Consider the following 72089-nt stretch of genomic DNA (forward strand, 5'->3'; position numbering starts at 1 on the left):
ACAATAATAATCATAATAAATGAAGAATAATACAATTTGAAAGATTAATTTCTGATAAGAAAGCATGTTCAATTCATCTTTTGGAAATCAAGTTTGAAAGAACCCTTTGGGGAAAGGAATCCCAAAGCTTAAGAGTTACCATACCTTGATAATTCTTGATGTTTTATGGAGAAAAAAGGATACTTATTGCTTCCCTATAGCCCTTAGGCATTGGTATTCTATGGACTTCTTCTTTGGGAGAGAGAGAGAGAGTAGAGAGAAGGAAGAATGATATGAGTCTAGGAATTGTTGGGTATTAAGTTGGGTTTAGGCTTAAGGTAGTTTATATAATCACTTTACTAAATTATTTAAAATTCCTTAACCCCTAATTAAACAGCTAACTAATTTACTAATATACTAAAGTCACTAAAAATAACAGTGAAATTGGAGGCCTGACCTACGAGACCACGGCCTACGGTCTGTAGGTCAGCCGACGCCCTTCCACTGTCGTGCAAACCGCAATTTTGGACAGAGAGTCTGCATTTTTTACATTTAAAGAAATGGCTAAGTGTTGGTTGAAAGAAGCATCGACGCCCTGTCACCCAGGAGATGCCCCATCGTTTGGCAATCGTAGGTGTTGTTGTCTACACTACCTAATTTGGCAGGTTTGGGTCAAATTCAAGGCTCCTATCCAAGGACCCCTAAGGTGTTCCTTGGGTAGTCGTACCCAGATGTTTAGACTCTAAATACCCTCTAACACTAGTTTGACACCTTTACATAAAGTTTCATCAATTTCCAAGTCCTAAAACCCCATGAAATGGGTTAAGCCACACTAACACCTTTCTCACAAATCTCCGGACATCGTGGACGTTTCTTGATGTCTTGCATGTAAGACTTCCTAAATGTATTATTAACATTATTTTAAGTCTTACAACACTGTTTCAAGTTTTGGACACTCATGTGAGGATCTAGATCACGTCATGGAGTTTGAAAGCGTTACATTATTTAAATGTTGGATGATTGTGATTTCATGAGAAATTGCATGATGTTCTATATGATGTTTAAATGAGCATAATTTAACTTGGAGAATGATGTTTCTCCAATATCATGAGTAATGGTAAAGAATGATGCATAAGGAGTTGGTAGATGTAGCTCTACCTGCTTGAATTGGATAAAGTTGTTTAAGCCTATTTGTGGTGGAGTTATGTTCCTCCTAAATATGTGTATGGATTATTATAGTTTATCAATGAATGTCGTCTGGTTGCTTTGGTTATCATCCCTTCACGTGTGAAGTGTCATTCGGGGACGAATGTTCCCAAGAGGGGAGGGTGTAACACCCCTAAAAATTAATTATTATGAACTAGAGATTCACTTGTGTTTTAAGGGCTGTTAAATAGTTAATTTAATGTGTAAATGCGTTTATAGGTTAGTTCAGTTGAGTTTGAGATCAGATGTCAAGGAATGACCAAGACGTTCAGAGACTAGTCGTTTATGTGATTGCTTGTCCCTAGGTGTTTTAATGGAAGTTAAGTGTGTTGTTTAAGGTCCAAATAAGTGGTGATGACCCTAGAACCTAGATGAGAATGTTTTGGAATTTAACGTCCAAGTACAAATCCACTAAGGACCCACGAGGGGCCCTTGAGGAGGACCATATCGTTAGGCCAAGAAGTTGCCTGGCAGCATCATACGACGACGCCAATTGAAAGCCACTCAACCAATTGATGGCTCGTCAATAGTGACTGTTGATCATGACAGACAAGCCTTCCTAATTTTTAGCCTGTGATCCAAATGATGGACCCCATTGGAAAGGCATCGATTAATCGATAACCAGTAGTTTGTGGGCGTCGTTAGGGCATGAAATTTTCTGCAACAATTCGGCCAACTTAGGGGTGAGTTGGTAAATTAACTCCAAGTCTTTTAAAGTGCATGGACGGTTGTTTAGGTGTATTTAGGTATGTTAAGAGTATTAAAGATATTAAACCCTTTTTAGACCCTAACACCTTAATCCCTTCCCCCCAAAGTTATCTCCAAAAACCCCCATGGAAGCTTGAAGTCATGATGTAGCTAGGTTTGTTGATTTTAATGTCTTTCATATTCAATTATCTAAGGATTTATTCTATTAAGGTATGGAAGTTGTTTATCTAAGGTTATCTATCACCTTAATGCCAAGTTCAAAGTGATTTCAAACATCTCAAAGTTTATAAAAAAGTCCAATTTCTACTCTAACTCAAGGGTTCCTGCATGAAATGTTTTCAAAAGATTAGATATGACATTATTGGTGTCAAATTAATGTTTTCCAATATAAAAATCTCCTTGAACCCTTGATCTTCCTAAATTTGTAAATTTGACTTATGAAGTGGGTTTATTGCTTATGATCTAATGTTTATAGAATTGAGTTTAGTTCATGTTTTATTGTTGATTTATATATGATATTATATTGTTAATTGTTTGAGATGTTAAGGAATGGGGATATTTGATATTGGAAGAGGGTAAGTTGATATAATTCCCTTATTTAATATAGAGTTGATAGAGAATTGTTATTGATTGGTATGATCCACTTATGGTGGAGTTGTTTACTTGTTGTTCTTAATGTAATCATGGCCTTGTTAGCATTATTATGTGAATTGTAGTAGTATCATGTTAGGGTACATGTTAAGTTATAATGTGAAGTTTGGAATATGAAGTAATGTTGCTACATATAAGTTGTTATTGATGTGAATGATGATGTGATGTATGTGTGATCTTGTATAATGTGGATATAATGTGATGGAAGTATATTCTCTTCTAATGTTTATGTGTAATGATGATGGATTGTGAAGAGACTTATATGATGATGTTGTGTCTTGATTGGTAGACTTAGGTACCTCTTCTTGATACATCAAAGCTTCTAAATGTGACCTCTTGGATTTGGTAGACTTAGGTATCTTCTCCTTGATGTATGAACGTTATGTGAATATGATCTCTTTTGCTTGGTAGGTCCTAGGCACCCCTGTCATGTATGTATGAATAGATGAATGAATGAAAGTCTAGGATCGATATACCTAAAGTTGTATCGTTCAATGAAAGACTAATGTGAAACCTCGAATATGAAAAGAAGGTTAATGAAGAAGCCTTGATTCGAAGACCTAAACGGTTCCTTTTTTTGGTGCAATCATAGACTTAGGGGTAGGTTGGACTGAACAACATGAAACCATCTCTAAGAAAGTCATAAGAGCTATCCTAATGAACCTTGATAGGTAGACCCATGTGGATCCCTTCTTTGAAATGGTATTATGGGTCGGTAGGCCAAATAATGACACCCTCCATAATACACTTATGTGAATGAACATACTTTATGAGAACTAAGGCAGAGCACCGAGTTGATATGCTTGTGGTAGTAGCTCTACTTGAGATGATACTAGAGTACAAAGAACCCTTAATATCCCTTAACCATGTGCCAACATGGGATGTGTCCTAGTTCTACCTTTGGCAAGTAGAACACCTTCCACGATATGGGGACTTTATGATACCAGATTCCATACCTAGATAGGATGGTCTATGTTGGCTAATGCTTATTCTTATCATGTGGGATGTACAATCTAGTATTAGATGGGCTGTACAACGTGTAGGTAGTTGAATGGGTTGCTATCTACACATGACACGAGTGGATTTAAATATACTAAAGGGAGTTTAATAGGTCTTCCATGACCATTATGTGAAGTCACCTAATTGCCTAGCTGTCTCTTAAATGGTTTGAATGAATGGTTTTGACTTAGTTAAAGTACATTGTATAGAAAGGTTTTTATCTTGGGTAGCTTTGAGGATCACTTAGCTGTTCTTGAAGAGGGTGTATGGGGGGGGGGGGTCTCTTAATTTCTTACACAAGTGAGTCTTAGATTAAAATTATGAAAAGAGTCTAAAATGGTGAAAAGGTCTACTTGATGAATATAGAATGAAGTGATATATGTTGATACTAGTTGAATATGTCTTATATGTGATTGTTGACTTGTATTAGGTCTCTTAAACTATTATGATGAAGGTTTTTATAAAAATGTCATGAAAGCATGTTTGTATATTAAAAGTCCCTTTTTGGATGGTTTTGAATAGGCTTCCATACTTATTGCTTAATGTCCTAACCCCTTGTTTCCCCTTTTTACTGAAGTGTACGGATTGAAGTTCTTGGTAAGCCATGGATGATGGATACGTTTCTAAGGGTTGAAGATGATGTTTTTGTCAGTCCTCATAGATTCGAGGACAAGACCTTCATGTTGTTTTATGTCTATTAGTCTCTATTTCAAATCATGTATGGGCTTAGTCCCAAATGTTGTACTCTAAAGTATTAGATGGTTTAATGAGACATATTAAAAAGTTAGATGTTTAAAGTCTTCTGCTTGCTTATTAATGAATGTATTCTTTGTGTGTGAAGAAAGTTTTACATTCTTACTTATTTTGAGTATCTTATGCAATGAATGATCCATGTGGCTTGTATGAGCCCTCCGCATAGTCGATTACACCGGTAATGGATAGGGGGTATTCTCGGGTCATTACAATATTCGTTTAGCCAATGTATATCTTGAAACAAGTAATTAAAGGAGGGAGGGGGGAGTTTCAATAAAAATTCGGAAAATTGTGTAAGTAATTAGTGAGCAAGATTCAAAATTTAGTTGTTATCATTATGAGAGAAGAACTAGGGCATAAGTGTTCTCCAAAATCTCATATTGTGGTAATCGTAGTAATAGCAATCCTTTCCTACTGTACTACACTCAAAGTGATAAATTAGGTGTCTTCAAAATCCTTGGTCAGGCATCTAAAAAGTTTCACCCCAAACCTTGGTCCGGCTACATATGTATAATTTACTAACTCGTACCTTTACCCTATATTAGATATCATATCGGTGTATAAATTAGTTTTCACCAACGCACAAATCGAAATTAAAATATTAAATAGTATCACAATAAATCTATTTTGATAATATTTTTCTTATGAGCTACCTAATTTGTCCCGAAAGTAGAAACAAGGTGAGTTCTAATGTTTGTTCTTGTTAAATAGACTTCTTTTACGAATGAATTATCAATGCATGCAATAACACTATTCAACAATTGCTTAATTATTATTCATACATTTCTAATCGCTCATGGTTTCCACAACCATATTTGTTGATTTAGATAACCATATTATCAAGAACACAATTCATGTTGTTATATGAAAGAATCATGAACTTACGTAATAATAATATAAACACAAAATCTCAACTTGAATTTGGAAGAAAAAATCTTCAATAACGTAGTTTCAAAATGAACAATTGCCAAAAGTTTTCAAGTTTATCTACAAAAGCATTAGCTTACCAAGATCAGTAATGTCTAATAGCCAAAAACAAGGTTTCTTTTCCCTATTTATAGATAACTATGTTTCAAATAAAAAGGAAATGAAATAAGAAAATAAAAATGTAGGACACTTCTTTATACTACGAGGCTGACCTACAGTCCATAAGTCAATATACGGCCTGTTGGTCCCTTCAGTTTCTCAGGACTGAGGAAATTTTAAACCTTTAATATCTTCACAATCTCTTGAAACTTCTACGATTTACTTGACGGACCGTAAGTTAGAAAATGGTTCGTAACTATACTCGTTCGCTCCACACTTAGATTATTCAGCACAAGGTAATGGAACAACTTCTCATATCACTTCTACAGAGCTGCTATACGGTCCGTAGGGCACTATATGGCATGTCAGTCAACACTGTGGCTTCACACTTAGTCAAGAATCACTAATATTCAGCAATGCATGGCCTTCCCTTCTACGACCATCATCTACTGAGTTTAGCTTAACATATAGTTTGTAGGTTGCCGCCGTAGAGGGCTTTTTCTGCACTTCCTTCAACCAAATCCTTAAATAACCATTCATGAGTTTATTTCATTGAAACATGACGAAAATACACATAAAACTAACACAAACAAATTTTAAGTGAAATACATTAAAATGTCGTAAGCTCACGGTACATCAACACCCTCAACTTAAAATCGTTATTTGTCCTCAAGCGAAACACAAAAACTCTAAACGACACTCGTATAAAAGAAAGAAATTCAAGCATAAGCAATCACATGGCTTTCTATCCCGACTCTCCTTTCAGGGTGCAAATCATTTTTTCCTAGAATCAACAAGCTAACTTGTGCGGATCCACACATGACAACGATAGACGAATCAACAGACAACATGCATTTTTTTACTATCCCCAAGGTACCAACTTTCAGATAATATCCCTAGTTCCCTTACTTGAATAGAAATTCCATTTTTTCATAAATTACATATGATTTTTAGTAAAAGGGTTCATGCAACACTCACGCTCCAAAGTATGTTCAAGTCACAGTTTGTGCTCAATACCGTAGGCTTGCCCTTATTTTCACTTCTTCGACTTGCCAAACTAGGTTGTAGGATCACTATAGGACTTTTTCTGCTTTTAATGTAGGCAAGAGGTTAGGTGTGGTACTTTTGAATACTTTTAGAAACTTTCTGCCTCCTTGATAATAAATAAGGATTTTATACCTCTTTTTTCCCTTTTTTAAACATCCTACCCTTTTGTTTTCTTTCCTTTGATTCTATTCAACCATGGATGTGACTTTTAGATTTTGTAGCTCTTTATTTATCTCTTTTCTTCTTTTTCTTGCATTAACCCCCTTTTTTTCTCTTACACAAAGTCACATCCTCTTGATATTTTTTTTTTCAATGCCAAGCTATTTTCATACCCATTTTTTTTTATTTCTCTTTCATAACAACCCTCAACTTATGGATTTCCCATTAGTCGAGGTGCACAATACCTGATGTGGCAGCGCAAAAATTGTGGTCACTTATTCATTAGCGACCCTGAACTTAATCTTTTTGCCTAAGTCTAGGTGCACAAGTCCAATGAGGGACCACACAATAGATAATAGGAAAGTGAGTTAGGGGTTTTGAAACGATTAGTCTCATTAAGGCTCAAAGTATTTGGATCGAAGGGAACATTTATGTCATTTGGTTTGATTCATTTAGGCATTGAGTGGACTGTTTAGAACAAGGTTCAATGATGACTTCCTAAACTCTGAGTATATTATCTTTGCAGGACAAAATACCAGACAAGTTCTAGATTGGCACAACACTGCTTGAATCATAAACAATTCTCAGACACTCTTGGAACAAAGTTTCATTACCAAATTATCACTTTACCTAGTTCAAATTCTAGCTAAGTCATGAAATAAAGTTTGTTTAATGTAATGTCATGCTTAAAGACAACACATTTAACTTATTCTAGTGTAAAACTTTTAGCACATGTTTTTCATATTTTGGACGGATATCCATTTTCAACAATATTATGCCGTCATGCTTTAGTATTTATCATGCTTCTACACAAACAATTCCTAAGCATGTAAGTTCAAAAGAAAATAAAGCAGTCTCTTGGGTCAAAAGAACACAGGCGAGAAAACCCCAAGAGAGGACTGTGAGTTGGGTTACTCAAAATTAACCCAAACACTCACACTCAGAAGTAAACATGTGGCACATAGCGCTGAAGAATCATCACCAAGAGGGTGGGTCCAATTTCCCGGTCTCCACTTCAACTGTGTGTCCATTATCAATAGTGCCTGCATCAATAGTCACAAAACCCTCAGTGTACTAACTACCGGTCTCAACGTACCCTCAGTAGTGCTCACAACTACTCCTTAGTAGGTAGAACCTTAGTAACTGGCACATAACTCGATTACCCAACAATCATATCACAAACCCTCTGCTCATTTAGCACCATCTTTGAGGGAATCTTTCTTTCCTTTTTCTCTAGCCTTTGGTACTCCTTTTTGTCCTTTTCCACCTCCGTACGATCGGATGTTTTACTACAGTGGTTCCTCATTCACCAGGAAAGGTCAGGCTCTGTGCTCCTCCGCATCATCTCCACTTAATAGCGCACCAAAGACTGAATAATCACCAAGTGTAGAAGGTGCAATCTATGGCTCAACAACTGGCATAGTAAGGATGTCATAAACATCTTCCCAGACACTAGATAGATCGGTCTGTAAAGAGTACACATCAAAATTGGTCAGCAACATATCTAAAACTCTCAACTTAAAAACATCAAGTAACTTATGAAGCTCTTGAACTTTTTGTCAGTTGCCGCCTCTATCATTTTTTCAACTCTCTCTTTGAACTCGACAATCAACTTTCACATCTAGGGATTGATTTGGTGCAATAGGGTGGCCATTTGATCCTCTAATTTTTGGAGTCGGACTAGTGGTAACATAGTGGCTCCAGGAAAATGATTGGACCTAGAGAAGATTGGAGCTGTCTAGCTTGTTATGAAGAGGAAGTCGACCCATCATCAGTGTGGATTGCATGACCATCTTCCTGCATATTTTCCACCACATCTACATGATCAGTGCCCACAGGTATGTCAACTCGAGGACCTCTTCATGCTGCTGAAACATTGGCCTTATCCTGTATCATACCTGTACAAAGATTCTATGTAGTATACACCAATTTCCCAGTGCCAGATAGAAACTCTAGAATCTTTGAAAATTTTAAAAATCATACAACGCAAAGGGTATGTAGGGTGGTCTTTAATGACCTCTCATGTATCTCCACCAATAGCAAGGGGGGGGGGAATAAATCTCAATTCCTATAACCAATGCATACTACTTACATATAAGTGGCAATAAGCACACACCTGACGGTCAACATGTATGCTTCAACTGTGTGCTTATTTACATACCCAGCTATTTGGCCTATAAATCTCAATTCCTATGACCAATGCATACTACTTATATATAAGTGGCAATAAGCACACACCTTAGGGTCAACATGTCTGCTTCAGCTGTGTGCTTATTTACATACCCACCTATTAGTTTAGGCTTCATATTTCAACCTCAAGGTCTGGGGTTCAAACCTTGCCAACATCATTTTTTATTTTTATTTTAATTTCAGTTTTTTTTCCACGTAAATCAATTATTCCCTCCGTTTAATTTTATTTGTTATGTTACGCTTTTCGAAAGTCAATATGACTAATTTTAAAAGTTAAATTAGATAACAATAATTATTTTAACCAAAAAAATTTTGATACTCAAAAGTATATTGCAATTTTTTGCATATCAATATGATGAAAAAATATATTGTAAAATGTTAGTCAAAATTTTTATGATTTGAATTTAAATGACTGGTCTATCCCAAGGGACAAGTTTGTATGCTTGAATCAGTGAAATTCTAATTTGTACCAAAAGCAAGAATAACTTGGACACCTAAGTGAGGGTGACCTTTCGAATGCCTACTCGGGTGAAGCAACCCAGTCACCTCTCTACTCATTAAGGGCCATATGCCTAGCCAATCATTGTATACCAACCTCCTGTTACTCCATGTTCCGCATGAGTGCTCTCATTTGAACGGTATTGGATGATGTAAAAAAAGGGAAGGCCCATCCTAATGTCCTACCAATAGCAAAAATCGGCCATGTAGGTCTCCCATGTGTGATGCGGATTGGGTCCGTAGAGGAATTTGTTAATGGTTGTGCGGGAGATGTTGACTGTGGCTCCTGGGACAATGGTGGAATTGAGGAGATCCTAGGTTGCATTCTAGGACCACTTTGAATGGACCCTCAGAGAGTGCCAACACAGGAAGCATAGAACTCCGCCACAATCTCCTCTATGTATATCCCGGGATCACGAGCCACTCACTCACATTTTTTTCGTTGAAACAATTGGTGAATATGTAGGACCATATGTAGACTTCCTGTAAGAACACTACGATCATTAGTGATGGTGCAGTCAATTTTCTCCTTGGTATTAATCTTTTTTGCATCCCGGAAGATTTTCCATTGACCGTCGAAGCACAACCCATTTGGCTCCTTGGATACCAAATCTGGTTTATCATTTTGAGCGATCGAAGCATCATCAAAGGTTGTAGCCTCATCGAACGAGGAAGATTGATTCCTCTCACTAGAACTAGTAGCGGATTTCTAAGCAGACCCTGCAGTAGAATTATGTGGAAGAATTTAAAGAAGACGATTCTTGTGACCCGATCAGTGTATCCTCCTCATAAAATTGGGAGGGAGTGAGTACGTCGGCGTTCATGTTCTTTGGCTGATATAGATTAGCCCAGGCTTCTGTACATGGGGTACATGAGTTTGTGAAACTGTACTAGGGATATTTGTCACCCTTCGAGTCATTGTAATCATGCTTTTGGGAAGGTCTAGTTGATTTCGACCTCCCATTGGTGACTTGTGCCTTTTTGGATGACATCATAATTGCATAGGAGTAGTAATTATCCAAAAGAAACCTAGAATACACCAAAACTAATTTCTTGAGATAAAAACAATAAAAGGAAAAATAAAGGAAGCATGCTACAGTGGCCATCTACGATAGGGACCGACGGTCCATCATAAGACTTACGATCAATAGAACCCCTCCGTACGTGGTAGGTACCAATATACTTTGTCCCTAATGGAAACTACAGACATGCAGAATGGTTCGTAGATTGAACTATGGACCTAAGTCCACGTCCGTAGTTTCACAATTAGGGAAATTTTCCAAATATGGGGCATAGCATGACTTATGGTCTTTAGACGGGGTCTCGTAGGTGGGGTTTGTTACAGGTCTCAGATGTGTCTAACTGTTGAGACCCCATATCAAGCTAATTTTAATAGCATCCTAGAACACTCATGCAATTCAACATTCAATCATGCTAATTCGTCATCATAAAGATTCCAATTTACTCAATTTAATCATCACTTCAAAGCACAATATGGAATCCAATGTCAAAAGTTACATTTAGACAATTTATATTCAATGATTTTATAGTATGATAACACATAATGACCAAACATTGTCCCAAAGGTGCTAATTTTTCACATCTAACATGCATTTGAGGACAAATGACTACCCAAGGTCAAGACCCACTCCCAACTATCAAAAATCAATCTATGAACTAAAATTCAAAGTGACGTGAAAGTCAATTACCTTACCAGCAATGGAGAGTTGTGTAATTGTGTGATGACACTATGATTCTAATTATTACCGAAAAATATCACATATTCGCAATATACCCTATATGGGAGTTCCTTTGGGAAATTTAGGGGAAGATGGATTTTTGAAAGAAGTGTGAGGGTTTCGGATAATGGGGGATGATTTGCTTGTGGTTGATGATGTAGTTGTGGTGGGAGGGAGTATAGTTAGGGAATTTCAATTTTGTGGAGTGATTTGGGGGATTTTAGAAGTGGTGGGAAATGGTTTGAAAATGGGGGCTTATTAAAAGGAGGGGTCCGGGTCAGGAAAATGATGCTAGGGTTTGGACCTATTAGACCCCGCTTATTGTTCGTACGGTCCGTATGTCCGGACGTAGAAAACACATACACTTACAAAAAAATTCAGACACTTAACCTGGGAAATATGGGCACCATTTACGGTCTGTATGTTGACTTACGACCGTGGATAGTGTTCGTAGACCTCTACACCAGACCTTTTTCTGCATATTTTTTCTTGCGCACCTGCTGCTGTAGCAACCATTAGGCATTCTTTTTTTTGTATTTTTGGACACTATCTAGACAAGGACCCTGTGTTATATCTAAACACCAAACAAACATTAAATCCTAATTACTTTTGTATAAAATATCAAATAAACCAATAAAACTGCTCAACAAAAATCTTAATCCTATTGTTGCCTAGATTTTTATACCTTGGGCTTCTTTCCAACTAGCGCTTGATTTAACATCGCGGCACGATGCAGGCCTCTTGATTACATTTACCTCATCAAGATAGTAGGCCGGAATATCTACTTTTCACTTTCTGCATTACCCAATAAATCTTCATCCTCTGTCCATTCACCTTGAACCTTTTTCCTTTACTATTTTTGAGTTCCACATCTCCATGTGGGAACACTTGCTTGAGTAAAAATGGCCTTGTCCACTTGGACTTGAGCTTGCCCGGAATAATCTCCTCCTACAGTTGAATAGAAACACAACAAAATCTTGCCCCGTAATCTTTCTATGAGGCTGACCTAACGTCGGTAGATCCCTTTCATGGCTCAGGAGTTCGGCAAATTGCAACATTCAAAATCTTCACAATCTTTGACAACTTCTACAATCTAGAAGTACGGACTATACGTAAGACGACGGTCTATAACTCTACTGCGTCGCTCCACACATAGATTATTCAGCATTCGCAACTTGAACCACTTCTCAAATCACTTCAACACCGCTTTCGTATGGTCCGCAGGTCACTATATGGTCCGTCAATCATCACCATGGTTCCACACATAGTCAAGAATTTTGTAATCTTCAGCGATGTCTGGCTTGCACTTCTACAACAATCATCTACGAAGAGTAACTCGACCTACGATCTGTAGGTTGCCTCCGTTGATACCCTTTTCTCACTTCCTTTAAATGTATCATCAAATCCCCACGCCTAAGTTCAATTACTGAAATTATGACAAAAAACACATAAAACTAACACTAATAGGCCCTAGACACAAACAATTGTTAAGTGAAATGCATTAAAACTATTGTAAACTCACGGTACATCAAAACTTAGTGGCGAAAGCCTAGCATGATCCATTTCCAGTTTGTATAGAAGGGTGGATGCTCAGGGGAGAAAGCCTAGCATTGTCCGATCAGAATTTTTGTAATTATAAGGATAGCATCCCGGGGGCTAAAAAGCTTAGTACAGGCCATCCTCTTCTGCCACTGATGAGCTGGTCATTTTTAATTTACAAAGATTATACTCTACAGAAAAGTAAAGAATAGAATGTAAGTTACAATATTCCACATGTATAATCAAAGATGGTCGAAAATCCTTATTTATTTGTATTTGCTTTCACTTGACCTCTCATTCTACATATGATTGTATTATTCCTTACATATATATTACATTATTCCATACTGACATACCTTATTGGGGATGTTTCATGTGCATGTACTCAGCTAGTATATCTCCCCAATAGAAGCACATTATACTCAATGGTTCTTGGTGAGCTCCATGTTTACTCGGGGCTTTTCCAAGTCTTTACTATGCATATTTTCATAGTGGTACACATATGTATTCCAGAAGAGTATTTGTAGACATTGTAAAGCTATCATTTGTATTTACAGTAACATGTATTTGTTTACCTAGTTGACATGTGTTGCATATGTTAGCTTATCATTAGTAAATCTACTTTCATAGTAGTTTACTCTTTCATCATAGGTTACTTGGAAAGCATATGTTCATATGGTACTTTTCCGCCTCACCTCGGGTTGGTGTATGACACCCTTTAAATCAATAACACACGCCCTTAACATGTCCGCTAAGGTTTGAATGGTGCGTTCCGCTTGGAAATCCATTTGAAGGTTTAGTTTAATATACTAAACTTATCATCAGTACCGAGCCAATTTTTGAATGCCTTCCAAAAGTGAGAAGTAAATTTGGTACCCTCTCCGAAATTATACAAAAGGGAACCCCATGTAACTTCACAATTTCCTTGATGTACAATTTTGCATAGTCTTCTTCCGAATAAGAAACCTTAACGGGAATGAAATGGGTTGATTTAATCATCGTGTCATGAATGAACCAATTAGAATCATATTGCCTTCGAGTATGAGGAAACCCAAAACAAAGTCAATATTAAACATCCTCCCACTTCTAAGTGGGAACATTAATATTTTGGGCAAATCTTTCGATTTAGGTGTTCAGCCTTGACTTTTTGACAATTCGAATATTTAGTAACAAAATCTACTATATCCTTCTTCAAGAAATTCTACCAATAGACGTCACGTAAATTATGGTACATCTTGGTGTATCCCGTATGAATAGAATACCGCGAACCATGAGTCTCTTCTAAAATTTTACCTCTCAGACATGAACATTCGGAACACATGATCTACCTTGGTACCTAAGATCCCCCTCTCCCTCTTGGAAAAAAGCCTTAATGGACTTGTTAAGAACTTATTATTTCAACTCCATCTAAATAGGATTGAGGTGTTGCTTAGAATTTACATCAACTACTAAGGATGATTCAGAACTATGATGGACAATGAAACCACCTTTTTGAGAATCTACTAGTTGGACATCGAACCAGGCCAACCTATGCACATCACATACTAAATTCTTTTTCTTATATTCTACATGGGCTACACTATCCATGGACAATGAACTTAGGGCATCTCCAACTACGTTGGCTTTGCCGAGATGGTAAAGAAAACTCCTATTAGTTGGACTTAATGTCCGAGGGCAACCCTTGACTGCCTCTGTCTTCCTTAGATCTTATTAAATACCCATGCCCGACACAATATGACCAAGTAAAGCAATAGATTTTAGCCAAAATTCACATTTACTAAACTTAGCATATACTTGGTGTTCTTTAAATACTTGGAATACACTCCTCAAATGCTTTATATTATCACCCTCACTCCTCGAATAGATCAAAATGTCATCAATAAAGATGATCACGAAAGAATCAAGATATTGCTTAAACACTATATATATTAGGTCCATGATGCTGTCGAGGCAGTAGTCAACCCAAATGACATAAATACAAATTCAAAGTGAAATTACCAAGTATGAAAGGTCATCTTAAGAATTCCAACCCCTCATACCCTTAGTTGACGGTAACCCAAACGAAGATCTATTTTGAAGAATAATCAAGCCCCTCGTAGCTGATCAAACAAATCGTCAGTCTTGGGAAGTGGATACTTATATTTTATAGTGACCTTGTTCCATTGGCGAGAGTCAATACACATTCTAAGGGACATTATTATTTTTCACAAATAATACCATAGTACCCCATGAAGATATGCTTGGTGGAATGAAACCGTTGTCTAGAAAATCTTTCAATTATTCCTGTAGTTCTTTCAATTTAACTTGACACATCTGTTAAAAAGGCATATATATGGGTTGAGTACTTGTCAAGAGAAAAATACCAAAGTCTATTTCCCGCTTATGAGGAATTCATGGAAAGTCATTAGGAAAGACTTCCGAAAGCTTACTCACTACGGGAACCGAGTCGAAAGATGGAGTCTCGGATTCAACATCCAAAACCCTAATAATATTGTAGATTCACCCCTTGGAGATAATTTTCATAGCTTTCAGATATGAAACTATTGTTGATTCTACATATTGGACTCAATTAGGGATATGTCTTGATAGATATAGTGTCCTTAAATGCTTGTTTTGTCTCAATTACTGTTGAATAACCTTAAGGTTGAGGAATTTATAGTTTTAGGCAAAGCATGGATACTACTGGCCAAAAAGGAGAAAAAGGGTGAGAAGAATGAAGAAATGAAGGATTGAAGAACACCGAGTACACTTGGCGTGTCACCAAAGGGTTTTGCTTTGCCTTGTGATTTTAGTGTGTAATCCTTGAAGGAAACAGTCAAATCGTCGGAAAAGAGAAGTAGTCTACACATCGCAGAGAATTCCGCGAAGCAATACTTTATCGCCCAATTGACCAAAGCACGACGATGATGAAGGTTGTGCCAGAATGCACCAATATCGGAATCATTGACTTTATTGGCGATTCCTATTAATGATGCTGAATTATTCGCTGCAACACTGAGCTAAAAAAACAATAAATACTAGTTAGATCTGTAGTTTTAGGGAGAGAACCATTATTTTTATTTCCTCTTATAATTTTAGTTTTTCATATTTTTTTCTCTACGATTGAGAGAGTTTGAAGACTTTAAGAAGATGGGGGTTTTCATCTGCAAGATTTGGAGTTGGGTCTCTTTTATTCTTCATTCTTAGCTAGTAAGAAGACTAATATCATCAAACCCATTTGAATACAAACTCATTTAGGTATAAATTTCTATCTCTTCGACATGGGTGGATAAAACCCCCAAATTCTTGGGGAGTGACTTAACGAATATGAGTTAAGATAGTTGTTAGGTCTTGCTAGCATATATTTAAATTGTAATTTCATTTAGTATTTAAGGATGAATCTAATGATTATCTAGTTATTAATACAAATTTAATTATGGGTTTTATGCTTGCTTGAGAGAGAAGTCGCTAAACTAAGACTACTAAATTGATGGTCGTTGGGAGTAGATCGACATGAGTCTCATCTTGAGAGAGTGAGCCCTAGTTTCATACCACATACTCAGCTCGAGAAAGTTAGTAGGGTAATGCATAGGCTGCTCTTCATGCGGCAAATGGTGTCTTAGAAGAACCCATTTGAAACGGGGTAATTGCTTGAGGGAGAACTTATTTACATTTAAAGCTTATCCTAGTCACTATTATTCTATAAATCTCCTACCGAAAGCACGTACCCAACAATCTAGATTAACCCGTTTTCCCGTCACATCCCAAGATTTCCTCCTCACATTGCTTCGATTTGTTTCTTATTATTGTTGATTTTACTGCCTGTCACCCCCACCCTTTTTTAATTTATAATGGTTTCCTTCTATAATATCTTTAGCTACGATTAGTTAGATTCTAACTTTCCTTTTCAGCTAATTTTCACTATCACTCCCTTGGGACACAACCCCAACCCTTGGTTGGGTTACCATACTATTGCACTATCGTAGATACTCATACTTGAAGTTGTGTCGCTGATTACGCGTATATCAAAATGACATCGTTGTCGAGGAATGGTTTCCTGCGAAATGATGTAGTTACGTAGAGTTTTTTTCTTCTTAGTTGAAGTCTTACTAACTTTAATTTTTAGTTGTAGTTTTACTTTGCATTTCAGAGGAGAAATGAAGAGCATGTCTAGTAGCTATGGATCTCAAATGGACTTTTCCCTTCAAAGGACGATGTCTCTTAGGGATGACACCCTGAATTTTAGAAAGTCGGAGAATGAGTCAATCCATGAGTTGTGGGTAAAATTTAAGGAAAGTTTCCTTCAGCACCCAACTAACGGAATCTCAGGAAATTTGCTATTCGATTGCTTCTATAAAAGTCTCTGTATATAATACAAAAAAATGGCTGACCAAATATTTAGAGGAGGTCTCTCACGACTTCCTAATGTGATAGCAACCAGCTCCTCGATAATTTGTCAAGACCCAATGATGAGACTGAAAAGAAGCATATTTTGAAAACACTATTGACTCAGCTAGATCTAGTGACCAGGAAAATTGTGGAATTGGGAACACCTAACATTTGATATGATCAAGGTACCTCCCCTGGCAAGCATGCAAAAAGAAATATGGGTGAGAGTGGGAAAGTGGAAGAGACACTTCCACTCATTCTTCAACAAGAAGAGAATAATTATTATTATATTTTGATATAATTTCAGTTTTTCATATTTTTACTCTTAGTTTGAGAGGGTTTTTGTCACGCCCCTAGAGCACCCCCTATACGTGACATGGTACTTGACCCATAAGGGGTCTCATACAAGTCCTTAGAATAATCATAACACAATACATTAGAAAATATTGTAGAATTTAAAACTTAAAATTATATAATCGATGTCATTTTCATAAATTGCAAAGGGAAGTATTTTCTAACTCTTTTGTCTCAAATAATCTATTTAGTATTAAATATTAATAGTATAAGTAGACCATACAAAGTTATAAACATAAAAGTAAATGACTTAAAGATAAAGTTGATATTGTCCTCAAAACTATGAGGACTCACCAAAATCTTCAACTCTTCCAAGACCTTGGAACTCTATCCTCCTATAGCAACTCAAAGCTCCAACCCTACATTTAGAATGTAGGGAATATGCTTAGTACAAAAGTACTGAGTATGAAAGCTATCACAACATCATAAGAACATCTCAAATGGTTAGTCATCATAAGACATAAGCATAAGCAACAGTAATATGTCATAAGCATAAATCTCAAACATAAGCATTATATAATAAAGGTCAATCTAAGACATAGTATATGAGCATAGGATATACATAATAATCATATAAACACATTTCACCCTTGGTCATCTATACCTTAATAGCACCATTCTCAACTAATCTTAAAATCATACATCTGCAAAGAAAGAATAGCATCCCATAATACTACCAAAGCAAAGTATCAGTTTTAGGTCATCAGAATCATGGTCTATAGACATGGTTAAGTCTAAAGATTCTATATGCAATAAGGGTACCATAATTCAAAGTAACCCCAAATAACACTTGTGCAATGCATGAAATGCATCCCATAATACTCTTAATACTCAGTATATTCTTGAAATCATCCTGGTCATATTCACCCTTCTTTGGCCTCAATTATTATATTTTAATTCAAACTAAGGGAATCTCTCACCTTTATCCAACTATAACTAGTAAAGGCATGTCTAGTCCAATCACATATCAAGACTTCTCTTTAACTACCCTAAGTCATACTATGTGGAATGCACGCAGAACATCCCATAATACTAATCATGCTAAGTATTACTTTTAGATCCTCTTACTAGTACTTCTTGGTTTGAAACCTAGTTCATCTCTTTAACTTTACAACCCTATAAGGTACTCTATCTCAAGAACATCTTAGTCCATTATTAAGTTTAACCATACAAGATCCTTCTTTTAGTATATGTAAATTCCTTCTAAACATGGACCCTATGAGATACTATATTAAGCATGTGTACATCCATCTATACTCATGAATACTTTGAGATACCACTTTTGGTATGTTGAAGTCTATCTACCTATTTGAGCTCTACGAGTTACTTCATTAAGTAAGTCATAGTTGATTATGCTCTGGACCCTATGAGATGTTTCTCAAGCATGTCTTAGTCTATTAGGATATAGATATGTATATTAGGACATTAACTCAACTATGTGAAGGATACCATTTCATGAGACCTAACTTTTGGAAAACCCACCGAAACGACCCGAGAGCAACCCCAAGTCGTCACGTGGCATACTTGACCTCTTGGAGGTCTAATTCAAGACCTTATAGATCTTTAATTTCATACATAGGAAAAGTAGTACAAAATTAAATGTTTAACAATAATATATAAATTCTTTTATAAAAATAGAAGACAAAACTAAGTCTCATCATAAGCCATCTGAGATACAATTCATATCATAGGGTCACAACCCTGACATAAGTTTGAAAAGAAACTATAGTATATCGAAAAAATTGAGAAAAGCAAACTAAAACATAGTCCATGTCCTCGAACATATTAGGACATAAAAAGCTTCTTGAGAGAATCCACTTCCCAAGCTTCTACTTCTAAGAGAATCCTTAGTTACCATCTACACTTGTTGTTAGGACCCTCAAAATGAATAGGATAATATAGATCCTGACATGTACCTTAAGATTTTGTAACTTGTTTATAAGGTGAAATTTTTTTTGTAAAAGTTGGTTTGATGATGTTTGAGATCAAACATCAAAGGACGACCAAGACGTCCGTAGACTAGTCGTTTGTGTTCTAGTGTGTCCTTGTATGTTTGACTTGTTTTTATGTGTTGTTTGGAGTCTAAAACTGTATTGGTGATCCTAGTGTATTAATAAACATGTGAAGGGTCAAAACGTTGGGGTACAACTCCACGAGAACCACCCTAAGGGTCCTTAAGAAGGACCCAAATTTTGGATAAAGAAGTTGCCAAAGGCAGTGTGCAGAGGCAAGATCTGAAGTCCGTCCCGCGTCGCATGAATGAAACAGGGATCACTACATCAAATGATTCGCGATGGAAAATTGGGATCTGCCTCCGTGACACACAACCATGTCCCAGTTTCGGTTACATCATTCAAACTCAAGTTTGCATTTCTAAAAGTCCAAATAAGTATGGGGGTATTTTGCAAACTTAGGTATTCAGATAATAACAATTTTTATCTCATATGTAACCTCTTAACCAGGTGAAAAGACGATTACCCAATGTGAAATAAAAAATCTAAGACTCTTTTGTCACAAATTCTCTCAAAACCTCCATTGGAGGACAAACTCAACCTCAAGGTAGAAGATGAATTTCGAAGTGCTTTCTTCTCCAAATGTGAGGTATTTTATTCTATTAATGTGTGGTAGCCCATGATCCCTAGTTAATATTTCATTTTAGGAGTTCTTTCAAAGGTTTTTTAATGTGATTCTAAGGTCAACATTGGTATCTTTCAATCTAGCCATGGGTTCTTGTCAAACTGATTTGAAAGTCATTCTAACGATGGATTTATGATTAGTAAGTGTTTTTAGATAAATTTTAATACAATTCTGTGAAGAACCCTTGTTCTCCTTAATCTCTCAATTTAGCCTATAATGTTGGTCTTGTTATCTTGATTAGATGATGATTGAATTGTGATTAGATTATAGTGTACTGTTCAAACCTAATTCTATCTGTCAATTGATTATGAATTGTTGATGATTGATCAATGATGATCATATCTTGGAGAATTGGTAAGCTGACCTAAATTCCTTATTGTAGTCTTGGAGTTTACATTGTGTGGTATGGTCCACTTATGGTGGTGGTGTTTACATTCTTGTTGTGGTTATGCCCTTGAAGGCAATAGATGTAATGTGATATATGGTAATGATGATCACATGTATGAAGTTATGTGTATATTCTTCCATCCTAGTTTCATGATCCAGGTGTGCTGATGGTTTTATATATATGTGAATGATCATGTTATGGTTAGGTATGGTCTACATGTCTAATATGATGAATATTCTTATTCAATGACCCCCTACCTAGGTAACCTTATATGTATGTTTGATCTTATGCATGTTAGGAATATTTTTTTCAAATGTTTGATATGATCTTGTCTCCTATGATGTAATGTGAGTGTGTGGTCTATTGTCCCTAATGTTCTATCTGGGAGTCGTTTATGACCTAAGGGATATGATATATATTTATTGTGATCCTATGAAGGGTGGTTTCCTAAGTAACTAGATTGTTGCTCTTAGGACATCATGATGACCATTATGTACACACACACATCTCATGCATATTTATAATGGTAATATGTTCATAATGCAAATTTAATGAATGGAAGTAAAAGTATGCATCATAACTAGACTGACATGAGAGGTGTACTACTGTAGGTAAGGATATGGAACTTTGCCTATACATTGCACATCTGGACCTTGAGAGAAAAGTTCCTAGGGTGGTTTCTTTATGTACATAAGTTATGAATGTATGATTAAGCTATAAACATGATGTATATGAAATGATGATAAGTGTATGATTACGAGGGATTAGAATTGTTCCTTTTATGCAACATATTACTAGGTTATCATGTAATGTATATGACTAATGAAGTATGAACATGTGGTCTCTAAATGGGTTTACGTGTAAGGTCTCATCATATATGTACATATACACACACATGAATGTATGAATGAAGCCTGTTAATGATAATCTAGTAAATGATAGTCTTTTGGAAGTCTTCCTTATTTGTAATGTATGCTATATCATGTTATGATTATGTGAAAGTATATTCTCACATGATCTAGGTCTTAATGAAAAGACATTCTCATTATTAACCTATGAGCTATATATATATATATATATTATAGGTTAATCTTCTAATGCCTACTTTATGAATAAATATTTAATATAGACTTGAAGGCTTTTCAAAAAGGAAAAGTCAGCTTAGCACCGAGTGAACTTGAAAATGATAGGTGGCCCCTCAAAAAGGGAAGGTAGATTCCCCAATGTGGTTTCCCTTGACAAAAAGGAAGGTAGGTTCACCAATGTTCTCATCAGGTGGAAACTATAATTCCTTGTTATCATAGAGAGGGTTTCTAGTAAAAGCCTCCTAGTTCCTTAACTATGTTCCTTACAAAGTGGATTCACCTAGATGCCCTGTTTTCGGTGTGAGGGGATAACACCAGATTCAATGTTAAGCTCACATGGTCTAATGTCGGTTAAAGTGAATTTTCCCTAATGTAAAATGAAAAATAGAGGTATGATGATGAACCCTAACTAGGACTACCTAAGGGATGTTTCTTAGTGTGAGTAAGGTAAAGTGACTTTACCTACACATTGAAAAAGTAGCTCTTAAAGGGAATTCGAGGAAGGATTTCTATATGTATATGTCTCTAATGCATGACATTGTATTATTGACCTACTTCTATGATGATATGCATGATAATTGCTATTATTGACTATATGATTAAGGTCTTACATTATATGCATTTTATAGATTATACTTGTTATGTTGATGAAGTGAACTCTCTATATATACAATGTTGTCTATTAGTTCATTATGATGATATTGGTGGTATTGACATATATGTTGTCTTGGGATGTGCCTAAATACTAAATGGGTAATGAATATGATGTGGTAAGTGAATGAGTCTTATATGAGGTCTATGAAGTATGTTGGTCCTTATGAGAATTATGTTGGTCCTTATGAGAAGTATATGTTTCATGATATGTTATGTCTTTATCAATGTATTTGCATATAATGATGAAGGTTGTATGAATGTGCACCTTTGTGAACTTAGGTTATGCTTTTGGTGTGAATGGTGGAATGGGACACTATTCATTCATTGCACTAAGTACTACTTCAGGGTTTCTTAGGGTGAAGAAGTAGGTAAAAGAAAGGTAATGCTATGAAGATGATGAATGTGTCTTAAACGTTAAATATGGCTTTATATATATGTGGTTGTGAATAGTGTCCATGTCTATCTAATGTATTTGAACAAAATTTGGCTTATTGTATCAATGTTCATAAAGTTTTACTAAAAGACGTGATGTATGATTTCTATCTAATGGTACTCTTTAAATGCATGGTTATCATACTTAGTGCATTCTTGTAGTAATATCATACTTCTTCATCTTTTACACAAAGTGTAGGTGGTGATAGTCTGAGGATGTTTCTTAAAGTGAATAACTTGGATAGATATTTTCCTTTTTTTTTTAAGAAAGAAGGGTTTCTTATGATTTAAGGATTTCGATGTCAAGATTTTATTCAACATTTTATGTAACAGCCTAGATATTCTTTTATGTTTTTAAGGGTCATGTCCCTATTCTATTCTATTACGATTGAGTCTAACATGGAAAAACGAGACTTAGTGTCTACACTATGTACCTATGATTTTATAAATGAAGTGATGTACTAGCATTATTTTATGTTATGAAAATTTTTAAACCTTCCACTAAATTTCTATGAAAATGTGATGAATAATGTCTATGTGCTTGTATAAGACCTCTGAGAGATCAAGTATGTCATGTTACTTCTAGGGGGTGCTCCCCCGGTCGTGAAACTTAATCTTGGGGTTTTGATTTGGAAAAGTGAGGTCTAATTTAGATCTTAGGGGTATAAACTAACTTAGAATACTTAAAAACACCTAAAATAACTTTCTACTATTTAATTAGGATGTGGGTAAATTTCCCAATTCATCCCTAAGTTGGGCGAGACCTGTAGGAAAATTTCAGGCCTCAAACAACGTTGCAATCGAGTGAGCATCACTTGATCAACGGACCATACTATTGGTACTTTGTTTGTTAAAGAGACTCCTCATTTCTGGTCTAATATCCCACAAGTAAGATTGGAGCCACGCCCCCATTTGATGGTGCGTCATTCTTTCTACTAGTCGTTGTTTGCGTCGTGGATTGGACTGCTTTTGGTAGCTTCATGGTAAGCGTTTTTGTCCTAATAAAGGACTCCTAGGGTGGACCTTTGGGATTCGTACCCGTAAATTTCAACCCTAAAAATTACCATATAGATGTTAGATCCCCCTCCTATCATTTTGGACACCAAACAAGATATAAAACATTAAAAGGCACATTAGAACACACATAAGACTAGTTCCCAAATGTCTTGGTTGTTCTTTGACGTTTGACTTCCAAACTCATCAAACTAACCCCTAAAGCTATTAGTAATCATTTTAAAACCTTATTAACTCATAAAACACATGATAGACTCTAATTTAAACTTGCTCATTTTAATAGATGTAACAATGTCCCGCAATTGGACAATATTTGTCCTCGAATGACACCAAAACACTTTATACATTTTGATGAGTTAAGGACTCTATATTAGCAGCTCATGAACATACCACATCATACACAATACACATAAGTATAAGGAAGATTTTCACATCCGGGGAGCACCCCTAGAAGTAACCGGCAGCGGCGTCCTCGAAGAGGACTAAGACTAGCATCATAGAATTCATCATTACATTCATAGGTTGTAAATGCGGAACATTTAAAACTTTTCGATTACTTCTACATTGTGGTTTACTTAGAGCTCACTCATACACACTATATATATATTTATCGAGTATACATAGAATATTCGTATAAGAATATTACATAGTCTTCTACTTTTATTGCACATACATAGTATATGAACATAATATCATAAGAAGTCCATAATATGTCTCATATTAAACAATCCAAAATGAATTCAACAATTGGGATTAACCTATACTTCAACATACTTGAAACTTTACTCTTTGTGAATATCTGATTCACAACTTACTTTGGATGATGCAAATTACTAAAAGCTTATTTGAAGCTTCATATCTGAGATTGAGGAACTTCCTTCTCAATTTCACTTGAACTAAATGCACATCACAACTCATGCGACACAAGAATCATGTCAACGCTATACATAAAAAGCAACATGAATTCAAGCATGAACTCATCTTAACTCATATAGTGCAAGTATAACACACACAATCATGGACTTACAACACCAAAATCGACTAATGCACTAAAATTTTGAGTTTCATAAACAAAATCAGACTTAGGAAGAGTATATCTAACCTGAAGAATTGAACAAGTGAGGGTAACGGGATCTCATCTCGGCCTCGGGCTCCCATATTTCTCCCTCCATAACACCTTTACGGTGGCAACCTCCTTGTTCCTCAGCTGCTTCACTTGGAAATCTAAAATTTCAACTGGAACCTCTTCATAAGAAAGGTTCACATCGACTCCTAAGCCATCAACAAGAAGGATGGATGCTGGATCACTTACACTTTTAAGCATCGAAACATGAAACACTGGATGAACAGAAGCCATGTCATTTGGTTACTTCAGTTCATAGGCAACATTCTCTACTCGCCTGTAAGACCTCATAAGGACCTATATACCTCAGACTCAACTTCCCTTTCTTACCAAACCTTATCATCCCTTTCATTGGTGATATCTTAAGGTAGACTTGATCACCTAGCTCGAATTCAAGAGCCCTCTTTCTGTTATCAGCATAGGATCTTTTATAACCGTAAGTAGAAGCCAGTCTATCCCTGATCATTCTCACCTTTTCCATAGCCTCATGTATGATCTCAGGTCCACGTATGAAATAATCTCCTACCTCAAACCACCCGCGTTGGGACCTAAATATTCTTCCATACATTGCTTCAAGAAGTTCCATCCCAATACCAGAATGGTACCTATTATTATAAGAGAACTCACTTAGTGGAAAGTGATCATCCCAACTCCCCTTGAAGTCAATAACACATGCTCTCAACATGTCTTCAAGGGTCTGAATGGTACACTCTGCTTGTTCATCCGTCTGAGGATGAAAAGCAGTATTGAGCTTCACTTGTGTAGCCAAGCTCTTTTGGAAAGATCTCCAAAAGTGAGAAGTGAACTGGGATCCCTTATCTCAAATGATAGATAAATGGATCCCATGCCACCTCTCTATATCATCAATAAGCATCTTGGCATAATCTTCGGCCCTGTATGTAGACTTCACATGAATGAAGTGAACAGATTTAGTCATCCTGTCAACAATGACCCAAATGGAATCATGCAGTTTCCTGGTCCCCGGCAGACCAACCACAAAGTCCATATTAATAGCCTCCCACTTCCATGTTGGGATCTCAATCGACTGGGTTAGACTCTAGGCTTAAGGTGTTCGGCCTTAACCTTTTGGCACACACACTTAGAAATATCTCGATTCATACCTTCCCACCAATAGATCTCCTTGAGATCATGATACATCTTGGTGGAACCTGGATGAATGGAATACCTGGAGCCATGAACCTCTGCAATAATATTAGTTGGTCTCAGATTATCAATATTGGGCACACACAATCTGCCCTGGTTTTTAAGCACACCATACCCCCTAGGGAGAATAATTCATTCAGCTTACTCAATACTGAGTCTTTCAAATCCATGAGTACTGGGTCGAGATGCTACTTAGGTTTAACATCTACAACAAATGAGGATTCAGAACTGGAATGAACTGAAACACCCCAACATGGTGTATCTACCAACCGTACACCTAACCTAGCCAATTGTTTTACATCTTTAACCAGCTCCTTCTTCTCATCATCAATATGAGACACACTGCCCATGCTCAATCGGCGCAAAGAATCGGCCACTACATTGGCCTTACCTGGGTGATAGTAGACACTCATGTCATAATCCTTGAGCAGCTCTAGCCATCTTCTTTGATGAAGATTCAATTCTTTCTGTGTAAAAACATACTGAAGAATCTTATGATCAGTAAATACATTAACATGTACACCATATAAGTAATGTCTCCAAAGTTTTAACACAAAACCACAACATCTAACTCAAGATCACGGGTAGGGTAATTCTTCTTGTGGATTTTCAACTGTCTTGATGCATATGCAATCACCTTGGCATCCTTCATTAGAACACATCCCAAACCCACTTGGGAAGCATCACAATACACAACATACCCTTCATCACTCCTCGGCAATGTGAGAACTGGGCTAAAGTGAGACGGTCTTTGAGCTCTTGGAAGACCATTCAAACTTCACCTTCTTCTTTGTTAAAGCTATCAATGGAGTAGAAACAACGTAAAAGCCCTCAAAAAACCTGTGATAGTAACCAGCCAAACCCAAGAAACTTCGGATGTCTGTAGGAGTGAGGAGTTCTTTACTGACTCAATCTTTTTCGAATCAACCTCTACACCCTGGTTGGACACAACATGACCAAGGAAGGTCACTGATCTCAGTCAAAACTCACATTTGCTGAATTTTTCGTACAACTGATGTTCCCTGAGTACTTGCCATGTCATTCTCAAATGTTGTTCATGTTGTTCTCTGGTCATAGAGTATATGAGGATGTCATCTATTAATACTATAACAAAAGAATCAAGGTATTCATGGAAGACCCTATGCATAAGGTCCATAAATGCGAATGGTTCATTAGTGAGACCAAATTACATGACAAGAAACTCGTAATGACTATACCTAGTACGAAAGGTAGTCATAAGAATGTCCTCTTCTCACACTCTAAGCTGGTGATACCCTGACCAAAGATGTAATTTAGAAAAAAAACTTGAACCTTGAAGTTGATCAGATAGATCATAGATTATGGGAAGAGGGTATTTGTTCTTTATATTGACTTTGTTGAGTTGCCGATAATCGATACACATTCTAAGGATTCCATCCTTTTTCTTAACGAAGAACACTTAAGCACCCTATTGGGGTTCGGCAAGATGAAGTCCTTATCAAGTAAATATTTTAACGGCAACTTGAACACTTTGAGTTCTGTTGGTGCCATTCTATAGGGAGGAATAGAAATTGGTTTGGTGTTTGGATTTAAGTCAACACCAAAGTCAATTTCGTGTTCAGGAGGGATTCCTGGTAAATCCTCCGGAAAGACATGTTGAAACTCATTCACTATGGACACAGTCTAAGGAAGGAACTTCATGTTCTAAGTCATTGACTCTGACTAAGTGGTATAAATACCCCTTAGATAACATCTTTTTTGCTTTAAGATTGGAAACTAATTGGCATGTTGTATTTGAACCACGCCCTTCCCATTTCAACTCTAACTCATTTGGAAACTGAAAACTTACTAACATATTTTGATAGTCTATGGTAGCATAGCATTTATGGGGCAAATCTACACCAAAAATTATATCAAAATCAAGCATGGTTAATTCATTAGTTCAGCATATGTAACTCTATCAAGAACAATTATTTGGCAATCTCTATATACCCTTTCGGCCCTAATGATGTCTCCTATAGGAGTACTAACTAGAAATGGCTCATTCAAGATCTCAGGAAGCAAGTCAAATTTACTAGCTACTAACATAGTAACAAAAGACAAGGTAGATCCTCGATCTAACAATGCATAAATAGGAAAATAAAAGACAAGCAAGTTACCAGTGACCACATCAACCGACTTGTCTTGCTCCTCTCTTCCTTTCAAAGCATGAACCTGTTCCTCTCGGCTGCACCAGTAGGATTAGGCCGAGGCTGAGTATCTGCCTTAGCCTGATTCTTCACATGTGGGTATCCCTAATAATATGCCTACTCGTGCCACACCCATTGCAGGCGTTACAACCTACTATGCACTCACCTCCATGCAAATGGCTATACTAACCACACGACTTTCTATCACGCTGGGCATTTCTATCATTTCCCTTCTTGACATTAGTGTTCTTGGAAGAAGTAAGTTTACCTGAATATTGATGCCCCTTCTTGAACTTGGGCCTATCCTGAACACCGAACGAACTCCTACGCATGCTAGAACCAGTTTGATCCGAGGGCCTAGACTTCTTGCTTTCTTGGCCTCTCTTTCTCCGGTGACTTTGCTCAACCTGTTGTACAGGGACCATCAACCTATGAAGGTCCATGTTACATGAAACATGGCTTCCCGACAATCCTCCGATACACACGTCACAAACCTGCTCATCTCATCCCTTCTATTGGACACCATAGAAGAAGCATATTTGGAAAGCTCAACAAAATTCATGTAGCATTGCTTGACTAACATACCTCCCTTGCTTAAGTTAATGAACTCCTCAACATTAGCCTCTCTCTTCTCTCTGGGGAAGAAGCTCTCCAAGAATGCAGCCTTGAGAACGTCCCAAGTGATGGGGACTTCTCCTGGTTCTCTGTCACATCCCGAAACCACACCCTAGAAGATAGGGTATAATCTTAGATTGCAACCGGCGTATTCGACCTCTAGGAGGTCTTATACAAGCCTATCATATCATTCATCGCATATACATTACAAAAAGTAGAGCCGAATTAAAACTTTTCGTAAAACAATATAGAAGTCATAAACTCTTTCATATATGGAAATAGGAAAATACTAAGTCTCAAATAACCATCTTAAGTCACGACAATGCTTGGGTCATGACCCATACGAATTTAAAACATACTACTATATAGTCTTTAACAAACTTCATAATAGAAACATAAAAAGACGTATACGCCCTCGAGTCAAGTGAAGACATACTTCAACTTCTTCCTGAACGATCTCATTGTCCAAGTTTTCTTCCCCAAAAGCTCTTCACCTACCAAGAACTAATAGATAGAAAATAAAGCATGGAATCAGTACCACCACATGTACTAAGTATGGCATTATGCATAAAAATAATGAAAACAAACTTCCTTAGAAATATGCATCTTTTCTTTAAAACATCATAATATCATCATAAGAATAACATTTAGAAACTTTGAATCACATAACAAAACACTTAAACCAAAAATATAATTTTATAACTCAGTTTACAGTGAGTCACTTCAGTGTACAGTGAAGTTCATTCACTTTTATAGTGAAGTCCTATCCTTCCCATTTGAACACCTTCTAGCATGTTGTTCTCTTACTAATGTCATCCTAAGATTCAGTTAAGTCACACAAAGAGAGACCGCCCATACACCCTCTCTAGATGTGCCTAAACGATCCTCAAAATTACTCATAAAGAGACACATGCACACATACAATACATCAACATACAAGACATACAAGATATGGCAATCTCCTCTATAAAGGCTATCAAAAGACTAACTCAAGTACTCCTAGAAGAAAATGCCCAGACATTCACTTGAAGGCTACCTAAACAATCCTTAAGACTTCCTAGGTTTAGATCATGTCAAACATATCAAGAAACATCCCTAACAAGAGTCATTCTTAAAACTTCCAAATATATGACATGAAGGGATCATCATTTATGACTTATTCACATTTTATCTAAGGAATCCTTAAGTCACATTAGATTAGGTACTTAGTTCTGTAGATGCTCATTATCATTAAGTCATTAGTTCATTTGTTCATTTAAGGGACATACATCACATAAAGGAATTTCAAATAATGGTCTTTAGACAAGACCTAGGGACTCTTATTTACATCTTCAAAGCCTTTTGTGCAATGTCTAAGTAGCGTTCCGTGCCACCATCTAAACTTAATAAAACTTATCTAATGCTAATAGGTATCCCATCTGATGAAAATAGGCAATAACCGACATAGACCATGGTAGCAAGGCATGTAATCCGAAGTTCTATCCTACTTCGATGAGGTGTTCTACTTGCAAATGGTAGAACATAGAGATCCCATGTAGGCACATGGTTAAAAATATGAATGGCGTACTTTGTATTCTAGTCTCATACTTAACAAGAACTACTTCCCTTAACCAAACTCACTCGGTGTTAGCCTTAGTTCTCATAGATCAATTTACATTAAGGTTCATACAAATGGGTCCCATATCATGTTCATTACCCAATCACAGTTATCCTACAAAAGCAAGGTCCATTAGGGTATCTCACAATGGCGACAAGAAGCTCATCGCGACCTTCGTAAGGTATGATATGATGTCGTTCCAGCCAATCAAACTTAAGTCCATCAATCGTTACATGAAGGATACCATTAAGGCTAACTACTTCACAACTCAAAACCTTAACACTTAGTTCAAGGTTCCACATAAATGACCCTCTTACTATCATTCAAGGTCTCACTTATATTCATTTATGCAAGACTAAGACCCTTTAGGTTCCTAAGTCAAGACATCACATATTCACATGAGCATCAACTAAGGGACACAAGTCTACCTAAATAAGACATAATATACTTCCATTTTATTCGTTTATCCTATGTTTCTTGAGATTCTTATGACTGAACCTTAACCTTAATTAGTAAATCTATCCATTACCTTAACATCATCAACTCAACCCTTTTAGGCTTATATAGCCTAATTAAGGACAACCTGTAACAACTCTAAGACTACAAACTTAACACATAGTCAAAGCATAACATGATTGCGTAGATAGTATCAATAGTCTAACACATATTTTCACATATAGGTAGATATTATCAAACACTATCAAATCAACTACACCAATAGCTATATAAGTTCAAGTAGTGCTGACAAGGACATGATCATCAATATAGTAGAAAGTAACGCAGACAAGGCCACATCAATTCACATAGCACCGCTACCAAAGGTGGACAAAACCAATCATAGCATAATTTAAGTATAATTTACATTGAATAAGAAGAAATAGGGCAGCGTACCACCAGTTCATCATCAACACTTCAAGCCAATACCAAATCACCCAATTCAACATAATAAGGCCCTTACCCATGGCCATGAACACTAATTCAATGCACAATTATAGAAATCAATGAAATCTAACCCAATTCAATGTAGATTAAACAATCCAATACCAATTTTATAACAATTGAATACAATCCTTACATCAATAGAAAGCCCATAAGAAACTACACATGAATTCATCAACATTAAGCCAATATCAAGTAACCCATAATTTAGTCAAAATCTTAGGTTCATCAACTTCATGGGTTCATGGGTAATTTAGGTTAAAATAATCAATACAATATAAATCTAATCCATAATAGAAGTTTGAAAACCATTACTGCAAGAACCCATGGTAGAATCATGAAATTGGACAATTCACCTTTTGTAAACTTTGAAAACATCTAAGAAAGTTGGGATCCTTGATGAAATGAGTATAAGGATCAAAAGTCATACCTCGATGAAGATAATTCTTCACTTTGATGAATAATATCCATTCAAAACATCACACGAAGCTATTCCTTGATTATGGACTACAATGGAGTCTCTTGGAAATCTTAATGATTTTGGGGTTTTAATTTTGAAGAATCAAATCTTCTAAGTGTTAAATACTTATATACATGCTTAAAATACCCAGAAGACCTTTAATAAACAACCATTACATCTATTTTGAAGTAGGGTGAAATTACAACATCACCCCTTAACTTAATAGTGAGCTGCCAATAATCGATACACATTCTAAGGGTTCCATCTTTTTTTCTTAACGAACAACACTGGAGCACCCCATAGGGATAAGCTCGGCTGGATGAAGCCCTTATAAATTAGATATTTTAAGTGCAACTTCAACTCTTTGAGTTCAGCTGGAGCCATTCTATAGGGAGAAATGGAAATTGGTTTGGTTTTGGGATCTAAGTCAACACCAAAGTCAATTTCGCTTTCAGGAGGGATTCCTGATAAATGCTCTGGAAAAACATCTTGAAATTCATTCACTATGGGCATAGAGTAAAGTAGGACACGAAGAGACCTCCCATACACCCTCTTCAAGCTTACCTAAGCATCCCTCAAAGTTACCCTAGATAGAGCACATTCTATTCAACCTACAATATCTAAAGTCATAATAATTTAGTAAGTCGATTAGAAGACATTTCATTCATTGAGGACTTCAGATGATGTTCTTGGAATGAACTAGGGAACCTTCACTCTAGCACCGCCAAAACCTACTCGTGCAATGTCTAGATAGAGTCCCATTCCACTACCTAAACGTTGTAGAACTTATCAAACACTGAAATGTATCCCACACGATGAGAATAGGCAATAACCGACATAGACCATTCTAGATAGGCATGGAATTCGGAGTCTACCCTACTCCGATGGAGGGTATTTAACTTGGAAAGAGTAGAACGATTACACATCCCATGTAGGCACATGGTTAAGGAATATCAAGGTCTTTTTTGCACTCTAGTCTCATTCTCAAGTTGAGATACATAGTACTCTAGTCTCTTTCTGTAACACTTCAAAAATCCAAGACGTGTATTAAAGCCTAACACAGGTTTCATGAGGTCTAGACACTTTTTTTAAGTCCATTTTAATGAATATAGGTCATTTAGGATGTTTAGAAACCAAAATGTCCAAGAACGTCCATGACGTTCGGAAAGTAGTATCAAGAGATACTACCGTGTCTTAGCCTATTTGTTTAGAATTTAGGGGTCGGAAATACATGAAATATGGTGGAAGGGTGTATAACATGTATTAAAGTCGATTCATGGTCGAACCATCCAGGTACGACTCCCCAAGTACCAACCAAAGGCCCTTGAGGAGGACCATAGCACGTAGGAGGCAACACTGCCTGGGCAGTGTGCAACCACAAGATGAAAATGAGGGCTCGTGTTTGAAATGATGGGGCATCGATGCCAACCATCGAACAACACAGACAAAATGCTGGAGTCCTCTCCTACACAAAGCTCTGACAAAAACTACGAATGTGCAGGATGGAGGAGCACTGGTCTGTCAACTCACCCACGATCCGTCGATCGTGGTGTCGTCTGTGACACTACCTAATTCCTGCACGTTTTAAGTTAGTCTCATTAATTAGTTAAGGGGTTAGGTGGTTAGTATGGCAATTAAGGGATTCTAATTAAGTTAATTAAACCCCCATTTAAAGGCCCTAACCCCATTAGAATAAACGCAACTCACAAAATAAATTCTCTTCATTTTCTCTTCTTTCTCTCTCTATTGGAAGATACCATTGAAGAACTAGCTAGGTAAGGGTTTTGGGGGCTGTAAAGGGGAAATTTCACCATCATATCTTCATCAAACGGTTAGGTATGGGATCTCATTCACCTTTGAGACTTCTTTCCTCAAAGGGCTCCTTCAAAGTATTTTCTACAAGTTGAGTTTTCACTTGAGTTTCATCTAATGTCAACATTTATCTTATCAACTAAGTTGTTTATTATTTCTTTAGGTTACAATGAATATTTTAACATGTATTTTAACTTGCTTGTGATAATTCTTGATGGTTTGGTCTAAATTGTAAAACATGATCCTCAACCCTTAACCCTAGGTTGTGATCTTGACATATATTGTATAATGTTCATTCAGTTGACTTAATTATTGATTAAATTACTAGCATATGATGTTATCATGCATAGGTTGATATGAGTTCTAGAACTATTATACTAGTTCCTGAGATGTCGAATTAGGTTATGAAGTAAATTGTTAAATTGACCTAAGTTTATTGTCTTAAGCTATGATCTAGTATTGAATTGTGTTATGGTGATGCAATAGGCCTTGTTATTCTATTGGATATCGTTGTGTTATGATTTTATGACCTAATTGAGTTGAATTAAGGGTTGATGGTAAGACTTTGATGATGAATTATGAAGGAGACTTGGTAAGTCTTCTGATCCCTATACTTGACTTCAAACTATGGTTAACTGTGATTAAGTCATGATGTTGTGTTGGAGTATGCCTTGTTTAGGATTGATAGGATGTTATGATGTTGAATTGAAATGTCTTGACTATAGTTGTGAGGTTGATTAAGGTGAAATGTTATAAGGATGTTGATGACTACCAATGTGCCTTATTATGAATGAATATGTAAATGTGTTAACCTTACTTATATGGATTGTGATGAAAGGATTATACTCATAAAATTCCTATTCAGCTATGATGATGATGATTATTATACAAGGGATAGACCCTATGACCTAAACTAACCGATGATTGATAAATAAATACATTAAAGACATTTCAATAAAGGGACTTAGCTTAGCACCGAGTGAGCTTGACAATGTGAGGTGATGACTTTCCATTGAGGAAGAGTTACCCTATATTTCTATATGTGATGTTTACTCCCCTTTGAGGGATACATATTCAATGGATTCCCATGAGAGGAGGCCCCAATTACCAAGTTGTATGAAGAAGGAAATACCTATCTCTTATTTCTTGAACTATGTTGCCCCAAGTGTATCCACCTAGGAAGCTATGTTTATGTCTAGTTTTGCTTTGATCGGCAAAAGACATTACATCTATGTAAAGTTTTAACAACACCGGATTCCACACTTAGCTCTTGTGGTCTCTGTCGGTTAAGGCAAGTGATCCCTAAACTAAAATGAAGTAATGAAGTGTAAACTAACTAAGGTTACTTGAGAGGTTAGACTTAGCCTAGGTAGGGGTTTGAGACTCTCCTATGCCTTGAACTAGTTTGCCTTTATTGAACGTTTAGGAGGTTGATATTATATATGTATATAAAAATGATGTAAGTGATATCATGTGATGATGATTATTCTTATGAAAATGTATTTTGTCTATATTGTTAAGGTATGATGTTATGTATCTTTAAAGGTAATATTATGTGAAGTTGAGCTTTGGTTATGGGTTCTTGTTGGGTTACTTGATTGAGTAAGGTTATGGGGCTTTGATTGGTCATTGCACTTGTTGACGTGATGAGGATTCATGAGTACTTGTCTTGCTTATTATGCTATGATAAACTCTTATTCATGCTTGTGATGTTATTCCTTGATAATAGGGTAGTAGTAGATAATGAGTTCAAGTATGTTGATATGCATATTACTTACTTTGCCTTAATGAATGTCTTGTTTCTTGGTAAGGTTTGTTTGATTATACATAAGACTTTCAAACGATAAAATGGCATGATTTAACTAAAGTTCCTTTTTAGCATGATTTTACATTACATGAGTATATTGTCTCATACTTAGTACAAGTTGCGTACTTACCCCATTTTTTCCTTTTCCCAAACATCTTAGGTTCTGATCATTGAAGGCTCATTCGAGAAGACTTGAAGAAGATATGGATATTCTCTACCATCCAAGTGGGTAGGCCCTCACTTTCCTAGGGCGATGCAAATATCTAGCTTATGGAGTTGCTCTACTTTTTAAGACTCTTATGTTCATTCTATTTTCATTTGATTACGATTTTCATAAGCCTATATGTGGATTCTTGACATTGATGTAGGGCCAAATTTTATATGATCTTTTAAGATGGTTATGAGATGAGATAATCTTTTAGACTATGTTTTATCTTCTATATATATGTATGTGCAATAAAAGTAGAAGACTATGTAATCTTCCTATACGAAGGTTCTATATATACTCAATATGAATATATTATGTGTATGTAGATGTCTGTGTAAGCCTCCAAGTAGGAGTAATGAAAAGTTTTAATTCTTGAGTATTTTCGACCTATGAATGTAATGATGTAAGACTAAGAGGCTAGTCTTAGTCCTCAAAGAGGACGATGACACCGGTTACGTCTAGAGGGGAAAACCCGGATGTAAAAAACATTGTATCAGAGCATGAGGTTGAATATCCTTGATGTTGATGTCTGTCTCAACCACATCTATGTAGATTCAAACTAATAATTGTGAAGCGCGCCACACTTATGAATAGGAATCTATGTGATGCTTAGGCATCTCTCTCTCTCTTTCTTGGATATCCAATATCGTGCCTCTAGAGTGTAATTATTATATGCTTTCATCTTAACCTTGTATTTTTGTTATAGGCCATGAAAACAGAAAGGAATGCGGCTCGAAGACATGAGGAAGAAATTTCCAATGCGGGAGCTCCTCCCCGTGGTGATCAAGTCCCTCCAATTGAAGAAGATGCTAATTGTTGACCAAACTCCGGTCAATCCTCCACCTTTGAGGGATGGTGACATAAGGGCTTCCCTATTCCAATTGGCCCAAGTTGTCACTACTCTAGCTCAATCTATGACGGCCCAGGCTAACCGGAAAGTCGTACCTCATGAAACTCAACAAGTCACTACCATGGCATTGACTTCACGAGGATGAATACTCCTACTTTCTATGGGTCTAAGCTTGAATAAGACCCCCAAGAGTTCATTGATGAAGTCTACAAGATAATCTTTGCTATAAGGTTGTCTACTAGTGTGAAGTCCGAGTTACCCTCATATCAACTCAAATATATGGCTCAAACTTGGTATGTTCAATGGAGGACAATAAGCCTCTTAGGGGTGGACTGGTGACTTGGGATATCTTCAAGAAGGCATTTCTTGGTCGGTTCTTCTGTAGGGAGATGAGGTAGGACAATTTGGTGGTGTTCATCAACCTTCGTCAAGGAGTTATGAGTGTGATTGAGTACTCCTTAAAATTTACTAAATTATCCAAGTATGCTCGTTCTTTGGTTTCCGATCCTAGGGAATAAATGAGTCATTTTGTGACGGGGGTGTCGAAAGACATGGATGATGAGTGTTATTCGGCTATGCTACATGAAAACATGAACATTTCCCATCTTATGGTTCATGCTAGACTTGTAGAGAAGGAAAGGGCTAGGAGGAAGAGTAGAGATGGTAAGAGGGAAAGATCTTTTGATGGTGGTTCTTCTAAGGGTAGGCTTGAGATTCAAGAAAAGCCTAAGTTCAAGAAAAGGTTCTCTAATCAAGTTCCATATAAGTTCCCTAAGGCTCGTGATGATAAGGCGGCAAAACCTAGTGCTCAGAAGGGAACGAAAGGAAACTCACCAAATGAGAAGCCTACATGTGACAAGTGTCGAAAGGGTCATTTTGGTGAATTCTTGGTCGGAATGGGCAATTGATTTGGTTGTGGCAAGAGTGGACACAAGGTTAGGTATTTCCCTAATATGAAGGCTCAAGAGAAGAGTGGTCAACAAAGTGGTTCTACTGATGCTCCTAAGAAGAACCACTTCTATTCTCTCTGCACTAGGGGTGAGCAAGAGACCGCTCCCGATGTGGTGACCAGTATGTTGAAAGTCTTTTCTATTGATGTGTATGCTTTACTTGATCCCGGTGCTAGTTTGTCATTTATTACACCATTATTGGCTAAAAAGTTTGATACATTACCTGACATCTTGCATGAACCCTTCATTGTGTCTACCCTGGTGGGTGAGTCGGTTGTTGCAAAGAGGGTATATAGAAATTGTCCTATCATATTGACCAATAGAGTTTCTCATGTTGATCTAGTAGAACTAGATATGCTTGATTTTGATATCATTTTTGGTATGGATTGGTTGCATTCTTGCTTTGCCACTATTGATTATAGAACGACGGTTGTGAGGTTTAATTTCCCAAATGAACCCGTTGTTGAGTGGAAGGGGGGAAATTCTATTCCTAGAGGTCGTATTATTTCTTGTCTATAAGCATGCAACATGATCTCAAAGGGTTGTCTATATCACATAGTAAGAGTCTAAGATTTAGACTCCGAAATTCCTCCTATTGAGTCAGTCCCCTCAGTGAGTGAATTTCCGGAGGTTTTTCCTAATGACCTTCCTGGTATTCCTCCCAACGTGAAATTAATTTTGGTATCAATTTGCTACCGGAAACAAACCACATTTCATTTCCTCCTTATTCTATGGCTCCGACCAAATTGAAGGAGCTGAAGTCTCAACTCAAAAATTTACTAGATAAGGGCTTCATAAGGCCTAGTATTTCTCCATGGAGTGCTCCAGTTTTCTTTTTGAAGAAGAAGGATGGGTCTTTGAGAATGTGTATTGATTATCGTAAACTCAATAAAGTCACTATTAAGAACAAGTATCCTCTCCCTCGGATTGACAACTTGTTTGATCAACTCCAGGGGCAAGCTACTTTTAAATTGACTTGAGGTTGGGGTATCACAAACTTATGGTGAGAGGTGAGGATATACCAAATACAACATTTCGGACAAGATATGGGCACTATGAGTTCTCAGTAAAGTCCTTTGGTCCAACTAATGCTCCAGCGGCTTTTATGGACCTTATGAATATGGTGTTTCAAAGTTACCTAGATTCATTTGTCATTGTCTTCAACGATGACATCTTGGTATATTCGATAAATAAGGGTGATTAGATGGGTCATTTGAGGGTGGTATTGCAAACCCTTAAATAACATCAATTGTTTGCCAAGTATAGCAAATGTGAGTTTTGGTTGAGATCGGTGGCGTGTCTTGGTCATATCATCTCTAGTGAGGGAGTTGAGGTCGATCCATGGAAAATGGAGGCCGTGAGAAGTTGTCCTAGACCATTGACTCCAACCGACATTAGGAGTTTCTTGGGTCTAGAGGGTTACTATCGGAGGTTTGTGGATGATTTTGCGTCAATTGTATCTCCCTTGACTACTTTTACCCAAAAGAGTAAGAAGTTTGAGTGGTCGGAGGCATGTGAAAAGATCTTCCAAATTGTAATATAGACTTACTTCCACTCCGGTGTTGACTTTATCGGAGGGTACAAAGGGCTTCATTGTGTATTGTGATGCATCCTGAGTGGGTTTGGAGTGTGTACTTATGCAACATGGGAATGTGATTGACTATGCTTCTAGACAACTTAAGGTTCATGAGAAGAATTTCCCACTCATGATCATAAGTTAACGGCCGTGATATTTGCCTTGAAAATATGGAGGCATTACTTGTACGGTGTTCATGTTGATGTGTTTATCGACAATAAGAGTCTCCAATATATGTTTACTCAAAAGGACTTGAATATCCGACAAAGAAGGTGGTTAGAATTCTTGAATGATTATGATATGAGTGTTCTCTATCACCCCGACAGGGCAATTGTGGTGGCAAATGCTCTATGTGGTATGACCATGGGTAGTATGTATCATGTAGAGGAAGCCAAGAAAGACCTAGTGAAAGATGTTCATAGGTTGGCTAGATTGGGTGTTAGATTGGAAGGTTCTCCAAATGGTGGTATGATGGTTCATCATAACTCCGAATCATCCTTAATTGTTGAGGTGAAGTCCAAACAACACCTTGATCAACCATTGATAGAGTTGAAATAATCGGTTCTTGTTAAGTTTAATGAGTAATTATCCTTAGGTGGGGATGGTGTTTTGAGGTATCAAGGGCAGTTGTGTGTTCCTAATGTTGATGATTTGACGAACCAGATTCCTGAGGAAGCTCAAGGGTCCCGTTATTCCATTCATCCGGGGTCAATAAAGATGTATCATGACCTTAGGGAAATATATTTGTTGGAAGGTTTGAAAAGGGACATAACGGAGTTTGTTGCTAAGTGTCCAAATTGCATACAAGTGAAATCCGAACATCTAAAGTCAGGTGGCTTACTACAAGAAATCCAAATTCCTACTTGGAACTGGGAAGACATCAATATGGCTCTTGTAGTAGGTTTGCCTAAGACTCAAAAGCAATATGACTCCATATGGGTGGTGGTAGAGAGGTTGACCAAGTCCGCTCATTTTATTCCCGTCAAGTCTACTTATTCGGTGGAAGATTGTGCCAAGATCTTCATAGATGAGATTGTGTGTTGCCATGGTATTCCGTTATCCATCATATCGAATATGGGTGCATATTTCACATCTAGGTTTTGGAAATATTTCCAAGAAGGGTTAGGTACAAAGGTGAATTTGAGTACCGCTTTTCATCCCCAAACGGATGGTCAAGCGGAACGTACTATTCAAACCCTTGCGGATATGCTTATATCTTGTGTCATTGACTTCAATGGATATTGGGATAAGCACTTGCCTTTGGTGGAGTTTTCTTACAATAATAGTTTTCATTCATCATTTCCAATGCTCCCTAGGAAGCCTTGTATGGTAGGAGGTGTAGGTCTCCTATTGGGTGGTTTTAAGTCAGGTGAGACTTCGATTCTAGGTCCCAATTTGATTTATAAGACTTTTGAGAAGGTCCATATGATATGAAATCTCCTGCAAACGGCCTATAGTCGGCAAAAGTCTTATGCCGATCGTAAGAGGAGGGATTTAGAGTTTGAAGAAGGTGATAAGGTGTACTTGAAAACTTCACCTATGAAGGGGGTGGTTAGACTTGGAAAGAAAGGGAAGTTAAGACCTCTTTATGTGTGTCCCTATGAAATCTTCCAAAGGGTTGGTAAGGTCGCCTATGAATTGAAACTCCCTAGTGAATTGGTTTTGGTTCATTTGGTTTTCCATGTTTCTATGTTGAAGAAGTGTATCGGTGATCCCGATTCCATTCTTCCTATTGAGGTTCTTGGTGTCAAGGATAACCTCTCTTATGAGGAGGTCCCAGTTCAAATACTTGATAGGCAAGTAAGGAGGTTGACTGTAAGACCCCAAAGATGACCTAGGTTAACTATATATTAACATGTTCGTCTTGATGCTCTAAGGTCCTAAATATGTCGAATATATGGTATAGAGGCAGTAGCTAAAGTATTAGGGGTGGAAGTCAAAGGTCAAGGGACGACCAAGACGTTCGACGACTAAGTCACCTATGTGTCTCGTATGTGCTTCTATATGCTTATGTGTGTTTCATGATATTTTAAGGTTATTAATTAAGTTAATATAGCATGTATAAGCAGTGTGTTGAGTTTTGTGATGTTTGAGGGTGAAACGACAAAGAATGTACAAGGCGTTCGAAAGATATGCCTTGAAGTGACCTTGTGCGTCTAGGCATGTTTTGTCGAGTTTTACGTGTTTGTTTTGGATGAAATTCAGGTGAGAGGCATTAAACTTATATAAGATCGTATTTGTATCAGAAACGTCTGGGAAAATTATCCCCAAGGACCATCTAAAGGTCCTTGAGTAAGGACCCAAAAATGTTGCCAAAACAGTCCCAGACAGGCTCCAGACGATGGACCAGTCAATGGCTCGTAGTCCTGTTGACGCCCCGTCGAAGGGTGTCGTCGTGAGGGACTTGGCCATGGATGAAGAGGGAAGTCTTGTCAGGTTACTATAACCACCCACTGTGGCCAGTGACGGCCCGTCGTGGTGATGACGCCCCGTCAAGGGCAGGCGTCGAGCGACCTCCTTTCCTACGCAGGATGCTGCCAAGTTAGGGGTGAATTAATAAATTCTCTCCACTTCTAAATTAAGTCATTGGAGTTTTAATAAGGGTATTTTGGGTGTTTTAATTAATTATATAAAGGGTAAAGACATTAAAGACTTCATTCTTCCAAATTGAAAACTTAAATTCCTTAAGAAATCCCAAAGACTCCATTGAAGTCCAAATTGTAGAAACAGCTTGGAGGTGAAGTTTTGAGTGGAAATTCTTCGTCAAAGTGAAGAATTATCATCCTTTAGGTATGGTTGTTGATCCTTGAAACTTGTTTCATGAAGGAGCCCAACTCTCAAGAGGTTTTTCAAAGTTTTCTAAAATGAATTGTCCAATTTCGGGATTCTACCATGGGTTCTTTCATAAATGATTTCTAAACATTGATTTATGATCTAACTGATATTGTATTGATGATTCTAACATAAATTACCTATGAACCCATGTACATTGATGAACCCTAGTTTTGACTACTTATTGGGTTACTTGATATTAAACTAATATTGTTGAATTGTTATGTAGTTTCTTATGGGCTTTCTAATGATAAAATAATTGTATTCAGTTGATATATAATTGATCTTAGATTCTTAAACCTGGATTGAATTGATGTAGATTCATTAAATTTTATGGTTATTGCTTTGGATTATTGTTCATGGCCGTGGGTAAGGGCCTTGTGATGTTGAATTGGTTGATTTGGCATTGAATTGAAGTGTGGAAGAGGGGATGAAGGTATGCTGCCCCATTTTCTTTAATTTGATATTAATTATACTTCAATTTTATTGTGATTGGTATGTTCCACTTATGGTGGCGGTGTTATGTGTTTTACTTGCAATTGACGTGGCCTTGTCGGCGTTACTTTATGCAATATGATGAGCATGGACTTATTGGCAACTACTTGAAGTAATGTGTCTATTTGTGTAGTTGATTATGTGAAGCATGAAATAATGTATCTACATGTGAAGCCATATGTGTGTTCTTCTAATTATGTTGCCTTAAGTGATCATGTTAGACTATGACTTTAACATTATGAGTAAAGTGTTAGGGTTATGTCTTGGTTATTCCTACTTGGCTTTGCGACTATATGTAGAGTACATTTATGATTTTATGATGATATATAGGATGACTTGAAGATGTTAGGTTGTTTTTTTTCTAGGTGTTTCTAGAATGACTTCCATTATGAGTTCAAGTGAAGTATGTGATGTCTTGTCTTGGTTGACTTGTATATCTTGCTTGACGTATATATATAATTATGAATATGTGATGTCTTGATTTAAGGTGTTAGAACTCTTATTATTGAATGTATGAATGACATGTGACTTTAAATGATGATATGAGAGTCTATTATGTGAAAACCTTGACTTAAGGGTAAGGTTAAGATTGTTGAAGCGTAATCCATAATGGTATCCTTCAAAGTAAAGGAATGATGGACATAAGGTTAGTTGGCTGGAACAATATCATATTAATCCTTAGGAAAGTCATCATGAGCTTCTTGTCTCCATTGTGAGGTAGTGATTGTGGACCTTCCTAGGTAGGGTAAATATGATTCGGTTCTGAACTTGTGATGGAACCCTTTAATGTGAACCTAATGTATGGATTACTCTACATGAACGAAGGCTAGCAACGAGTGAGTATGGTAAGGGAAAGTAGTTCTAGTTAAGTATGAGACTATATTACAAAGTATGCCCTTCATATTCCATAACCATGTGCCTACATGGGATGTGTCTAAGTTCTACCATTGGCAAGTAGAACCACCTCATCGGAGTAGGTTAGAACTCCGGATTCCATGTCTAGCTATCATGGTCTATGTCGGTTATTGCCTATTCTCATCATATGGGATACCTATTAGCATTAGAGGAGTTTATGGATTTTAGGTGGTGGTATGGACGCTATCTAGAAATTGTACAATAGACTTTGAAGGTGTTATGTGGAGTCCCTAGGTCTTTTCCAAGACCATTACTTGAATGTCCTTTATGTGATGTATGAGTCTTTATGAATTAATGAACTAATGACTTATGTTATGGAGTATGTAAAAGGAATAAGTACCTATCTAGAGTAGTTAAGGGTTTTGTAGTTAAGGTGTGAACGGGGGCATAGGAATGGTCACTTCGTATCTTACTTAGATGAGTCTTAAGAATGACTCTAATTAGGGAAGATGTTGATTATGTGGACATGTTTCGAACTTAGGAAGTCATAAGGATTATTTAGGTAGTCTTTAAGAGGTCAATCATGAACGTTATCTTCTTGACCTACTTAAGTAAGTCTTTTGATATCCTTTGATGAGGAAATGCCATAGTGTCTATATGTTAATATGTTTGATGTCTTGAAGTGTGTATGTGACTCATTATAAGTAATCCTAAGGGTCGCTTAGGCACATCTAGAGAGGGTGACTTAAGTGAATTTTAGGATAGCCTTGAGTGAGAAGATTACATGCTAAAGAGTGTCTAAAATGATGAACAAAGAGCTTCACTGTACAGTGAATTAATTCACCATAACAGTGAATGAGGTTACTGTAAAGTGACTTCTAAAAATGCTATTTTTGGTTAAGTGTTTTCTTATGTGTTCCTTTATTCTAAATGATGTTCTTATGATTATAATATTATATTTTAATTAAAAGATGAATATTTCCAATAAAAGTCCATTTTCATGATTTTTATGCATAATGTCATACTTAGTACATGTAGTTGTACTAATTCCATGCTTTTATATATTTTTAGTTCTTGGTAGGTAAAAGACCTTTGGAAGTGAAGACTTCAACTTAGAAGATCATTCAAGAGAAGTTTAAGTATGTCCTCACTTGACTCGAGGGCATATATGTCTTTTATGATTCTTATTGAATTATTGTAATAGACTAAGTATTTCTATATTCTTATTTTGAAGTATGGGTCGTGTCTCAAGTATTCTTGTGTCTTAAGATGATGAGATTGAGACTTATTATTTCCTATTCTTTTATATGAAAGAGATTTTGAAGACTACATTATGTTTTATGAAAAGTTTTAATTCCGCAATACGTTTCACTATGTTTATGCGATGAATGATATGAAAGGGCCTGTATAAGACCTCTGAGAGGTCGAGTACTTCGGTTACAATCCGAGATTGTACCCTAACTTCTAGGGTGTGGTATTGGGGTGTGACAAGGTTGGTATCATAGCATAGGATGGTGAAAGTAGTATTAGGAATCAAGAAGTCTCATCAAGTCACATCTTCTAGAGTCTTGACCATCGGTGTGAGTCGCGACACATCTATGGGCGAGAGGCTATAGGACGATAGTGTTTCCCTTCTTTTCGTGCGGTAGAGTAAATCTTATGATTATCCTTCTTATGAGTTTCCTTGTGTTTTCTAGGAGATGAATACTAGAAGGATGATCTCTAGAAGGCTGGAAGAGGAGAGGGTGAATGAGGAGGTTCCTCCTCAAGTTGAGCAAGTTGAGCAAGTTTCTCAAGGTGGGAAAGGAGTTCAAGATGCTCAAGATGCCCGAGTGCCTCCCTAAGGTTATCCTATTCTTAATATGGAAGGAGGCATTGAGGTTCCAGAGATGTCTAATAGGGAAATTAGAGAGCTTTGGTTGTAATAGCCCAAGTCATGTCTATACAAGCTAATTTGAATATGATGCCTAGGGTTGTGGAGAGCACTATTACATCTAGGTTGAGAGATTTTGTTAGGATGAATCCTCTTATCTTTCTTGGCTCTAAGGTACATGAGTATTCCTAAGAGTTTCTTGATGGAGTGTACAAGGTTTTGAGATCTATGGGGGTTACATCTAGGAAGAAGGCGGAGTAGGGTTCGTACCAATTGAGGGATGTTTCTCAAATTTGGTAAACTCAATGGAAGGATAATAGGCAGTAAGAATTGGGTCCTATTCAGTGGGAAGAATTTAAGGAAGCTTTTCTCGGTATGTACTTTCTCCAAGAGAGGAGAGAAATTAAGGAGGAGGAGTTTATCAATCTCAATCAAGGCAATATGAGTGTTAATGAGTACTCTTTGAAATTATAAACTTTGTCTAGGTATGCCCCTTCTCTTGTGTCCAATCCAAGAGAAAAAATGAGTCGTTTTGTGACAAGGGTAGCCGACTTAGTGGTGGAAGAATGTTGTACCGCTATGTTGCATGATGATATGACCCTAGCTAGACTCATGGTGTATGCACAATTAATTTAAGAGTCTAAACTTAGGAGGATGGATAGAAGTTTGAAAAGGAGTGGTGCTAGTGATCAAGAGCAATCAAGGTTTAAGAAGAAGGTTCAATTTCAAGGAGAATCTAGGAGTGCTAAGTACAAGGTTGAGAAAGGAGGTGGTTCCAAGGATGGAAAGCCTACTTGTGCAAATTGTGGCAAGAAACATTATGGTGAGTGTCTATTGGGTATCGGGAGTTGCTTTGGTTGTGTTTAAGATGGGCACAAGGTGAGATATTGTCCTATGATTTCTACTTGAGGAAGAGAGGGTACGCAAGTTGCTCGTAGTGTTCCAATGGAAGATGCTTCAACAAAGAGGCGTTTCTATGCACTCTGTTCTAGGGTGTAGAAGCCGGATGAGAAGAAGAGTGATGATGATGTTGGTAAGTTCTCTTTCTTTTGTTATGATATGAGTTCCTTCTAAGTGGGGGAGTATGGTTTGTAGATGGGATAGAAGTCTAGAAATTATTGCTTGTGCATGATGGTTATGAGTTTGGTTGAAATTGAATTTCATTAACTTCTTGCATTGTGTGATTTATCAAGCCTTGATTATGTTGCAACATGTGTTTATATGATGTTACTTTGCATATTAGCATGTTTATATTATGAATTGCCTAAGAAATTGAATTTTTAGAACAATTAGGTAAATGAGTGTAACCTTAGAAATAGTTCACTGTAATATTTTGTGAAAATTGTCTATTTGATTCTATTGTCTAAAATTGTTGTAATGTGGTTATACCGATGTACATAAGTATGATATTGAATATAAAATGAGTTTCTACCATTTGGAACGAAGCATGTGAGTTTTGTAGCATAATGAGTTATAGAATTGTTTTCTAGTTCCTTGTTGTGTTATGAATATCTTGAATATGTGAAATAGATGTCTTCTTGTTGATTATATGTTGTATGGAATGTTTATTAGCTGTTAGTTTGGTCTCTAATATTGAAAGTGTTCGGAGAGTGGCAAGTGTCATTCGAGGACGAACGTTGTCCAAGTGGGGGAGATTGTAAGACCCCGAAGATGACCTAGGTTAAATATATCCTAACATGTTGGTATTGATGGTATAAGTTCATAAATATGTATAATATATGGTATATATGCAGTAGCTAAAGTATTAGGGTTGTTGGAAGTCAAACGTCAAGGGACGACCAAGACGTTTTACGACTAAGTCACCTATGTGTCTCGTATGTGATTCTATGTGCTTATGTGTGTTTCATTATTGTTTAAGGTTCTTAATTGAGTTAATATATCATGTATAAGGGGTGTGTTGAGCTTAGTGATGTTTGAAGGTCAAACGACCAAGCACGTCCAAGGAGTTCGAAAGATATGCCTTGAAGTGACCTTGTTCGTCTAGGCGTGTTTTATCAAGTTTTACGTGTTCGTTTTGGATGAAATTCTGGTGAGAGGTTTTAAACTTATATACAATCGTTTTTGGGTAAGAAAAGTCCGGGAAAATTATCTCCAAGGACAATCTAAGGGTCCTTGAGGAAGGACCCAAAACTATTGCCAAAACAGTCCCAGGAAGGCCCCAGATGACGGAGCAGTCAATGGCTCGTAGGCCTATTGAAGCCCCGTAGAACGGTGTCGTCGTGGGGGACTTGGCCATGGGTTAAGAGGGAAGCCTTGGAAGGCTACTTTAACCACCAACTATGGCCAGTGACGGCCCGTCGTAGTAGTGACGCCTCGTCAAGGGCAGGCGTCGAGCGACCTGCTCTCCTACACAGGCTGCTGCCAAGTTAGGAGTGAATTGGTAAATTCACCCCACTTCTAAATTAAGTAATTGGAGGTTTATTAAGGGTATTTAGGGTATTTTAATTAAGTATATAAAGGGTAAACACCTTAAAGACTTCATTCATCCAAATTGAAAACCCAAATCCCCTAAGAAATCCCAAAGACTCCATTGAAGTCCAAATTGAAGAAACAGCTTGGAGGTGACGTTTTGAGTGGAAATTCTTCATCAAAGTGAATAATTATAATCCTTGATTTATGTATTTTGATCCTTTATACTTGTTTCAGCAACGAGCCCAACTCTCAAGATGTTTTTCAAAGTTTTCTAAAGTGAATTGTCCGATTTCGGGATTCTACCATGGGGTCTTCCATAAATGATTTCTAAACATTGAATTATGATAAAATTGATATTTTATTGATTATTTTAACATAAATTACCTATGAACCAATGAAAATTTATGAATCCTAGTTTTGACTACTTATTGGGTTACTTGATATTAAGCTAATATTGTTGAATTGTTATGTTATTTCTTATGGGCTTTCTAATGATATAAGAATTATATTCAATTTATATCTAATTTATCTTATATTGTTAAACCTAGATTGGCATTGAATTGAAGAGTGGAAGAAGGGATGAAGGTATGCTGTCCCGTTTTCTTTTAGTTGATATACTTCGATTCTATTGTGATTGGTATGGTCCACTTATGGTGGCAGTGTTATGTGTTTTACTTGCAATTGACGTGGCCTTGTCGGGGTTACTCTATGCAATATGATGAGCATGGAATTATTGGCAACTACTTGAAGTTATGTGGCTATTTGTGTAGTTTATTATGTGAATCATGACATTATCTATCTACATGTGAAGCCATATATGTGTTCTTCTACTTATGTTGCCTTAAGTGATCATGTTAGACTATGACTTTGACATTATGAGTATAGTGTTAGGGTTAAGTCTTGGTTATTCCTACTTGGCTTTGCGAGTATATGTAGAGTACATTAATAATGTTATGATGATATATAGGAAGACTTGGATATGTTAGGTTGTTTCTAGGTGTGCTAGAATGACTTGCATTATGAGTTCAAGTGAAGTATCAGATGTCTTGTCTTGGTTGACTTGTATATCTTGATTGATGTATATATATAATTATGAATATGTGATGTCTTGATTTAGGGTGTTAGAACTCTTAGTCTTGAATGTATGAATGACATGTGACTTTAAATGATGATAAGAGAGTATATTATGTGAAAACCTTGACATATGGGTAAGGTTATGATTTTTGAAGCATAAGCCGTAATGGTATCCTTCAAAGTAAAGGAATGATGGACTTAAGGTAAGTTTTTCGGAACGGCACCATATTAATCCTTAGGAAAGTCATCATGAGTTTCTTGTCACCATTGTGAGATAGCGCTAGTGGACCTTCCTTGGTAGGGTAAATGTGATTGGGTTATGAACTTGTTATGGAGCTTTTTTATGTGAACCTAACGTATGAATTACTCAATGAGAACGAAAGCTAGCACCGAGTGAGTATGGTAAGGGAAAGTAGTTCTAGTTAAGTATGAGACTAGATTATAAAGTATGCCCTTCATATTCCTTAACCATGTGCCTACATGGGATGTGTCTATGTTCTACCATTGGCAAGTCGAACAACCTCATTGGAGTAGGTTAGAACTTCAGATTCCATGTCTAGCTATCATGGTCTATGTCGGTTATTGCCTATTTTCATCACGTGGTATACCTATTAACATTAGAGGAGCTTATGGAGTTTATGTGGTGGCATAGGACACTATCTAGACATTGCACACTAGACTTTGAAGGTGTTATGTGGAGTCCCTAGGTATTTTCCAAGACCATTACTTGAATATCCTTTATGTTATGTATGAGTCTTTATGAATTAAAGAACTAATGACTTATGTTATGGAGTATGTAAAAGGAATAAATAGTCTATCAAGAGTAGTTAAGGGTTGTCTACTTAAGGCTTGAAGGGGGAATCGGAATGATCACTTCGTATCTTACCTAGATGAGTCATTTGAATAACTCTAATAAGGGAAGATGTTGATTATGTGGACATATCCTAACTTAGGAAGTCATAAGGATTATTTAGGTAGTCTAGAAGAGGTCAATCATGGACATTATCTTCTTTATCTACTTAAGTAAGTCTTTTGATAGTCTTTGATGAGGAAATGTCATAGTGTCTATATCTTAATATGTTTGATTTCTTGAAGTGTGTATGTGACTCATTATAAGTAATTCTAAGGGTCGTTTAGGCACATCTGGAGAGGGTTTATGGGCGGTCTCTCTCTGTGTGACTTAAGTGAATCTTAGTATAGAATTGAGTGATAATATTACATGCTAAAGGGTGTCTAAAATGATGAACAAAGTGCTTCACTGTACGGTGAATTAATTCACTATAATAGTGAATGAGGTTACTGCAAAGTGACTTCTAAAAATGCTATTTTTGGTCACTGTTTTCTTATGTGTTCCTTAAATTCTAAATGATGTTCTTATGATTATAATATGATATTTAAATGAAAATATGCATATTTCCAATAAAAGTCCATTTTCATGATTTTTATGCATAATGTCATACTTAGTACATGTGGTTGTACTAATTTCATGCTTCTTCTTTTAATCTATTTTTAGTTCTTGGTAGGTGAAGATCTTTTGGAAGTGAAGACTTGGACTTAGAAGATCGTTCAAGAGAAGTTGAAGTATTTCCTAACTTGACTCGAGTGCATATATGTCTTTTACATTTCTTATTGAAGTATTGTAATAGACTAAGTATTTCTATATTCTAATTTTGAAGTATGGGCCGTATCACAAGTATTCTTGTGTCTAAAGATGATGAGATTGAGACTTAGTATTTCCTATTACTTTTACATGAAATAGATTTTGAAGAGTATATTATGTTTTGTGAAAAGTTTTAATTCCGCACGACTTTTCACTATGGTTATGCGATGAATGATATGAAAGGGCTTGTATAATACCTTTGAGAGGTCGAGTACGCCGGTTACAATCCGAGATTGTACCCTAACTTCTAGGGTTTGGTCTTGGGGTGTGACATTGAGGAACAAAGAGGTGGTTTTCGTAAAAGTATTATGGAAAAATCACCTAGTTGAGGGTGCAATGTGGGAGGCCGAGGCCGACATGAAGTCCCTTTACCCTCATCTTTTTTATAACTAAGATTAGTTACTTTTAATAATAATGAAAATAATGACTAGAAATTGAAGCTTCTTAATTTTTGGTGAAGTCTTGTAAAATGTGCAGTTTTGCTTACCTTTACAGTGAGTTAACAGTTAATTGGTGCATTAAACTTGAAATTTTGCTTTGTTGATTTGTTTCAGTTATGTGTGCATTTTGGACATAGTGAGCCTTTATGAAAAGTTATGTAACATGTTGGTAGTTGAACTTGTTCTAATTGACTCATGAAAAGTATGTTTATCTCATGTGTGTTGTGAAAAGGAAATGCCTAATGACGTAATGTTTGAGCCTTACATGTGGTAATTGAAGTTTTGAATTGCCTTGTTTAAATGATATGTTTTATTTTGTCATGTATTGTTGCTGGTTGGTCTGCTAGTCTTTAGTCTATTCCTTCCTTCAAAATAATTTTAGTGTCATTCTGGGACGAATCTTCCTAAGGGGGGATAATCTAACACTTCGAAAACCAAAGATGTGTCTTAAAGCCTAATGCAGGTATCATGGTGTCAGACACTTTCTTTAAGTCCATTTTAATCAATATAGGTCATTCAATATGTTGAGAAACCAAAACTTCCAAGAACGTCCAAGACGTCTGGATATTAGTCCAAAGAGGTACTAGGTTGCCTTAGCCTATTTGACTAGCATTTAGGAGTCAGAAATACATGAAATATGGTGGAAGGGTGTATAACATTTATTAAAGTCGATTCATGGTTGAAACGTCCGGGTACGACTCCCCAAGGACCAACCAAGGGCCCTTGAGGAGGACCCTAGCACGTAGGAGGCAACACTGACTGGTCATTGTGCAAGAACAAGATGCAAAGGACGGCTCGTGTATGGATCGGCGGGGCGTCGATTCCAACCATAAACCAACACTTTTCCAAAATTCTGGAGTCCTCGCCTTCACAAGTCTTTGACCAAAACAACGAATGTGCAGGACGGAGGAGGGTTTGTCCGTTGACTGACCCACGATCCGTCGATCTTGGTGTCGTCTGTGACAATGCCTAATTCCTGAACTTTTTAAGTTAATCTCATTTAATTATTTAAGGGGTTAGGTTGTTAGTAAGGGGATTAAGGGAGTCTAATTAAGTTAATTAAAAGGCCCTGACCCCATTAGACTAAACAAAACTCACAAACTAAACTCTTTTCCTTCTCTCTTCTTTATCTCTCTATTGGAAGACACCATTGAAGAACAAGCTAAGAAAGGGTTTTGAGGGATGTAAAGGGGAAATTTCACCATAAAATCTTCATCAAATGTTGAGGTATGAAATCTAATTCACCCTTGAGACTCCTTTCCTCAAAGGGCTCTTTCAAAATATTTTCTAAAAGTTTTGTTCTTTAGTGGGTTTCATCTTATCTCGAAATTTATGTTATGAATTAAGTTTTTTGTGATTTCTTTAGTTTATAATTAATATATTAACATGTATTTCAACTTTATTATCATAATTCTTGATGGTTTGGTCTAAATTGTAGAACATGATCCTAAAATCATAGCCCTAGGTTGTAATCTTGATCTATATTGTATGATGTTCATTTAATTGACTTAGTTATTGATTAAAAAACTATTCTATGATGTTATTATGAATAGGTTGAGATGAATTCTAGGCCTATTATGCTAGTTCTTGAGATTTTGAATTAGGTTATGAAGTAAACTGTGAAATTGACCTAAGTATCTTGCCTTAAGCTATGATCTAGTGTTGAATTGTGTTATAGTGATGCAATTGTTCTTGTTATTCTATTGGATTTCATTTATGTGATGATTTTATGACTTAATTGGGTTGAATTAAAGGTTGATTGTAAGACCTTGATGATGAATTATGAAAAAGACTTGGTAAATCTTGTGATCCCTATACATTACTTCAACCTATGGTTAATTGTGATTAAGTCATGATGTTGTGTTAGAGTATGCCTTGTTTAGGATTGATAGGGTGGTATGATATTTAATTGAAATGTCTTGACTATGTTTGTGAGGTTGATTAAGATGAAATGTTATAAGGATGTTGATGACTAACAATGTTCCTTATTATGAATGAATATGTAAATGTGTTAATCTTACTTATCTGGATTGTGATGAAAGGATTATACTCATGCAATTCCTATTGAGCTATGATGATGATGATTATACAAGGTCTAGACCCTATGTCCTAAACTAAGCTATGATTGATAAATAAAGACATTAAAGACATTTCAATAAAGGGACATAGCTTAGCACTGAGTGAGATTGACAATGGGAGGTGATGACTTTCCATAGAGGAAGAGTTACCCTATAACTCTATATGTGATATCTACTCCCTTTTGAGCGATACTCATTCAATGGATTTTCATGAGAGGAGGCCCCAATTACCAAGTGGTATCAAGAGGGAAATACTTATCTCTTACTTCTTTAACTATGTTACACCCATAGGAAGACTAGCTAATGGAGCCACCTTGGAAGCTATGTTTATGTTTGGTTTTAATTTGGCCGATAGACCACTTTCCATCGGCGTAAGGTTTTACAACACCGGATTCCACACTTAGATCTTGTTGTCTATGTCGGTTAAGGAATGTGTTCCCTAAACTAAAATGAACTAATGAAGTATAAACTAACTAAGGTGACTTGAGAGGTTTGATTTAGCCTAGGTAGGGGTATGGGACTCTACCTATGCCTTGCACTAGTTATCCTTGATGGAAGGTTTAGGAGGTTGATATTATATATGTATATGAAAATGATGTAAATGATTTCATGTGATGATGGTTATTCTTATGAACATGTATTTGGTCTATATTGTTAAGGTATGATGTTATGTATCTTTAAAAGTTATATTATGTGAAGTTTGGCATTGGTTATGGGTTCTTGTTGGATTACTTGACCGAGTAAGGTTATGGGGCTTTTCTTGGTCATTGCATTTATTGACTTGATGAGGATTCTTGAAAACTCGTCTTGCTTATTATGCTATTATACACTTTTATTCATGCTTGAGATGTTATTCCTTGATAATAGGGTTGTAGTAGATAATGGGTTCAAGTATGTTAATATGCATATTACTTACTTTACGTTAATGAATATTTCTTGTTGATGGGTATGGTTTGTTTGATTATACATAAGACTTTCGAAGAATAAAATGGCATGATTCAACTAAATGTCCTTTTTAGCATGATTTGACATTATATGTGTATATGGTGTCATACTTAGTACAAGTGGCGTTCTAACCCCATTTTCTTCCTTTTCACAAACATTTTAGGTTCCGGTCGTTGAAGGCTCATTCGAGATGACTTGAAGAAGAACTGGATATTCTATACCATCCAAGTGGGTAGGTCCTCACTTTCCGAGGGCGATGCCAATATCTGGCTATGTAGTTGCTCTACTTTTTAAGACTCTTATGTTCATTCTATTTTCATTTGAGTACAATTTGTATAAGCCTATATATGGCTTATTTACATTTATGTAGGGCTATGCCCAAATTTGTTGTGATCGTTTTATATGGTTATGAGATGAGACAATCTTTGAGACTATGTTCTATCTTCTACATATACGTATGTGCAATAAAAGTATAAGATTATGTTATCTTCCTACATGAAGGGTCTATGTATACTCGATATGAATATATTGTGTGTATGAAGAGGTCTGTGTAAACCTCCAATTAGGAGTAATGAAAAACTTTAATTCTTTCATATTTTCAACCTATGAATGTAGTGATGTAAGACTAAGAGGCTAGTATTAGTCCTCAAAGAGGACGACGACGACGGTTATGTGTAGGGGGTAAACCCGGATGTGACCTTCTTATGTAGAGCTACAAACCATGACATATTCACTCGATGCTAGCCTTTGTTCTCATAGAGTAAGTTGAATAAAAGGGACATATGAAAAGGTAACATCTCTTAGTCATTACCTAGTCATAATTCACCTACCAAAGATCGGTCCACTAGGGCTGCCACTCAATGGTCTATAAGGATTGCTCATTCTTAAACTTCTTTCAATATAGAAGGTTCCACATAATATTCATGCTTAGAAGGGCACCATCTTAGGTCTACTGATCCTAGACTTACATTCAACATTCATCCATGCACATAAAAGACAAAGGTGCCTAATCCTACTAGGTTAAGATGTTCATATTCATAATGTACATGTATCAAGTAATTGACACAAGTCTACCAAGACAAGACACACACATCTTCACATATAACATATCATTATATAAGCACATAGGGATAACCAACATCATCTATAGGCCACACTATTCGCTACTATAATGTCATTAATATAACCATCATAAGACTCACATAGTCAAGTATGAAAAATCATGCACCAACTCAAAGACTACACATATAAGGACATAGTCATAGTCTAACATGCTCACCTAACAACTTTAGTAGAAGAACCACATACTTTCACATTATTAAATGTAGGTAGATATGATCATACTTCACATAATCAACTTCACAAATCATCATAATACTTCAACAAGTGCCGACAAGGCCATGATCATCATAATACATAAGGTAACGCCGACGAGGCCACATAATTCACAATTAGAACACATAGCACCACCACCATAAGTGGATCATACCAATCACAACATAATTCAAGAACTACATTACATAATATAAAGAGAATTAGTGTCACATCCCGAAACCACTCTCTAGAAGATAGAGTGCAATCTTCGATTGCGACTGACGTATTCGACCTTTCAGAGGTCTTATAAAAGCCTATCATATAATTCATCGCATATACATAACGAAAAGTAGTGCGGAATCAAAACTTTTTGTAAAATAATATAAAAGTCATAAACTCTTTCATATGTTGAAATAGGAAAATACAAAGTCTCGAATCATCTTAAGACACGACAATAGTTGGATCACGACCCATACGAATTTAACACATACTACTATAGTGTATTACAAACTTTATAAAGAAAACATAAAATGACATATACGCCCTCGAATCAAGTAAGGACATACTGCAAATTCTTCTTGAACGATCTCCTTGTCCAAGTCTTCTTCCGCACAGCTCTTCACCTATTAAGAACTAATAGATAGAAAATAAAGCATGGAGTTAGTATAACCACATGTACTAAGTATGACATTACGCATAAAAATCATGAAAATGGACTTTTATAGGAAATATGCATCTTTTCTTTAAAACATCATAAATTCATTATAAGAATAACATTTAGACACTTAGAATGACATAAGAAAAACACTTAAACCGAAAACATTATTTTTGGACTAACATTACAGTGAGTTCACTTCACTGTATAGGGAAGTCCAGTCACTATTACAGTGTAGTCCTATCCTTCCCTTTTGAACACCTACTAGCGTTTAGTTCTCTCACTAAAGTCATCTTAAGATTCACTTAAGTCACACAAAGAGAGACCGCCCATACACCCTCTCTAGATGTGCCTAACCGATCCTCAAAATTACTCATAATGAGACACATACACACATACAATACATCAACATACAAGACATACAAGATATGAAAATCTCCCTTACCAAGGCTATCAAAAGACTTACTCAAGTACTCCTAGAAGAAAACTCCCATACATTCACTTCAAGGCTACCTAAATAATCTTTAAGAATTCCTAGTATTAGAACCTGTCAAACATATAAAGCAACTTCCCTAACTAGAGTAATTCTCAAGACTTCGAAAGATAAGACATGAAGAGATCATCCTTTATGCCATTTTCACATTTAAACTAAGGAATCCTTAGGTCACTTTAGATTATGTACTTATTTCTTTACATGCTCATTATCATTATGTCATTTGTTCATTAGTTCATTTAAGATAAATATATCACATAAAGGACATTCAAATAATGGTCTTAGACAAGACCTAGGGACTCTTATTATTGAATGAGATCTTGAAAATGTACCTAAAGAACTCACTAAAAACTACTTAAAACGTCTAAACATTTAATGTTAAAGAAGTGAGAAAATAGGCTGCAAAATTTTCCAGCATCTTGTTAATGAGTTTCGGCCAAACTAAGGGGATTTTCATGCTATTGAAAAATGAATTAAAATATGTGAGATCACTGTGGATTGAACCCATGACCTCCCCATGTTAAAAATCAATGATTTAAGATGAGAAAAAGGAATGTGACATATGGGATTCAAACCCATGACCTTGGCTGGAAAATGAATTATGAAAATAAGAAATGAGAGGAGTGGGGTTCGAACCCAACACTTCTCAGTCAACTTAAGAAAATTATAAGAAAAATAAAGGGTGAGGCACGTGGGAATCGAACCCACGACCTCTAAGTAGAACCAAGTAAAATTAAGGAGAAGAAATTAAAGTGCGGATGTGGGGGTTCGAACCCACACCCCCTCGGCCAAAGGAGAGAAATTCAAAGAATTGGAAACTGAAAGTAAATAAGGTTGTTGGGGGTCAATCCCACATCCTTTCAGTCCCTTTGAGCGAAAAATGAAGAGAACAATTAAAGGAAAAATAAAATGAAGGTTTTGGGGCTCGATCTTGGGTCCCCAAGCCGCATGGATCAAATCAAAATGAATAATAAAATGTAAGTGTTGTCCAAGGGATTCAAGACCGGGTTCCCTTGTCCAAATCCAGTATTGATACATAAGTCATACGTGAATTAAATATGCAAGAGTATTGCTGTCTACTTATATTGAAATCGAGATCTTGGCATACATACAAGATGCATAAGTCTTGTACCACATAATTTTAGGAAGATATGAATCACTTAAACGAACTATGAATGATGACTCATGGCTTGTATGTATAGACCCATAAGTCTAGCATACATTTAAAAATAAGTTAACCTAAGATGTATGTAATGAAATGATGAAATGAACAATGAAATGATGAAATGAACAATCAAATGATGAAATCCTAGAAGGGTTAACTAAGAGTGTGAAACACACTTAATGGCCCAAGTGCATTGGCATATGATTAAATCCACATTCACGTAAAAAAGGGTGAGTAATTATGAAGAGCAAATGTGCTAATGTTAATGAATTTGGTGACAACATGCTATAAGGCTAATGTATAAGATGAGAGTAATCTCAAATGAGCCTAAGTAAATATTTCCAAAACGTACTCACCTATGAGAGTGTAAAGTTAATGAAGAGACCGATCTCTATGAACACTCTAATGAAAGTATTGAGATCAATATACACTTAATACTAATGATGACATGAGAAATCATCTATTGAGTCATGATGTCCTCTTACTAGAAGCCAGCTTTTTTAACGTATGAGTTGAATGTAATTGAACTTTATACTGAACACCGATAGACTAGCTATGAGCAGTGATGCTTTCTTTCGGGAAAGGCGGAGGTTCACGTAACTCCCATGAGATGAGACTGTTCGGCAATGCCAGGTATGGGTCTCCGTATATCTCCTAGTCTTTGAACCTATACTTCCAATAAAGGGATCTGGTGGGGTTCAATTCCTATGTACGCTAGCATATTTTGGGGTAACTTTGGCCGGTGATTCCACCTCTTTTAGGTGTGGGGGAGACACTGGATTTCATGATGCTAACATGTTCTATGTCGGTTAAAGTTAAAGTTCCCAATGAATGAATGAGGCCAACCTCAAATGATGCACATAATGAAATGAATGATACCAAAAGTGTTAGGGTAGGATGATCAAGAGGTGAACTAGAATTAAGTAATGACACTAGGTCATTCTTGATCATTGCACAACAAAGTCGATGATAGTCTTAAACAACATCCTAGGTATACCTTGTGTTTACACTAGCCTATGAAAGAAATGAAATGAAATACATATGAATGAATGAAGCAGACCCTGTGTTTGCTAAAGAAGGCTCCCTAAATGAGGTCCCATATGTTGAGCCCTCATTTTGGGAAGTCTTGATGTCAAAAAGTTATTTGTTCTCTTCTCTCTTGGTCCCTTTCCCAAAAGACCCCTAAGGTTCAGTATATGCAATCCTAAAACTAGAGTTGTTTCCCATTGAATGTCCCTGTCACTAGCTCCCAATGATTCGTAGGTTGGATATATTTGCTGAGAGATATTAGGCGTGTTGTTGTGTTTTTAAGATGAATATGTTCATGTATGTGTGTTTGAAATCGTATGAAGGATCACCTATGTGATCCGAAACTATGTATACGTGTGTGCATTGTGAACCATAATTATATGCCTCGGGTTTAAGGCTCTAAATGTGATGTTAGTTCTTTGTATTTCATGTACATATGTTTATGTAAATCGTAATGTTCATAAGTGATATAAAGATGCTGATTTGAGTGCAATTCTTTATCGAATGAAATCTTCAAAATGTACCTAAAGAACTCACTAAATACTACTTAAAACGTCTAAACATTTAATGTTAAAGAAGTGAGAAAATAGGCTGCAAAATTTTCCAGCATCTTGTTAAGGAGTTTCTGCCAAACTAAGGGGATTTTAATGCTATGAAAAAAAGAATTAAAATATTTGATATCACTGGAGATTGAACCCATGACTTCCCCATATTAAAAATCAATGAAATAATATGAGAAAAATGGAATGGGACATGTTGGATTCAAACCCATGACCTTGGCTGGAAAATGAATTATGAAAATAAGAAATGAGAGGAGTGAGATTCGAACCCAACACCTCTCATTCAACTTAAGAAAATTAAAATAAAAATAAAAGGTGAGGCGCGTGGGAATCGAACCCACGACCTCTAGGCGTTAACCAAGGGAAATTAAGTAGAAGAAAGTTAAGTGAGAATGTGGGGGTTCGAACCCACATTCCCTCGGCCAAAGGAGATAAATTAAAAGAATTTGAACATAAAAGTAAATGAGATTGTGGGAGTTCGATCCCACATCCTCTCAGTCCCTTTGAGCGAAAAATGAAGAGAACAATTGAGGGAAAAATAAAATGAAGGTGTTAGGGCTCGATCTTGGGTCCCCAAGCCGCATGGATCAAATCAAAATGAATAATAAAATGTAAGTGTTGTCCAAGGGATTCGAAACTAAGTCCCTTTGTCCAAATCCCGTATTGATACATAAGTCATATGTGAAGTAAATATTCAAGAATAATGCTACCTACTTAGATTGAAACCGAGATCTTGGCATACATACAAGATGCATAATTCTTGTACCACATAAACCTAGGAAGATATGAATCACTTAAACGAAAATGAAGCCTCATGGCTTGTATGTATAGACCCATATGTCTAGCATACATTTAAAAATAAGTGAACCTAAGATGTATGTAATGAAATGATGAATGAATGATGAAATGATTAAATTAACAATGAAATGATGAAATGATGAAATCCTAGAAGGGTTAAGTAAGATTGTGAAACACAGTAAATGGCCAAGTGCATTTGCATATAATGAAATGAACATTCACATAAAAAGGGGTGAGTAATTATGAAGAGCAACTATGCTAATTTTATTGAATGTGGTGACAACATTATATGAGGCTAATGTAAAAGATGAGAGTAATCTCAACTAAGCCTAAGTAAATGTTACCAAAACGTACTCACTTATTACAGTGTAATGTTAATGAAGAGACCGATCTTTATGAGCACTCTAATGAAAGTATTGAGATCAATCTACACATAATACTAATGATGAGATGAGAAATCATCTATTGAGCTATTATGTCCTCATACTAGAAGCCAGCTTTCATGACGTATGACTTGAATGTAAAGGAACTTTATACTGAGCACTGATAGACTAGCTTTGAGCGGTGATGCCTTCTTTCAGGAAGGACGAAGGTTCATGTAACTCTCAAGAGATGAGACTGTCTGGCATGTCGGGTATGGGTCTCCTTGCATCTCCTAGTCTTTGAAACTATACTGTCAATATAGGGATCTGGCGGGGTTCAATTCCCATGTACGCTACCATATTTTGGGGTAACTTTGACCGATGATTCCACCTCTTTTCGGTGTGGGGGGAGACACTGGATTTCATGATGCTCACATGATCTATGTTTGTTAAAGTTAAAGTTCCCAATGAATGAATGAGGCCAACCTCAAATGATGCACATAATGAAATGAATGATACCAAAGGTATTAGGGTTGGATGATCAATAGGTGAGCTAGACTTAAGTAATGAATCTAGGTCATTTTTTATCATTGCACAGCGAACCCGATGAAAGTCTTAAACTACAATCTAGGTATAGATGGTGTTTACACTATCCTATGAAATGTTCGCTAAAGAAGGCTCCCTAGTTGTGGTCACATATGTTGAGCCCTCATTTTGGTAAGTCTTGATGTCAAGTCCATCATTCCAAGGTCTCATAAAATATGAACGAATGATATGAAATATATTATCTGCTACGTGCAACATGTTATGTGTTGTGTGCAATATGATAAGTATGATGATGCATGTTAATCTTATTGCATGACTTTCCTAATCCAAATTTCAAAAGCTAACTCACTTCCCTAATCAAAATTTGGAAAGTTAGTGCTCACTAACTTTTCTAATCCCAATTCGGCAAGTCCACTGACTTCACTTTCCATAATCATGTTGTTAGGACAGAGCTATTCTTACTCATGCATGTCCTTGGTGTATGCTTTCAGATACCCATACTTAGTACAAGGGTGTACTAATCCCATACAACTCTATATTTTTAGGTGCAGGCACAGGTGGACGCTAGAGCTTACAGGTTGACGTTGCAGCTATCCGGGCGTGGAACTTTCATCCGGACTTGGTATGCCCTCATGCTTTCAAGGATGTCTACTGTTATTATCTAGATTAGATATGAGTTTTAGCTAGTGGAGAATATTCCACTAGTGTTTCTTTCCACTTTCAATTCAGACTTTGTATTGATCTCATTTTAGCAAGAACACGTTTAATGCAATTATGAATTGTTTCTTTCATTTGATTATCTCTATATTAGATGGTTGATTTGTGAACGCCTATGATGTTAAGCTTAAAATGTTCAGCATGAAATAAGAAAACAAAAAGTTCAAATTTTCTGCTAAAATTTACCTAGATGAAGTAAGAATGACGTATGTAGGCTTGTCTGCGACCTCTGAGAGATTAATGACGCCGGTCTCGTCTGGGGTCTAGATTCCGGTCGTCACAGCAATCTTAAGCAATTCATGATATAGATATGCTCAAATGAAAGGTAAAATCATATAAACTCCTTTTACAACATGATCATAACTCAATAACACACACAATGCAAAAAGTTAATGAAATTCAATTTCAACGAAATTCCTAAACATCATGCACATGCAAAACTTCTCACACAATTATAGATATATTCCCCCACATAGAAGGAACTCATACTATAACAAGAGAAACAAGGACTTACCAATGTAATCATCACTCTCATCCGGCTTCTCACCTCTAGTTTGGAGTGCATAGAAACGCCTTTTAGTTGGAGCATCTTCCCTTCGAGCACTAGGAGCAACTTTATTACCCGTCTTCCTAGAAGCAATGTTTGGACAATCTCTCACTTTGTGCCCATCTTTTCCACATCAAAAGCAAATTCTGGTACCCGTTAGACACTCACCAAAATATTTCTTACCACAAGTGCCACATGTAGGTTTGCCATTGTAAGAACTACCTCCTTTCTCAAACTTCACCTTAGAACTCCTACATTCTTCTTTAGTGTGAATCCTCTTCTTAGATTTAGGTTGAACTTTGTCACTAGCAACAAACCTTTTCAAGTTACTTGACATCCTCCTAAGATTAGACTCTTCAAATAATTGTGCATACATCATGTGTCACGCAAAGGTCAAATCATCATGTAGCATAGTTGTATACCATTCTTACCACACTAAGTCTCTCAACCTAGATGACATAGTGCTCTCCACAAGCCTAGGCACCATGTTCAAGTTAACTTGAGTAGTTACGGCTCGGGTTAAAGCAAGCAAATCCTCTCTAATCTCCCGATTAGTCAACTCTGGCACCTCATTACATCCTACCACATAAGGGGCATGATCACCTTGAGGAGGAACTTCAGCACCTTGAGAACCTTGGACACCTTGCCCATCATGAAGCACTTGGTAAACTTGGTCAAAATGAGGAGGAACTTCCTCATCAACTTTTCTCTCTTCAATCCTTCTAGCGGCCATCCTCCGAGTATTCATCTCGTAGAAGCACAAAGGAAAATAATTTAGAAGGATACTCATAACATAACTCTACCGCATGACATAGGAGTAGAATTGAAGGAAAACACTATAGTCCTATAGCCTCTCGCCCATAGATGTGTCGCGACTCACGCGAATGGTCAAGACTCTACTATACGTGAATTTTCAAGATATTTTGATACCTAAGACTACTTTCATTAACTTATGCTCTGATACCAAAGCTTGTCACATCCCGAAACCACAACCTAGATTATAGGATGCAATCTTGGATTATGACCGCCGTATTCGACCTCTCAGAGGTCTTATGCAAGCCAATCATATGATTCATCACATATACATAACAAAAAGTAGTGCAAAATTAACACTTTTCGTAAAATAATATAGAATTTATAAATTCTTTCATATATGGAAATAGGAAAATAGTAAGACTCGAATCATCATCTTAAGAAACGACAATACTTGGGTCACGACCCATACTAATTTAAAACATGCTATTATAGTCTATTTAAAACTTTATAAAATAAATATAAAATGACATATATGCCCTCGAATCAAGTGAGGACATACTTCAATTTCTTATTTAACGATTACCTTCTCCAAGTCTTCTTCCCCAAAGCTCTTCACCTACCCAAGAACTACTAGATAGAAAATAATGCATGGAATTAGTACAACCACATGTACTAAGTAAGACATTATGCATAAAAATAATGAAAAAGGACTTTATAGGAAATATGCATCTTTTCTTGAAAACATCATAAATTCGTCATAAGAATAACATTTAGCAACTTCGAATCACATAAGAAAAACACTTAAGCCGAAAACATTATTTTTGGATTCACATGACAGTGAGTTCACTTCATTGTACAGTCAAGTCCATTCACTGTTAGAATGAAGTGCTATCCTTCCCTTTTGAAGACTTTCTAGCATGTAATTCTCTCAGTAGAGTCATCCTAAGATTCACTTAAGTCACATAAAGAGAGACCGCACATATACACTCTCTAGATGTGCCTAAAGGATCCTCAAAATTACTCATAATGAGACACATACACACATACAATTCATCAACATACAAGACATACAAGATATGACAATCTCCCCTACCAAGGCTATCAAAAGACATACTCAAGTACTCCTAAGAAAATGCCCATACATTAATTTCAAGGCTACCTAAATAATCCATAAGACTTCATAGGTTTAGATCACGTCAAACATGTCAAGCAACTTCCCTAACTAGAGTCATTTTCAAGACTTCCGAAGATAAGACATAAAGAGATCTTCCTTTATGCCCTCTTCACATTTTAACAAAGGAATCCTTAAGTCACTTTAGATAAGGTACTTATTTCTTTGCATGCTCATTATCATTAAGTCATTAGTTCATTAGTTCATTTAACTGACATACATCACAGAAAGGACATTCAAATAATTGACTTAGACAAGACCTAGGGACTCTTAGTAACATCTTCAAAGCCTATTGTGTAATGACTCCCATACCACAACCTAAACTCATAGAAATTCTCTAATGCTAATAGGTATCCCATATGATGAGAATATGCAATAACTGATATATACTATGGTAGCAAAGCATGGAATCCGAAGTTCTATCGTACTTCGATGAGGTGTTCTACTTGCCAATGGTAGAACATAAAGATCCCATGTAGGAACATGGTTAAGGAATATGAAGGGCATACATTGTATTCTAGTCTCATACTTAACTAGAACTACTTCCCTTAGCCATACTCACTCGGTTCTAGACTTAGTTCTCATAGATCAATTCATATTAAGGTTTATACAAATGGGTCCCATATCTAGTTCATGACCCAATTACATTTACCTTACCAAAGAAAAATCTACTAGGGTCATCTCACTATGGTGGGAAAAATTTCATTGCTACATTCCTATGGTATGATACGATGTCGTTCCAGCCAATCAACCTTAAGTACATCACTCATGACATGAAGGATACCATTACGGCTAACTACTTCACGATTTATAACCTTACCATCAGTTCAAGGTTCCACATAAATGACCCTCTTATCATTAAAGGTCTCACCTATATTCATTTATTCAAGACTAATAGCCTTTTAGGTTCATAAGCCAAGACATCACATATTCACATAAGCATCAAGTGAGCGACACAAGTCTACCTAAACAAGACACAACATACATCCATTTAAAAAATATATCCTATCTTTCTTTAGACACTTAGGAATGACCCTTAACCTTATTAATTCAACCTATTCATTACCTTAACATCATCAACTTAACCATTTTAGGTTCATTTAACTACATTAGGAAAAACCATGTATCAACTCTAAGACTACACTCTTCACACATAGTCAAAGCATAACGTGATTATCAAAATAGTATCAATAGTCTAACACATACCTTCACATATAGATAGATATGATTATACATAACTGAATAAACTACACAAATAGCCATATAAGTTCAGGTAGTTAAGACAAGGCCATGATTATCAATATACTACAAAGTAACACCAACAAGGCCACATTAATTCACATATCACCGCCACCAAAGGCGGACCAAACTAATCATATTATAATTGAAGTATAATAAAAATTAAATATGAAGAAATAGGGAATCCTACCCCCACTTCATCATCAATACTTGAAGCCAATACCAAATCACCTAATTCAACATCATAAGGCCCTTACCCATGGTCATGAACACCAATTCAATGCACAATTATAGAAATCAATGAAATCTAACCCAATTAAATATAGACTCAGCAATCCAATACGAATTTTGTAACAATTGAATACAATCCTTACATCAATAGAAAGCCCATAAGAAACTACACATGAATTCATCAACATTAGTCAATATCAAGTAAGACATAATTTAGTCAAAATCTTACGTTCATCAATTCCATGGGTTCATAGGTAATTTAAGTTAAAATCATCAATAAAACATCAATATAATCCATAGTAGACGTTTGAAAACCATTAATGCAAGAACCCATGGTATAATCAGGATATTGGACAATTCACCTTTTGAAAACTTTGAAAAAATCTTTGAAAGTTGGGCTCCTTGATGAAACGAGTTTCAAGGATGAAAATTCATACCTCAATGAAGCTAATACTTATCTTTGATGAATAATTTCAACTCAAAACGTCACCACCAATCTCTTCCTTGATTTGGACTTCAATGGAGTCTTTGGTATTTCTTAAGGGATTTTGGGGTTTTGATTTTTGAAGAATGAAATCTTATAAGTTTTAAACACTTATATACATGCTTAAAATACATAAAAGACCCTTAATAAACCGCCAAATAATCTATTTAGAAGTGAGGTAAAATTACAACATCATCCCTCACTTAACAGTGACCTGCGCAGGGAGTTGGCTTCACAAATGGAAGGCAGTCCACGGACCGTTTGTCCACAAACAAACCGTCCTGTCCTTCCGTTGGCTGGGTCAGATACTTGTAAATGTCTCCTTCTAAACAACACTATGTCCCCACCGATGACACCCATCGACGGGGGGTTCCTTCGCCCACAACCGTCGATGCCTCCATCGTTTGGGGCCTGCCTGGGATAGTCTTTACACTAAGTTTGGGTCCTTCCTCAAGGTCCCTTGGATGGTCCTCGGGGATGTTTGCCCGGGCGTTTCCAACACAAACTTGAACGTATAAGATTTTAACACCTATCACATGAATTTCATCCAGAATGAACACGTAAAACTTGACGAAACATGCATAGATACACAAGGTCATTTCGAGGCATATCTTTCTAACTTCATGAACGTTGTTTGACCTTCAAACGTCACAAAACATGACACACTGACTCATTACACCATTTAAACTCTTTTAAAAACCATACAAATTCATTAATCACACATAAACACATAGAACTACATCTGAGACACATAGGTGACTTAGTCGTCGAATGTCTTAGTCGTCCTTTGATGTTTGACTTCCAATGTACCTTAACACTTAGATATTGCCTCTAAAACATATAATACACCACATTAGGACCTTATACCACCATTACTAACATGTTAGGCTCTAGTTAACCTAAATCATTTATGAGGTCTTACAATCTCCACCACTTGGACAACATTCGTCCTCAAATGACACTTGCCACTCTCTGAACACTTCCAAGATTAGAGGTTCAACTTAGCAGCACATAGCCAAACCATACAATTCACAGTCTAGGAGAAAACATTAATTTCACAAATAAAAGAGCTTCACTACACAACTAGAAACTAGAGTTCAAATCTATAACTTATTATACTATAAAACTCACATGCTTCATTCAAAGCAGCAAAAACTCTTTTTATATGCATTATTATATTTAAACATATCAGTTCTAACCACATAACAACATTTTTAGACCAACGAATCAATTAGTCACTTTTTCAAAATATTACAGTAGATCAGTGAACACTGATTTTTTTAGGCAAATTTTTCAAAAATGCAATCTTAAGCAATTCATGATATAGACATGCTCAAATGAAATGTAAAATCATATAAACACCTTTTAAAACATTCTAATAACTCAATAAAATAAACAATGCAAGAATTTAATGAAATTCAATTTCAACCAAACTCCTAAACATTATGCACATGCAACACTTCTAATACAATTCTAGCCATACTCCCCCACTTAGAAGGAACTCATACTATAACAAGACAAAAGAGGACTTACCAATGTAATCATCACTCTCATCCAGCTTCTCACCTGTAGTCTGGAGTGCATAGAAACACCTATTAGTTTGAGCATCTTCCCTTGGAGAACTATGAGCAACTTTCGTAGCCTCCTTCCTAGAAGCAATATTTGGACAATCTCTCACTTTGTGCCCATCTTTTCCACATCAAAATCAAATCTCTGTACCCGCTAGACACTCAAAAAATGATTCTTATCACAAGTGGCACATGTAGGTATCCCATTGTAAGAACTACCTCCTTTCTCAAACTTCACCTTAGCGGGCCTAGATTTTTCTTGAGTGTGAACCCTCTTCTTGGATTTAGGTTGCACTTGGTCACTAGCAACAATCCTTTTCATGTTACTTGACATCCTCCTAAGATTAGACTCTTCAAATGATTATGCATACATCATGTGTCTATCTAAGGTCATATCATCATGTAGCATAGCCATATAGCCTTCTTCCCTCACTAAGACTCTCAACCTAGATGGCGTAGTTCTCTCCAAAATCCTAGGCACCATGTTAAAGTTAACTTGAGTAGTTATGGCTTAGGTTAAAGCAAGCAAAGCCTACCTAATCTCCCGATTAGTCAACTCCGGCACCTCATTACCTCCTCCCACATTAGGGGCATGATCACCTTCACGAGACACTTGAGCACCTTGATCACCTTGGACACATTGACCATCATGAAGCACTTGCTCAACTAGCTCAAAATAAGGAGGAATTTCCTCATCAATCCTTCGCTCTTCCATCCTTCTAGCGGCCATCCTCCTAGTATTCATCTCCTAGAAGCACAAATATAAATACATTTAGAAGGATACTCATAACATAACTCTACCGCATGACATAGAAGTAGAAATGAAGGGAAACACTATCGTCCTATAGCCTCTCGCCCGTAGATGTGTCGCGACTCACACTAATGGTCAAGAATCTACTAGATATGACTTTTCGAGATTTTTTGATACCTAAGACTACTTTCATTAACTTATGCTCTGATACCAAAGCTTTTCACATCCCGAAACCATACCCAAGAAGATATGATGCAATCTTGGATTGGGATCGGCGTATTGGACCTCTCAGAGGTCTTAAACAAGCCTGTCATATCATTCATTGCATATACATATCGAAAAGTAGTGTGGAATTAAAACTTTTCATAAAATAATATAGAAGTCATAAACTCTTTCATATATGGAAATAGGAAAACACTATGTCTCGAATCATCTTCTTAAGATACGAAAATACTTGGGTCACGGCCCATACAAATTTAAAACATATTACTAAGTCTATTACAAATTTTATAAAAAAAAAGACATATATGACATCGAATCAAGTGAGTACATACTTCAACTTTTTCTTGAACGATCTCCTTGTCCAAGTCTTCTTTCCAAAGCTCTTAACCTACCAAGAACTAATAGATAGAAAATAAAGCATGTAATTAGTACAAGCACATGTACTAAGTATGGCATTATCCATAAAATTATGAAAATGGACTTTATAGGAAATATGCATCTTTTCTTTAAAACATCATAAATTCGTCATAAGAATAACATTTAGCAACTTAGAATCACATAAGAAAAACTCTTAACCCGAAAACATTATTTTTGGACTCACATTACTGTGAGTTAACTTCACTGTATAGTGAAGTCCATTCACTGTAACAGTGAAGTGCTATCCTTCCCTTTTGAACGCCTTCTAGCATGTAGTTCTCTCACTAAAGTCATCCTAAGATTCACTTAAGTCACACAAAGATAGACCGCCCATACACCCTATCTAGATGTGCCTAAAGGACCCTCACTACTCATAATGAGACACATACACACTTACAATACATCAACATACAAGACATACAAGATATGACAATCTCCCCTACCAAGGCTATCAAAACACTTACTCAAGTACTCCTAGAAGAAAACGTCCATACATTCACTTCAAGGCTACCAAATAATCCTTAAGACTTCTTAGGTTTATATCATGTCAAACGTATCAAGCAACTTCCCTAACTAGAGTCATTCTCAAGACTTCCAAAGATAAGACATGAAGAGATCATCCTTTATGACCTCTTCACATTTTAACTAAGGAATCCTTAAGTCACTTTAGATTAGGTACATATTATACATGTTCATTTTTATTAAATCATTAGTTCATTAGTTCATTTAAGAGACATACATCACATAAAGGACATTCAAATAATGGTCTTAGACAAGACCTAGGGTCTCTCATTAACATCTTCAAAGCCTATTGTGCAATGTCTAAGTAGCGTCCCATACCACCACCAAAACTACATAGAACTTATCTAATGCTAATATGTATCCCGTATGATGAGAACAGGCAATAACCGACATAGACCATGGTAAAAAACCATGGAATCCAAAGTTCTATCGTACTTCGATGAGGTGTTTTACTTGCGAATGGTAGAACATAAAGATCCCATGTAGGAACATGGTTAAGGAATATGAAGGGCGTACTTTGCATTCTAGTCTCATACTTAACCAGAACTACTTCACTTAGCCATACTCACTCGGTGCTAGCCTTAGTTCTCATAGATCAATTCACATTAAGGTTCATACAAATGGATGTGATATCTAGTTCATGACCCAATTACATTTACCGTACAAAAGCAAAATCCACTAGGGCCATCTCAGTATGGGGAAAAAAATCACATCGCGACTTTCCTAAGTTATGATATCATGTCGTTCCAGCCAATCAACCATAAGTACACACTCATGACATGAAGGATACCATTACGGCTAACTACTTCACGATTTATAACCTTACCACTCGGTTCAAGGTTCCACATAAATGACCCTCTTATCATTAAAGGTCTCACCTATATTCATTCATCCAATACTAAGAGCCTTTTAGGTTCATAAGCCAAGACATCACATATTCACAAAAGCATCAAGTAAGGGACACAAGTCTACCTAAACAAGACACAACATACATCCATTTTAAAAATATATCCTATCTTTCTTTAGACACTTAGGAATGACCCTTAACCTTATTAAGTCAACCTATTCATTACCTTAACATCATCAACCTAACCATTTTAGGTTCATTTAACCACTTTAGGAACAACCATGTATCAACTCTAAGACTACACTCTCAACACATAGTCAAAAAATAACATGATTATCTAAATAGTATCAATAGTCTAACACATACCTTCATATTTTAACAAAGTAATCCTTAAGTCACTTTAGCTAAGGTACTTATTTATTTACATGCTCATTATCATTAAGTCATTAGTTCATTAGTTCATTTAACAGACATACATCACAGAAAGGACATTCAAATAATTGACTTGGTCAAGACCTACGGACTCTTATTAACATCTTCAAAGCCTATTGTGTAATGTCTCCCATACCACAACCTAAATTTCATAGAAATTCTCTAATGATAATAGGTATCCCATATGATGAGAATATGCAATAACCGATACAGACCATGGTAGCAAAGCATGGAATCCGAAGTTCTATCGTACTTCGATGAGGTGTTCTACTTGCCAATGGTAGAACATAAAGATTCCATGTAGGAACATGGTTAAGGAATATGAAGGGCATACATTGTATTCTAGTCTCATACTTAACTAGAACTACTTCCCTTAGCCATACTCACTTGGTTCTAGACTTAGTTCTCATAGATCAATTCATATTAAGGTTTATACAAATGGGTCCCATATCTAGTTCATCACCCAATTACATTTACCCTACCAAAGCAAAATCCACTAGGGTCATCTCACTATGGTGGCAAAAAGTTCATTGCTACATTCCTAAGGTATGATACGATGCCGTTCCAGCCAATTAACCTTAAGTCCATCACTCATGGCATGAACGATACCACACGACTAACTACTTCACAATTTATAACCTTACCACTCGGTTCAAGGTTGCACATAAATGACCCTGTTATCATTAAAGTTCTCACCTATTCATTTATTCAAGACTAAGACCCTTTTAGGTTCCTAAGACAAGACATCACATATTCACATAAGCATCAAGTAAGGCACAAAAGTCTACCTCAACAAGACACAAAATATTTCCACCTAACACATATAACTTATCTTTCTTTAGACACTTAGGAATGACCCTTAACCTTATTAAGTCAACATATTCATTACCTTAACATCATCAACTTAACCATTTTAGGCTCATCTAACCACATTAGGAAAAACCATGTATCAACTCTAAGACTACACTATTAACACATAGTCAAAGCATAACATGATTATCTAAATATTATCAATAGTCTAAAATAGGCATTAACATATAGATAGATCTGATTATACATCACTGAATAAACTACACAAATAGCCATATACGTTCAAGTAGTGTCGACAAGGCCATGATCATCAATATACTAGAAAGTAACGTCGACAAGATCACATCAATTCAGATAACACCGCCACCAAAGGTGGACCTAACCTATCATAACATATTTAAATTATAATTGACATTGAATAAAAAGAAATAGGGAAGTGTACCACCACTTCATCATCAACACTTCAAGCCAATACCAAATCATCCAATTCAACATCATAATACCCTGACCCATAGCCATGAACACCAATTCAATGTACAATTATAGAAATCAATGAAATCTATCACAATTCAATATATATTCAACAATCCAATACAAATTTAATAACGATTGAATACAATCCTTACATCAGTAGAAAGCCCATAAGAAACTACACATTAAGCCAATATCAAGTAACACATAATTTGGTCGAAATCTTACTTTTATAAATTACATGGGTTCATAGGTAATTTGGGTTAAAATCATAATTACAACATCAATATTATCCATAATATACATTTGAAAACCATTAATGCAAGAACCCACGGTAGAATCATGAAATTGAACAATTCACCTTTTGAAAACTTTGAAAACATCTTTGAAAGTTGGGCTCCTTGATGAAACGAGTTTCAAGAATAAAAATCCATACCTCAATGAATCTAATTCTTCACTTTGCTGAATAATTCCACCTCAAAATGTCACCTCCAAGCTATTCCTTGATTTGGACTTCAATGTAGTCTTTGGGATTTCTTAAGGGATTTTGGGGTTTTGATTTTTGAAGAATGAAATCTTCTAAGTGTTAAACAATTATATAC

Source organism: Solanum pennellii, chromosome 9 (genome assembly GCF_001406875.1).
Source record: "Solanum pennellii chromosome 9, SPENNV200".
NCBI classification, from domain to species: domain Eukaryota; kingdom Viridiplantae; phylum Streptophyta; class Magnoliopsida; order Solanales; family Solanaceae; genus Solanum; species Solanum pennellii.